The sequence below is a fragment of the Nelusetta ayraudi genome, unplaced genomic scaffold, assembly GCF_046127955.1.
Source record: "Nelusetta ayraudi isolate G7.1 ecotype Tasmania unplaced genomic scaffold, CSIRO-AGI_Nayr_v1 ptg000011l, whole genome shotgun sequence".
Classification (NCBI taxonomy): domain Eukaryota; kingdom Metazoa; phylum Chordata; class Actinopteri; order Tetraodontiformes; family Monacanthidae; genus Nelusetta; species Nelusetta ayraudi.
The window spans coordinates 11,266,820-11,338,908 of NW_027466061.1; the positions used below are offsets into that span (position 1 = coordinate 11,266,820).

General features: G+C 45.6%; 1 protein-coding gene, 1 long non-coding RNA gene and 1 pseudogene across 2 annotated transcripts; 2 read left to right on the top strand and 1 right to left on the bottom strand.

Moving 5' to 3' along the window:
- Positions 1–22,668: 22,668 nt before the first annotated feature.
- On the bottom strand, positions 22,669–25,176 carry LOC142884286 (uncharacterized; annotated as a pseudogene).
- Positions 25,177–35,647: 10,471 nt separating this feature from the next.
- LOC142884912 (BMP/retinoic acid-inducible neural-specific protein 3-like) lies at positions 35,648–57,653 on the top strand. The gene is made up of 8 exons (XM_076020895.1): positions 35,648–36,180; positions 36,358–36,667; positions 41,597–41,799; positions 43,947–44,173; positions 47,448–47,553; positions 47,660–47,896; positions 54,378–54,600; positions 56,148–57,653. The coding sequence occupies exons 2-8, from the start codon at positions 36,390–36,392 to the stop codon at positions 57,286–57,288; spliced, it is 2,415 nt and encodes an 804-aa protein (XP_075877010.1). The 5' UTR covers positions 35,648–36,180; positions 36,358–36,389; the 3' UTR covers positions 57,289–57,653.
- Positions 48,940–49,932, top strand: LOC142884913 (uncharacterized). The gene is made up of 2 exons (XR_012926222.1): positions 48,940–49,037; positions 49,902–49,932. It is a non-coding gene; the product is annotated as an uncharacterized LOC142884913 (long non-coding RNA).
- Positions 57,654–72,089: the final 14,436 nt, after the last annotated feature.

Sequence of the window (72,089 nt, forward strand, 5' to 3'; positions counted from 1 at the left end):
GAAGGCCACCTGAAATATTTCAGGGACTTTTGGAATATTTTCCCTGTCTGATTTCATACTTGGTACTGCAGGAAAGGTGAGTGCATATTAGAGTGAAATTGGCAGGCGGAGGCAAGGTCACTGTGCTCCACGTGAACCTCCACACACCCAGATGAACATTATGGCCGACCCATGTGGCACAATCAAAGGGAAAAAATTAGAATATGGCTTGTTGGCCACAGATCTGGCTCTAATCAGTGAAGTCAGTCTGCATTTGGCAGCGTCTCCCAGATGGCAGCAGACAGAGGGGGAGGGACAAACACATGACTGCGTCTTCTTCTGCAGTCCCTGCTGCGAGGAAGTCAGCAGTGCAGACGCTGTCTGCTGTGACAGATTGCTTGGGAGGAAGTTTGTCTAAATAAAGACGCCTGCAAGTCAATCCGACTTTTGTATTTAGGCTGGATAAAATATTCTGTGTCTTTCTGGGAAAAAAGACATGAAAGTGAAAGATAGAATTAATTTAAACTTAAAGTTAAAACAAAGGGGGGTGGGGGACTCAATCAAACTCCTAGTGGTGGGTTGCAGGACTGCAAATAAATCTGTTATTTCACTCTATGCTAGAGTGCATGAAACCACCAGCAACCATCCTTCCATCTTCGATACCTGCTTTCTCCTGTACTCTGGTAAAGCTGCTCCCTGCCGTCATAGAGCGAAGGCAGAGCGCAGCCTGGACGAGTCACAGTTACCAGCAGCAGCTGAAAGAAGAAAATTAGACAACACTAAGCTGGTACGCAGAGGGAACTTACATTTATCTCTCATTAAGTAGTCCTGCCTTGCAAATATGCGAAAATGAAAATTTAAATGCACATAGATTTATTTATTTTTTCAAATCAATATCAATGTGCTGCTGCAGACTCGATTGGGTGCCAAAAAAAAAGAAACCTTCATACTTGCTTTGTAATTATTAATCTTCAAAGGACAAAACTCTTTCTCCTCTTAAATTGCTCCGATACACCTGATTCAGTCTCTCTTCTTTGATATTTTGCAGGATTTTCTCCATCAATGGGACAAACCGCTGACTGACCAGACAGCTGTGTGTGTGTGAAAAGAGAAGTTTTTTTTTTTTCGTTTTTTTTCTTCTGGAAATTGCAGGGGAAAGTGCAATGGAAGTGTAAGAAGGTATAATAGGCTGCAAGTACTCCAGTGAATTGTTTATTCCGGAGGTTTCTTTGCTCCTTTGTTCGATAGGAATATTGTCTTAATTCACTGAATTCATTTGGCAAATATCATTTTACCCCGGAGTCTGTTTTTGTTCACAAACTGTTAAAACAAGCCTCCACGCTGCAGCTCAGAGCTGAGAGCAAACAAGAGTTTCTTCACCGCTTCTCCGGTCGTGAGCTAAAGGACAGTCTGGACTGCTGGCTGCTTCCGCGGCTCAGCAGCACAGCGAGGTGAACTCACACACCCAGAGAACATTTTGTTTCTTTATAACACATCGCTGAAGGTTGGGTGATGCATGAATGCAGTGAAAGAGAAACTGAAGTTTGTTGGTGTGAGAGCAGAGATTGGAGGCAGATGATTGGCAGTGGCCAAACCTGATGGGAACGGACGAAAGGAACAGGAGAAGGCGAGCGGTTCGCCACACAACGGAGAACTGCCTGAAGACGGCCGTCTGACTTGCCTGTCAAACCAGGAGACAAAAAAAAAATGATTGAGATTATTTAAACTGTTTTGTGAGTCTCTTCCTCCCCCAGCTCCACCCAGCTCCACACACTGCCACCGGACGACTCAAATCTTAGTGCCCACTGAGGGCACATGGAAGGGCGGGGCCACAGAAGAAGGGCAGAGCCACAATGGAATGCCATTAGATTTGAACGTTTTCTTTTTCGCAGAGCAGCACTGAGTGAAACTCCTCGATTTTGAAATTCCTCGATCTGATTTGTAGATCTGAACGCTGGTTCGCCGCATTTTTTTTTTGTGCAATTTTCATTGATTTCATCATATTTGATTGTTGTTTGGCTCTGAATCCTGCAGCAGGTCTCAGCTGTTTTTCGAGCATTTCCATCACCTTTGTCAGCACCATTCTCTTTGGCTTTTTTTTTACTCCATGAACCATTTTGCAGCATCTTTTCCCGCCGTGCATGGACGAGCTGCTGACTTAAGTGTGCAATTGAGGAACTGAAATTACGTCGTCAGAAAGGCTCTGCTCCGCACGATCGATTTCAGTGTCTTGACTGAAACCCATCCCTCGCAAATGATGGAACCCCCGCCAGAACCATGAAATAAATTTCACGCAAGAGTGGGCAAAATAAAGCAACAGGTAATAAAAAACTTTTCCGTCTGATATTACAGGTGGCAGACAAATGAGAGAGCCGTGTTTGACCGTCTGTTGAGACGTGGCGTGGAGAGGGCACAAACAATCAGTGCCGAGTTCTCAGCGGCTGCGGCAGGGCAGAAGTAAAGGTTTTACACGAGCTGGATCGGTCCGGCGGCCCCGAGGTGAGGATTACGTTGGGCACAAAATTGACAAGACAGGCGGCGACAAAGCCGTCAGGACGCTCAGCGGGCGAACATCAATTGCATCTTTGTGGCTTTCATCAAAGTTTGTTGAGGGTTGGGGAGAGGGGGGTTGCTCGGCCCTCAGAGACATATTTGTAAATGTCATGCTTGTCAAATTGCAGGCGGCTGTGTCTTCCTAAGATGCCGCATTTTCCTTGCAACAGAGAGAAGCAGCGGGCGCAAATGACAACTCTCCCCTTCCCTCTTATTGTGTTTTTTTTCCGTCTCACACTATTTGTTGATCATATGTGGCCAGAAGAAAACGCTACAGTTTACAGGGAGGACGGCGCTCGTGGTTGTTCAACTGTAAACGACGACTCGTGCCTCACTCTCGCTCAGACAAAGGCAGATGTTTACGGGAACCTTTTGGAAATGCTTGAGTTGCCAGCCGAGCGTATTCAGTCACCTCTCCAGCGACGCCTCAGTGTGTCACTCATTAAAAATATTTGCCTGGATGACACCGTCGTGTCTCCAGCCAAGTGTGGCCGCGTCATCTGTACCCGGAAATCTGGCGAGGAGCGGAAGATCCGTGATGGACTGTTTAATTTCAGCTTTGCTGAAGACTTGTTTTTTAAATGCATCTTCCTGACTCGCAACAGTTTAATCTTGTTAAAGACAAATTGAAATAGAGCGACAGACAACTTTATCCCATTTTCAACCACAGCAACAACAAAACAACAGGGCGACTTCAGCGTCCTTGGAAAATATCAGATGAGTTGAAGCAATGGCACAAAACAAAATAATAAAAAAAAAATGAATACACACCTATGTATATATGTATATATATATATATATACATATATATATATATACATATATATATATGTATATATATATATATATATACATATATATATATATATATATATATACATATATATATATATACATATATATATATATATATATATATATATATATATATATATATATATATATATATATACATATACATATATATACATATATATATATACAGCTCCAAACAGATTGATCATCACCGTTTTATGTTTGTCTCTTTTTTCATGACCGTGTGATCTGCGTCTAACTTTTGTACCTTTATGTTTGTCATTCAGGTACACGGAGGAAGAGATCCGACAGAAAGTGAGCACATTCAGACAAATGCTGATGGACAAAGAAGGCGTCATCACCAGAGAAGGCTCCCACACGCAGCCAGTGTAAGAAGTATACTCATCAGGTTCAAATGCAATTCAGTGTCTGCAGTGTCTGTTTTTTTGCCGATTCCTCTTCTTTTACAGTTATTTACTTGACACTGCCCTCTCCCTCACCTTTTATAAGGTACAAATATTAAATATCATTCTCCCCATTTGTTGAAAATAACTGGATTTTTCCCTCTACATTTAAACCTCAATTTAAAAGAGACAGGAAAATAGTGTCAACATTTACTCTAAATACCTCATGGAACTACTGCAAGTCAACAGAAAAAGAATGCCAAGGTTTTTTATTTTCAAACAGGTAACCTGAAGCAGGGTGGAGTGATAAAGTCTCAAGAGTCTCATTTTTGCTCATAACAGAAAAATCATAAAATAATCCCAACAAAAGCATTTTCATCAAATGTATCATAAAACCTTAACGGTTCATTATTTTCTGCATATTTTCTTGAACAAAAACCCTTCCATGGTGGAGGACGCTCCGATATATATGTACATATATATATATATATATGGAAGGGTTTTATATATATATGTATGTATATATATATATATATATATAAATATATGTGTGTGTGTATATATTATTATGTACATACATATATGCTATATGTGTATATATAGTATTATGACATCAGGTAAAAGAAAATAAAAAGTCTTACTTCACATTCGCCACTTCATTATAGGATGGAAACCATAAGGCGGACTGAATCCCTCTCGCCTATATCTTGGTGAAGTAGACGTGTGAGATGTCAGATGAAAAATGAGCGAGTGAGCGAAGCAGCCAAGGCTGCTTTAAAGCGACGGGAGCAGCGGTTGGTAACAAGACGTTCACTCTCGTGTCCGCAGCTAAACTCTGGGGACGTCTCGGCCTGATTTGTGTGATCAAAAAAAGAAGGGAAAAAAACATCTAGGTGCCAAGTGTGAGCAGGATGTGAGAGCTGCAGGGTGCATTGGTTTAGCCTTGATCCCCCTTCTGACAGACGACACTTTTAACAAGCACACAGTGCGGCTCGGCTAAACTGTGAATCAAACCGCCACGCCGGGAGAACCGGCTTCTGATAGACGGTGACCGGGTCGGAAGGCGGTGCCGGTGATTTTTTAGTGCGGCCATCCATCGTGGGGTGTTTGCTTTAATTTACTGGTAGGTGTGGTCACTGTGAACCAGACACGTTTGCTTGTAAATCCCGAACCTCCCTAACGGCCATCTGCCAAGCTGCCAAATTCCAAAACTTAATGAGAACATGCTGCCTCACTTCAGAAACACACAAACACAAACAAGTTTTTCACGTATATCCAGATCCATCCAACATTCAGCAGTTGGTCTGTGTTTCTCCTCTAGTTCATTCCACTCATTCCGCTAGAGTTTGTTTTTTCTGAAAAAGAGATGGACTGACCCACCTAGAATACCATTCCTGCCTACGCCACCAGTTCAAAGCATCATTTTATGATAAAATGCAACCTTGACAAAGAACTGCGGCAAAGATTTTTCTTTCCATTTAAGTGCATGTGGATGGTAAAAGTAACCAGTTAATTTCAGCTAGAGTTCAAACGTTCTGTCCTTGGTACACAGAGCAAGAATCAGTTTCAAAACTCAGACTGCTTTAATTTGTAGGCGACAAACTGCCTGGTGAGAATGGCTGCAAACGAAAGAGAACAAAAAAATGTGAAAATAAGTCATCAAGTTCAAATCCAAAGGTTAACAACGTCTTTCAGCCAAGTATCATGTGTTTCCCAAGCATGTTTAAGGAGCGTGTGCCTGCTTTTCTATCTGCAACTTATCTATCTCAAATGCTCTGGAACTGCAAATTCTATCAGAGCGCTAATAATGAAGCCGGAATTGAGTGGCTGCGAGAAAATTTGTGGCCCAACACTCCAGCATTTTATCAGATTAGATATATGGAGTGCATAATTACGTGCACCACCAGGGTGAGCCGCTCATTTACTCAATCTGCACTTCTATCGCTAACGCAAACTGATTAAAGGGCAAAACTCTAATCAAAGCTGCAGTTTTCCAGCCCGACAAGACGATGATGGATGCCGGTGTCAGCCAGTCGGATTAACGCTGTGACGGATGGCGGCTTTGCCCTCCGGCAGCAGCACGTCGTTTGTCACCAGCGACCAGCCTCTTTACCTCTCGGCGAGGCGACGCGTGTCACCGCACGCTGCAACGGTGCCGGGTGTCACGGAGAAACACTGCGCGGGACCTTGTTTCCTGTCCGCGCTTATCCATCACGGCTGCTTCAGCGCCGATCAACAGTCTGTCTGGCGAGTCAGCTCGGGGCTTTAGGAGTGAAGGGCGACCTTCACCTCTGCCGAACCACCATGCGAAAGGTTTGCAGGCATCTGATCAGCCGCAGCATTTGGAAACAGGAAAACTCAGAGGAACCTGGAGCCTGGCGGGTGGAGGCGCTGCACACTGATGCGGAACATTTGGAGAACCAATTGGCACGCGGCTGCGGTCCGTTCCAGAAATAAAAGAGTTTTTTCTGTGTGCGACAGGTAAATTAAGATACGAGCTGGAGCTGAGAGTTGTAAATTATGGGTTTTTACGAGCAATGAGAGGAGACAAGAGCTGGAATAGAGAGCAAATGTCATGTTGACAGAGTGTGATTCCTGATAATCACACTGGATTTCCTCTATTGCACAAAACCCTCCGAGCAAAATGTCAGCAGCAGTGACTTCATTTCCTCCTGGTTGCCGATGCACAAACAATTGGTTCCTGTACCGCAGTTCCTAAAGCAGAAAAGAAGCTTTAATTTATATATCTATTATGCCACAGATCCCGCTCCCTCCAAGGCTGCAGTTTGCAGGAAATTGATGCAACCAGGATTTTTTTATTTATTTCCGTGGGCAGTGGCCCACGTCAGTGTGTGACTGATGGCAGCGACCATCAGCTCAGTGTCAGTATTCTAAAGGCATCAGCCATTGTGGAAAAGTGGGTCGGGAAAACACAGGAAGAATCTCAGCGACGCCGGCGACTCAGTCTGGTGCCCTGTGACCAAATCAGGGCAGCTCAGGCCGCCGCACTACCTGAATCCACGGGTGAAGGCGGAGTTTACCTGGGGTTCTGGAGAGGTGGCGCGTGATCCCGCATCAGAGGAATACCTGATGAGCGCATGTTTTTATGGATGAGTGTTGCCACTTTTTATACCTCCCCCCGAAATGGCACAACAGATGGTCATAAAATTTACACACCTAACATATTAATGTTTTACTCTCCGGTGTGGGAGACTTTTATGTGAGGAATGAGGTAACGCAGGGGCAAATTTACAGCAAAGTGGAGGGGAAAAAAGGAACAACAGGAAAAAATAACCTGAAAAATGGTTTCAACTTTGGCAGCTGAATTGCATTTTTTTTTTCTTTTTTTGCACAACACAACAATGTGCACCTTGGACATGAAAGCTAGCAGAAGATAATGATCATATTTGCATGCAGGGTTTTTTTTCTCTTAAAAAAAAAGGGTGGGGGAGTTATTGGAGGAACCGGGCTCGGGTTCAGAGAAAAAATAAATCTGAAAACGCGTTTACGTGCACTGCAATTACACGGTTAGAGGCGAGTGTAAAAACTTCTCACTTCCATATTTCAGGCCGGTGCTGTAGAGAGGCATGTTCTAAGTGGATTTTGGCTGAAAACCTGGCTGGAGAATTTAAATCAGGCAGGGAGATGGCTGTGACCTTATGCGTGTGTTTGATTCCTTCATGCTGAGGTCAGAACTTCAGATTATCAGTTTAGTCCTAAAACAATTATATGTTATTATCTATCAGAAGTGCTTTTTTTTTTGTTGAACTGCGCTATTGCATCTAAAATGTTTTCTTTTTTCCCCTCGCATCTAAAGTCGAAATGCTGCACATGCCAGAATCTGAAAAAGAAAATGCATTCTTGCAGCGCCTTTTTCTTGTTTGTTTCTTTGTTTTCTTTTAAGATCCACACACATCTTAATCCATCAGCCGTAACGTTAAAGTGAGTCACAAAAAAAAACACAAAGCAAAAATAAAAAAGAGGAGCCGATGCTCTTCGCAGGGAGGCTGAGCTTCAGTTTAATGTCTGCCACATTATTCAGCCCATGCACAAGATCAAATGTTAGCCTAACTTGAAAGCAAACGAGTGGATATGTGAGGAGGGGGAAGGGCCGTGGGGGGGGGGGGGGGAGCGAGGGGATGACATTAAAGCACATTGCTGTCTTCTGGAGGTGTTCAGTGTGGAAGTGTATTTCCACATGGCACACAGGCACCCTGACAGACACTATAGACAGCAGCCAGGGATCACGCAACGCCGAGTAATAAACAGTTTCACACACGTTGGGTGTAATCGGCGACTGCAATTCAGAGACAAAAGAGCTTCTCAATATTAAAGCATCACATGACCTCCATAGGACAAAGTTCCTTTAAATGAAGTGGCATCCTACTGTGTGACTGTGTGAGAGGCAGGAAACCCTCTGTAGCTGCTGTTTGTTCAGGAGATGAATTCAAGAATGGCGTGAAACCACTTAAAGCCAGAGATTCAGCCAGGCGTGTGTGTTGCACGTGTGTGTGTGTGAGACAGTGTGTGCGCGGGCATGCACGCCACTGCTAAAGTGTGAAGTGCTTATTTTTGATTGACAGACTTTGTCGGTTGATTAAATTTTGCCTTTGAAGCAATTTCACTTCCAAGAATAATTTGGGGCAGGGGGAACATTCACCAAACCTGGCAACCCAAGACAAAACCTGAGCCTAAAAACTGTGTGTGTGTGTGTGTGTGTGTGTGTGTGTGTGTGTGTGTGTGTGTAACATAACCACGGTAAAATGTATTTTCTGACATCTGAAGTAGACATTACTGGAAGTCAACAGAAATTCTAAAATATTAGGTCAATATTCGTGCCATAGTGCCCTCGACCAGGTGCGCTGATGAAGGAACTGAATCTGGATCCTCGGGCGCCTCAGGCTCCAAACAAGAGCCTGGGTCAAACGTTTTGCAAACTTTCTGCAACGTTCACTTCTGCAAAGTTGTGGAATTGAAATTCAGTTGTCAGAGGCAACGGGGAGAGACATGTTCAGCTTCTCGAAATGTTGAAACGTACAGACCAGGAAGCGAAACGTCGCTGTGCAGGCGTAAAGAGGAACAAGGTGGAAGAAAAGAAAGGCTGAGTCTGGCACAGAACAGTAGGGTGTCACCGAAGGCCTCAAAAAGCTGGCAGCCAAAGATAATGACACACACCCCAAGCAAACGTTTCTGTGTGGAGCTCTAATAATGTGAAGTGTGAGACTGAGACCTCTTTAAAGACAACTTCAGGAGAAGCGAGTCCTGAAGAACCGCTTGGCTCTGCAATCTGAGGTTTTTTTGGATTCCACCGATTCTGAAACACAGACACAATCACTGAGTCAGTCACAAACCAACTTGACCGAGGACGGAAGTGCTGGTGGTAACTGAGGAGCAGAAAATGCAGGACGAGCTGGGATCCAATCAGGAGGCGCATCATAAAACACGACAATGCAGAAGCTAACGAATGATGGGATGAACGTAAAAACTCAATATCGAATCAATTAAGTGGAAAACAAAAATGTGCAGACAAATGAGGAGCCGCAGAAGCAGCAGCAGATCTCTGATGGATTTGCTGTTGACTTCTGACCGGTTTGAACCAGAGACAACTAGTAGAGTGCGTCACACTGACAAACACTGGATGCATCCTTTGAAATGCTTTTAAGTTGGACTTTTCATGATGGATGTGCAAGAATTCAAACAAATTTCAGGAGTCTATGCCGGCTCTACTTTTTAGAAGGTTTGTGCTAAGAGAAAAATCAGCACCCCCGACCGGGTGCTTGATCCCAGCCCTCGAGATTACCTTGTTCCAGGGGTTCAGAAAAAAAAACAGAACTCACGGCAGGAAAATTCACGATGAGTAGGAAGAACAGCGCTTTGACAAACTCTGGGTGTGAACCAGCAGCACGTAAGTGCTTCACTGCTGCTTTGTCTATATCGTAGCCATGGTAGCCAGTCCAGCTTATCGCTGGCTCTGAGCTATAAAACGCATCCAGAGACTTGTGCTGAAAAGGCAGTGCCTATCCGAGGTGTGTTGCCAAGGATATAAAAATCACAATGCGCTAATTAATTGTCCAACTTTGACATCAATCACATTAAAGTTGCCCTTTTTTTTTGTCTTTTGACGACTCCTGAAACCATTATAATTGTACGCTGAGGTGCCTCAATGATCCGCCTGCACACTGCAAATGCAAATTGTGAGGCTTAACAAAAAAAAAAAAAAGATTATTTATCCCAGTCACGCTTGGGCCGACGGCACTTTGCAGCCTCAGGAGCTGATGGGACCACAAAGTGCTTCGGCAGGACGGAGGCTAAATTATACAGGATGAGCGCTTGGAATTAGTTTAGTTTATAAAAATGACGTGCAGGAGTGTTTGACATTGATCCGAGAGGTAGGATTATGCGCCTTTATTTGTTCCGTCTCACCGCCGCCGTCTCCCCTTTCATGGCTTATAATCGCCGCCATCGGGCCGCTATCTCCGTCTCTCTGTCGGCAACGGTGAGATGGGACGGAGGAGGATTTTTTTTTTCTCAATGAATTATTTACAGGTGTTTATTCATCGTCCCCCAGAGGGTGTTGTTCATATGGGATTGGAAAGGGGTGGCGCGGTCGCAAAGGGGAAGGGTGAGAAGAGTCTGGCAGGGGTCATCAGGCACATTGTCCGTCACCTCTGCCTCTTCACTGCTCGCCATGGCTGCCGAGTGCACCGCTTAATTAGCAGGAAAGACACGTTGATGAGTTAGAGATACAAGTCGCTGAAAGGCGAAAACTGAGGCTCTTTCTTTTTTCCCCTAATAATATAGCACAATGGCAAATCAATTGTCATCAAGGCATAATCGTCTGTGTGAGGCCTGCATGAAGCATCGGACCAGGCTGAGCAGAGTCAATTTGACTGGGACGATTACCTGGAGCAACTCTTTGTGCTCTGATTAGTACCTGCTGTGGCACAGATGGACCGAGACGCTGTTTCTCTTTTCTTTTTCTTTTTTTAAATAAAAAGAAACAGCAAAAGTTTGTTGAAACAAGTCAGCAGAAGTTTTCTATCAGGAAGATCTGATGTCCGAATCAACTGCATCTCGTTTCTGTCAGCTTCTTGTTTATTCAGCACATTGTGTTTTTTATGCATTAACATACAAGCTTGAGTGCTGTGAAGGATTGAGGAGAATATCACATTGTGTACTTTGAATGAGGGAACATAAAGAGAGAAGCCGGCCCTCAGAGGAGCATTGTGTGGGCGGGTCCAACTGTCAGAGCCAATGGACGATAGCTGCAGATTTTAATTTCTCATCCATAACCTTAGCTGCGTTCAGACTGCCTGCCAAAATCCATTTTTCAGCCCATCCAGATTTGAACCGGATGGCTCTAGTCTAAACAGTCACAAATCACATGAAATCTGATTCTTGCAAGACGGGTTGAAACCACCTTCAGGAGGTACATGTAGTTTCATGTTTCGTCTCAGGGTGAACAGCTCCAAACACACCGATGGGTTTTGACTGTTGGTGACGTCACTCTACGCGACACAAGAGCCAATGCGCCAGACCAGAGGGCGCCACTCCAGGTGCGGAGCTGTAACGTAATGGAGCAAACAGAAGAGGTAGAAAACAGCAGCCTGGACAGAGGAGGAAACTCATTGGCTCATCAGTCTGTGGGGAGATAATGTAGCTCCATTCAAGCCAAGCTCCAGAGCATGTATCGCAACAAGTACTGCTGTCGCAATTATATGACATCACACACTAAACGCGCTTGACGACGCCTCCGATCCAACAAAACCTGTCAGATGGGTCAATAATGTGGCCCAGTCTGAACAGAGCCAGATCATTATTTGGACACTTGCTGAAAACAGTGTGGACAGTCAGCCCTAACAATCAGATTTGAGCAGTAATCTGATTTGAATCAGATTTGCCTGCAGTCTGAACGCAGTCTTTATGTTGTGCAGCGTTTTACCCTTAGTTGATCTGAGTTACATTGTGATCTTTATTTATATGTATTTATATCAACATTTGAAGCATGCTGGGGCGACACAGTGCTGCACTGTCTCCTCACAGCAAGAAGGTTGCAGGTTTGATTCAGCAGGGCCTTTCTGAGTGTTCTGTGCATGTTCTCCTCGTGTCCATGAGGATTCTCGCCTGCCACTCCGGCTTCCTCCCACAGTCCAAAGACATCTGCACCCGGCAAACTGAGAACTCTGAAATTGGCCGTAGAAGTGAGTGCCAACTGTTGTTTGTCTGTCACTGTGTTGATTAATCGAACAACCCCGTCAGTCATTGTGTCTGTAACTGACTGAATTGCTGCCAACAACTTAAAAAAAACAACAAAAAAAAAAGAAAAGCGATCCAGACTCCGCACCACTGAGTCGCCAGTTCGATCAGCTTCCTGACTCAAAGGCATCAGATATGATGAGCTGAAATCTACACATAAAAAGCTGAGAATAAGGAAATAAGACGGGGCCCAGGCTGCAAAAGCAACCTCCGCACCTCCGCAGCACCTTTGGGCAAACTAGAGGTGGCAGTTGGAAATGTTCCAATTTTTAGCGTGTGTCATAAGTCACACCAAGACTATTGCTGCGCTGAACTAAAATCAGGGTTTCGTTGTTTTTTTTTTTCCAAAGCCACTTGTATCTCTGTATCTGTGCACAGGTTCTTAATTAAGTTTACCAAACGGTGCACAGGGATGAAAGACACTCCGCTTCATTAGTGCCTCACGTTGGGAATGCCGATGAGCTCAGCGGTGGAAATTTTCACATAAGCAGTTTAGCTCCGTCCTAATGAGGTGTGACTAAGAGCAGGCCCCACAGATGCACCAGTCAGGGGAGTGAAGACTCACAGACACGTCGACGGGGACCTCTCTTCAGAGTCCAGAGGACCAGTCGAGTCCCGGGAACTTCCGGGCGACTGTTGACTCTGGTTAAACGGCCTCCTCGCACCACCTCAGACACACGTCAGCGCTGAGCCGCTTGGCTAATATTTGTCCCGAGGTTTGATTCTGGAGGAGTGCAACCTCCTTCCACTTGTTGTCACGCACGCACACACACACACACACACACACACACACACACACACACACACACACACACACACACACATTACAGGTGTGTGCCCCACCCACCTCCCCTCTTCCCACCCTGAACCCCCCAGCTCTCAGGAACCCTGTCGGCAGAGATCGATGATGGTTTTTGCACCTGGCGAGTCCACACAGCAGGCCTCTGTCACCTCTGCTCCAGAGCTGCACCGCTGGCCGGCGGGGTGGGGGGTCAGGAGGGGGTGGTGTGGTGGGGACGATAAAAGAGAAACACGAACTCGCCGTGAAATGAGATTCTCTCTCGTCTTTGGCTTCGTTCGCTCGATAAAAGTTGCTTGAAATGTGTTTCCACACAGAAAGGTGCGGGTCTGTAAACAATAAGCCGAGAGTGAGGCGGCAGCTTCACCTTAAAGCGCCGAATGAATGTCTGTTTGATGTTCCGCCACTACCTTGTGCTACTCGGGAGAGTCGCACAAGGTGATGAGTTTTTACTTGATGCGACCAGAAAAAAATAATAATGAAATGGTAAAAAGCAGGGGGAAGAAGAAAGGAGGAACTTCTGCAGGTGAAAAAGAAAGGAAACTAACATGTCCATGAAAAACCACTTTGAATTTGCTGTCTTTGCATCCTCAACTTAAATTTTGACTTGTCTTCTTCAGCTTCTGTATTAATTTCTACATGTCCATCAAAGAAGACCCAACCTGTTTGCTGGCTGTTTCAGGCAGTAAAGTTATTGTCCATGAATAAGGCTGCCATAATTAGAATCCTCTTCACCAAGGAGGTGCCATTTCTTCCAATTCAAAAAGGCCCTTTTTACAAAACTAGAGGCACTTTGTTTTTTTCACACATTTACAGCTCACATGACGCACTGGTCTTCAACGATGAAGGGTTTGAAATCCAGCACAGCCACCATTGAAACACCTATGTTGCCTATGACTAGTGTTGATAACCACAAGCACACCTGCCATGATGGAGAAAAGACACAAGACAGAGTTTAGAACTTTCCCAACCGTGTCTCCTGCATTGAATTGATACAAGGATATCAGCAACTGCTTCACACGTATTGTCACGGTCTCTAAAATACTGCGTATCTGTGACTGGAACTGGCTCTCATGACTTGGTGCCAACAAACCAAAACGATATTTAAGAAAGAAAGAAAGACAGAAAAAAGCGCCTCTTGTTGGAAAATGTGCTGAAACTCTTTGGAAGGCTGAGTGCTTTTTAATCAGTCAAGACTGCAGCAGGAGGGAATTCCAATGTTTTCAAAATGAGACTTTTAATCCCCGATGATACATAATCTATCTTCTCTACCAGGGCCGGAGGCTACGGCAGTGAAAAGGACTTAATCTTCAGCAACTTCTGGGGAAGCCTTTCATGGCGCAAGCACGCACTTCCTGTTGGGGGGGCGGCTCCATTCCGTCTCTATCCCGTCTGGCTGTTCTGTATGTGAGGCGCACAATGACTCTGCCAGCATTCCATCTTCAGAGGCAGCGATAAAGCCGGGATGGGGTCAAAGCGGCGCCAGTGTGTCAGGAATTGCCGAGGTTGTGACGTTGCTATGCATGAGACCTGCTGCAGCCGGAGTGTCAAACCCATTTCAAGCCAGGATCACATCAGCATCACGGGTTCACCTCAAAGTGCCGACCGAAAGACTGAATAAATACAATCAATCCTGAACATATTTTAAAATGTCTGTCTCGGTATTTGAATTTTATTTATCCAAGTTATCATTATTGGGTATTTGCACGGACATGAATTATAGCAGTTTTTCCATTACATGGTTTTAGCACTAGCAGACTCAGTCTGGATCATTTTCCATAAGAATCTAGATGGTTGTTTGTTCCTCTGTGTGACCATGTGATGAACTGGCGACTTCTCCAGTGTAACCTCGCCGTCACCCCAATACAGCTGGAATAGGCTCCAGCACGTGCTGACTGCACGTAATGAACAGCAACATACATTTGGCAGACATAACCACCGACGTATGCTTATGATTGATAATAATAATAATAATAATAACAATAATAATAATAATAAGCTTTTTCTGCCTGGAGCAGAAACAGCATCTTGTGTTCATGGCTGGCAAAGTTAAACAAGTTGTTTAGATATGATTCTGAGGAACATCAGCGGTAGGCCTCTTATTACAACACAGTATGATTTTTTTACACCACACTGATGATGTTTCCAGTTAAACACTGTAATTAGCCAGCGATCAAACACACCAACACTGACAACTCTGTATTTGATAGTAAGTGGCTGTGTTAACTGGGTTCAACATCCAGCTGAAGCTGATTTTTTTGGCACTAAATAGAATAGGTGCGCTAACAACAGGATCGTTACTGCGAGCAGTCCTCTGTTCTCTGTCCTCTGTTTGTTTTATCTTGCAGGGATTGTGAACCTTGGTGGTGGTGCTGAGACTAAAGCGCCTTGAATGTACTTCAGATCAGAAGAAAGACTAAAGACATCCTGGGTTAGATTTTCAAATCTGCTGCTTTAAATCTTTTTAAAATTGAAGTGCATTCAGCACTGTGGTAATCTGACATGCTGAGGGTATTGACACCATTTGAGGGCATTGTCAACAGTGCGCGGAATCCTAGCGAGGTGTACAGGGTCACAACCACACGGTGCTGTGGAGTTTAAACCCCTGCAGAGGTCAATCAGGAGTAGAGAAGAGCAGTGAATGCCGCTAAACGTTCTTCTTTTAATGGTAAAACTGAATAAAATACAGCGGACGCAGTCGATGCAAGACAGCAAAAAAGAAATAAAAATGCTGTTTTAACCCGGGATAAGATTTTGAGTGAAGCTGTCAGCAGAAACCCGTCTGAGAGGGTTTGGGGATTTTGTGGGAAATGCAATTTTGTTTTCAGATTTACAGTCAGAACCGTCTTCCTCGGCAAAACGCGATTTTGTTCTAAACACTGCAGAGACTGACTGCGCTGCTTGCCTGCTGTCTCTTCAGGGACTTCCGTACATATTGGTTGGGGGACCACACTGAACACTAGCTTGTCTGCTGCAGTATAATATACAACTACAGCATTAAAAATTGAACAGGACAAAAACATTTCCCCAAAAATACAAAATAATCAGATTATCAGGGAGATGTGAGATACGATGGAGATTGACACACGCAACCAGGGCAACTGCATTGACTCCCAGAGGTGTTTGCAGCACTGTCCCAGCCAGCAGGTGTGTTTGGCTCCAGCTTTTATTGTGGCTCCGTCTCTGTACAGAAACCTAATTTCAAAATGAATCCTTAATCCAAACACCCAATCCTCAACCAGAAAATGAAGCGGGTGAAGCGAGGACTGTCCGTAATGACCTCGCATCCTCCCCTAAAAAGAAAAGCGTGTACCTCAAGATGACACTTGCAAGTCACACACACACACACACACACACACACACACACACACACACACACACACACACACACACACCATGGGAGTCTCCCTCCTTCTTGAGCTCTTCCAGGCAGGGGATTGGACACACTTCATCCACTGGACAGCATAATCTCGCTCCCGCTGCCTCAGGCCTCAGCGCATGAAAGTGCTCGATGCACCGCTGCTGCAGGCGGCAGAGGGGCCGAACCGGAAGGGTTAAAGACAGACAGCAGCGGGTAGCAGCTGACACTGATTTCTGCATAATGAGCGCAGACGAGAGTTCTGGCAAACAGCAAAAGGGAACAATTGCGTCGGCAGACTTTTAAGTAACCCCTGGGAGAGGCGGGTGTTTACTTCAATTTTTTTTTTTTTTTTTTGCCTCCACAAGTTTGAGACAAGTTTGCTGCGTGACGGCTGTGTGTGGCGGAGATGAGCAGATGAGAAGATAAGCAGACAAGAGGCGGCGGAAGAGCACATGAAAGGAGCAAAGACTTAAAAATTCAAATAAGAGGCTTAGTTTTAGTCAAAAGGACTCCCTTTTAGTGTCGCCAGCCTCTTTATGAAAGCTGACAGGGCAGATTATCCCGACAGAGAGCAGGTCAGGAGGAAAACGTTGCCACGTGTGTCGTCGAGCACAAAAGCCCAAAAATTCCTCCTGTCAATAAGAGCGGCCCCGCTGTGGCACGATCCATCGACACTGATACGACATCGCAGGATGCCTGGGTGAAATGTGCCCCAGTTTCCCCCCCCCCTCTCTCTGTTCTGTGATCTCTGCACTACAGGTGCTTTATAAGAGTTTAATTCAAATGCTGGTAGCTGGCAGCGGAGTCGCACAAAGGCGAACGGCGGAGATTAATGCCACACTGAGGTATTTCTTCTTAGTGCGACACGCTAACAATAATAACAATAATAATGCTAATTTCCCCTCAGCTCGGCTCGGCTTGACTCCTGCATTGATTAACCCATAAAGTAAGCCCATAAATACACCAAAATGCAAATGCATGACCAAACATATGCAGCCGTCTTAATTTATGTGTAGTGCTCCTACACCGTCGGTGTATAACTACTTAAAACCAAAATGATTGCATTGTGGAACTACAACTAGAAAACTGAATGTCTGAACTCTATCACCAAGTAGAAACTTCCCTTGTCATTTTGATCAAAGCAAAATCGACCAAAGATTAGACTCAAGTACGGCACATTATTAAGAAGAAAGTGCACTTTGAGTTTTTTGGGGTTTTTTTTAAGGGCAGAATCTTATTTTGAAATTTCCTCCAGAGCACGATCACCCTGTTAAGCATATCATGTTTTACATAATGTTAGATTTCTCAAGGCTAAAAACTGAACACTTGACGAGAGACATCGGAGCATTATTAAGGTCCGGTCCACACAGGAATGTTTTTTGGTGGAAACGGTAAAGTATTTAACCGTTACGGCGTTTCGTCCACACGGCAACGGCGTTTTGGGTCCCCGAAACGGTATTTTTGGAAAACGGGTCCCAGACTGGGAGAATCTGACAACGCCGTTTCGTCGTTGTCACATCGTTGCCGTCTGGACAGTGAAAACGGCTTTTCCTTGTAAAACGATGACGTCATCGCACCGTCACTGTCATGTGAAAACACGGCATGCAATGCGGCACAAACAACAACGATGGCGGCGAGCGGATTTGTCTTTGTATTGCAGGCGCTTCGAGATTTGTTGGCAATATTAATACAAAACTTCATAAAACCTCAGACTCACTTTTCTTCCGCTACTCGCCATTTTTGTTTTCTGTGTGTTTAGTGTGTAGCGGAAATGCCCTCTTTCTTAATCTTGGGTCCGGTGGCTGTGTCAGCGTCTGATAACAGCGCCACGTTTCGGTGTGGCATACGCATTACATCGTTTTCACCCACCGTTCCGTTTCCATCTGTCAGCGTGTGGAAGCGACTTTTTTCGAACTTGCGAAAGAAAAAAAAAAGGTAACGTTCCTGTGTGGACAGGGCCAAAGTCTTCTTGGGATGTCTTCTGAGACCCTGAATTTCAAAACCTGGCATGTGTCCAAGAATCTTATAGATTAATCTTATGTATCCATTTCGGAGAAAGCCGACAGAGAAAGGAAGCAAGATTTGAAAAGGTAACTTGGTGAAACACATAATTCAAACCAACAAATCAGATTTTATACTTGAGCTGTGTGCTGTTAGCCTCTACGCACCGGGTGCGAAATGTAATTTTTGTCTTCACAGTTCAACGTAGAAACACTGCCTGTCTGCATTGAAACCTCCAACTGGTCTCTGTAGCTGTAGATGTTTCTATGTGGGCTGTACACCACTAGGGTACTGGGATTGTCATATGGGCCATTTTTGACCTGTGAATTATAAAAGGATTTAAACACCAGAAAAAAAGTTCAAAGGCCACACACAAACTCTCTCTAATACACACACACACACACACACACACACACACACACACACACACACACACACACACACACACACACACACACACCAAAGAAACTGGATTGATGTACGAATTGAACTTGCATTTGACCTGCATGTGCACTCTTGATCTGCAGCTGATCCCTCACATCACACAAGCTCCCAAACAAAACTAGAAAAAATCTCAGACAAAAACAAATTCAGTATAGAGGATATGAAGCAGACCTGGCCAAAGTACGGCCCATGGGCCACATCCGGCCCGCATGACACCTGTCATGAATTAAATGATATACCGGTCGATCGCAAAGATGGTTTAGCTATAGTTTAGCACATGGAGAGCGAGACAGAGAGTCACGAAGATCCTTCCGCGGGACTTTAGCACGATCCTCCACCAACCAGTCAAGCAACATTTTGTTGTTTTGTTGTGTTATGAGTGAAGTATTTTTATAATTCACTTCTTAAAAAATATAGAATAGAAGATAAACTGTTGACAAAAAAGTTCCAGGTTGTTGACTGTTTTTTTCCCTTTGAATATAATTAATTCAGAAGTAATTACATCACATTTATATAATAGCAATAATAAACATTTACTGTGTAAAAGAAAACTGTTATGACATTTGGTTTGTGGTTAAAAAGAAGTGTAATGTTCACTGGTGGATCGTCTTCTTGTATTGTGAAAAATACTAAAAATACATGATAAAAAATGAATTAAATTGAGTTGAATTGATGAATAAGGTTGTTTCATCGTGCAAAATAGATTTTGGATTTAAAATTCAATTAAATTGCTTTATTTCGGGGATTTGGTAGGGTGGGTCATTTTTGACCTGTAGGACAAGGGGAGGAAACAGAATGTTAAGATCACACAAGGGTTAAGAAATTTGCTGACATTTTAAGCTGATTTTGAAACGCGTCCTGTAGGAGATCGGCAAGATCGATGAGCACGATTCCAGGTTTCCAAAGTCTAAAGTTATAGTCAGTGAAGGAGCATCATCAAGCTGTCTAAAAGTCAAGGGTGATCACCAGAGTCAACGGGGTGCGCCCTCTAGGAACAACGATGCTTCGGTATTGATTCAACACTGTAACATCTTCTTCGACTCCAACAATCACACAAACCACAAGAGGGCGGCAATAGAAAAAATAAAGTTACATAATCATGACATCATTAAATTCTCGCTAAGAAGCTGTTAGAAGGAAAGTATTTATCCGACCCTCCTGACCGAGGGACACATGATAAGCCTGACCTTTGGGCTAGAATAAATCATTATAAGTTCCTTTGGTGTAATGAGCCTCCTGCGGAGGAATGCTTCGGGCCCGCCTGAATTTTTTGCCCCATGTGAAGCAAAGTTAGCAACAAAAAAAAGGAAAACTGTTTTAATGAGATCTGAAGGTCAAGCCATGTTTTCAGAAAAGCTACCACCTACAGTTTAGAAAGGGTCAGAGGTGCTCGGCATGCTGGGAAATGGCAGAACAGGTCGCAGGAAGCCGTGATGGATGCCCATCAGTGATTGTTTGGATGACTTGCTGCAGCATCGTCATGCGTTTATGCGCCGCTGACCAGGTAAACATCACAGCTGGAGCCGGTGCAGAGTTCTCTCTCCCAGCCAACGGCAGAGCCACACGGCTATCAGATGTGGGTGGCACTCTTCGTATGAAAGCAGCCAACGACGACTGACTGACTCAAAAGCCTTTTAAGCTCCCGTGTGCTGCTGCCGGGGTTCCACAGTCAGACCAGTCAATACGTGGAGCAGTGCATCATGGGAAGTTCATGCGTGTTTCAAGTCAGAACTATTTACACGACAGATAATGTTGGTGTTGTATTGTAGGCAGCTTGTTAGCGATTGCCAGCTTCACTTGTGTTGCATTGACATTCAGCAAATCCAGAGTAGAAATTTTCAAATGGAACCTCTGGCATTTTGGTGCAGGGCATTTAAACATACATATTAATCATCCTCCTACAGCTTTGTTCTGAATGATGATGCACTACTTTTTTAATCCTAAAAGCAAAGTCCTTCATACAGAATTTAAGAGAAGATTAACCTTAAAAAGTAAGTAGTGCCAGACATGCAGCGTGCACTAGAGTTTTGGTTTTGCACTTCATGTCCTTATGTACTCCACCCAGAATGCTGAAAGCTAGGATGCTGCAAATAGACCCTGGGTTCTACCTTGTGCACTAACTGAATGCGGGAATGAGATGGATGAGAAATAATCTGTATACTGTAGATAATCCATTGAATTAAAAAAAATGAAAAAAAATATATATACACACACATATCCCAAAATCAATTTTGATAATCCTGATTCTTAAATGATGTCCTCCCACAGCACGACAGCTAGAACATGTTTTTGACTTTCCCAGCACTGAAATGCTTAGACTAAAAATAGTGATAAACAATGAAAAGCATTCATGAAGGTACCAGATTATAAATGAGCACAGCAGACCTCGTGCAGGATTGGAAACGATTGTAACTGATGTATGAGTGAAAGAAAAGCTGAGGGAATATGGTCTGGCTTCCCTGGTGCTCCGTTTTAACAATGTTTACAGGAGTTAGTTCACTCAAAGTTAATGTTTCATCCATTTGCACATCACCCCTAAGTCACTGGAGGCTCTGATAAATGTTTTTGTTTTTTTTCCTTAATCCAAATGAGCATTCTGAATTTCTGGATTAAAACAGCATTGGAGCTACTTCCAGTGTGCAGATCCTGTTCTGTGGATTTAATACACACCATGTTTTGAAGCCAAATTTCCACTGTAGCCTCTCAGACAGGCGCAACAATATGAGGTAGAGCAGCTGCCTGTGTTTATTTGTTCCCAAAAGCTGGTGGGTTTGGGTCACCTCAGAGGGAGGGAGCAAGGTGATGGTGAAAAGTAATTTTAAAAACCTGAAAAATAGGCCCACATGAGCGTTGAAGTGAGAGACACATGACAACTAGCTGAGTCTCCAGGACAATCAGATGAGATTAAACAAGATGTTTTTTCTTCTTAGTTGACTTTTTTGTTTTCAAGTGTGTTTCTACTATAGGTGTCCACTGGTTGCTCTGGCCAATTGGGATTGGACATGTCACTTGAAGCTCAATCAACATGGTGGTGGGCAGTAAACGGATGAAATATCAATGCGAGGTGAACTATCCCTTTAAGTTTGCAAACTATTGTTATCAAGCCCTGTCGAGTTGAATCGTTGGGTTACTTAATGTAATCCCAGCTTGCCGCCTCACAAATATCCTGGACTGAGACTCCCCTGAACAGAGCCCATGAAGTGGCCATACTCCGAGTTGAATGAGCCCTTAAACCTTGTGGGGCCTGAAGGCCTCTACCACCATAGGCAATGGAAATGGCCTCCACAATCCAATGAGAGAGTCTCGGACGAGACACTGGCTTTCCTTTATGAGGGTCGCCCACGACACAAACAGCTGGTCGACTTTCCTGAAAGCTGCTGTCCTATTTAAATACACCTGTAGTGCCCGTACTGGGCACAAAGTGTTGAGTCTTCTCTCTTCTTCTGACGAGAAAGGCGGCGGATGAAATGCCCTTAATTCAATACGGCTACACTTGTATGCGGCCTCCACCACCTTCGGAACAAAGGCTGGATTCGGCTTTAAACACACCTTAGTGAGCCCGGGTGCGAACTGCAAGCAAGAGGGTCGAATAGATAACACATGCATATCACCAACCCGTTTTGCTGTAGTTACAGCCAACAGTAAAACAGTTTTCAGCAAAGCAAACTTTAGCCCCACTCCATCTAAAGGCTCAAATGGGTGTTGAGACAAAGCCTCCAACATGATTGACAGATCCCAAAGGGGAACCAAGGGTCTAGATACCGCAAGTTTCCTTCAAGCTCCTCTCATGAAACGGCTAACCAGGGGATGCTGTCCCGCAGACTTATCCCCAAAGCCAACATGACATGCTGAAATAGCTGCCAAGTACACCTTTATAGTTGAAAAGGCCTTTCCTTTATCAACCAAATCTTGCAAGAAACACAACAGTTCAACCACTGAACAATGAAAAGGAAACGTGTTCCTCACACGGCACCACTTCTCAAAAACCTGCCACTTACAAGTGTAAAGTGAACGAGTAGAAGCAGCTCTAGCGTTCTAAATAGTATCTACAACCCGTTGTGGCAAACCAGCCGCATTCAGGTTCCACCTCTCACCGGCCAGGCCCACAACATCAGTCGGTCTGGGTTGGGGTGGTAAATCTCCCCTCTGGCTTGAGACAGGAGGTCCCTGTGTATGGGCAGAGGCCAAGGCTCTCCCACCAGAAGCTGAACTATCTCCGCCACCCAGTGTTTGGCTGGCCACCGAGGGGCCACCAGAATCAGTGAGAACCCCTGGTCCCTCACCCTGGCCAGGGTGGGAGAGATTAGACTCAGGGGTGGGAATGCATAGAGCAACATCCTGGGCCAAGGATGCGCTAGTGCGTCCACGCCCAGAGGAGCGCTTATGTCCGACAGGGAGAAGTATAGAGGGCACTGAGCGCTTTCCTGCGAGGCGAAGAGATCTACGGCAGCCTGACCGTACCTCTGCCATATTTGACGCACCACCTGAGGATGAAGAGTCCAATCCCCGTAAAGAGGATTCCCTCGTGACATCAGGTCCGCGCCCCTGTTCAGAACACCTGGAATATGTGTTGCACGAAGTGATAGGAATCTGTTGCTGCTCCACAAAATCATCCGGCGAGCCAGATTGTGTAGCTGTGGCGAGCGAGTGCCCCCCTGACGGTTGATATATGCCACTGTGGTGGAATTGTCCGTCTTTATTAACACATGTTGATCCTGCAGGAACGTCTGAAAGTGTTTCAGAGCCAAAAACACCGCCCGTAACTCCAACACGTTTATGTGAGCCGGAGCACTGTCCATGTCCCATGTACCGTTCACAGCCCTGCCCATCAGGGTTGCTCCCCACCCTGATAAGGTAGCGTCGGTTGTCATGGTGATCCTGGATGACACCGCCCCTAGCGGTGCGCCCGCTTCTAAAGTCGTCTTGTCTCTCCACGGGCGAAGAGCCGCGATCGCCGACGGCGTCATCTTTATTCTGCGATTGAGGTGACGACGTGGTCACAGACGCAACGCCGCCACCCAACGCTGAAAATCCCTCATCATTAAAAGACCCAATTACACCACCGAAATCGCTGAGGCCATCATGCCAAGCAGACGTAAACACATTCTGAACATCACCACTCTCCCCAATTGAAACCGGGAGAGACACTGAGTGAAAGACGTTATTCGCCCCTCTGACAGAGTGACACAGTACGAGAGGGAATTTAGCTTCAGGCCGAGGTATTCCGTGTCCTGCACGGGAATCACTCGGCTTTTCGCCCAGTTTATTCTGAAATCCAGATCCCGTAAGTGGTTTATAACCGTGGTGGAATCTTTGATCGCGGGAATGGGAACATAGGAAATCAGGAAATCGTCTATGTAAGCGAATATCCTGATGCCGCTGCTCCGCAACGGTGACAGCGCTGCCTCCACACACTTGCTGAACACTCTCGGTGCCAACGATAACCCGAACGGGACGGCTCTGTACTCGTACGCCCTGCCTTGATAGGCAAATCTGAGAAACCTCCTGTGCAACGGGTGAATGCCGATGTGAAAATAGGCATCGGCCAGATTGATTGTAATAAACCAATCGCGGGGGCGAATAACGCGACAGAGCACTTTGTGTGTCAACATTCTGAATGTGCATTTCCGATGCTTGTTCAACACTCGGAGATCCAATATGGGACGAAGAGATGAGCCCCCTTTCTTTCGAATGAGGAAATATCGGGAGTAAAACCCCATGTGAATTTCCTCTGGTGGGACCACTCTTATTTTGTCCTGGAAGATGCGCGCACCATCGCCATTTGCTATGGAAACTACCACTCCGTTGAACCTCTGTGGTTTCGTAGCGAATTGAAGTCTGTAACCCTTCAGAACAGTGAACATCCATGACGTCCGCCTTCTGTGCGTCACTCAGCCCTGAGGTTCAGCCATAGCGCTCTCTCACCAGCCATTGCAAGCCCCATGATGCATCCACTACCCTGCACCGCACCCCTGGAGAAACGCAGGATGAGGTCATTGACCGCGCAGATCTCATCCCAAAGGGCAGGGTTAGGCGACCCGGTGGCCAGCTGGCGGCCCATCCCCTCCAGGATCTCAGCTTGGTAGGCAGACAGCAAGGTCATTGCATTCAGAGAACACACTGTCTGAGCTCCATACCTATACATCCTCTGGAAAGTGGAGGCAGTAACACGCTCCGCTTTCGTTGGTAAGGCAATGCTGCTGGACACTGAAAGAGAACGGCACTTAGGGTGAAGATGGTAGGCCACTGACGGCTCCACCGCTGGGGGTCCGGCCAACCCCAGTTCTCCCATCCCGAGTATCTCCAGTTGAGAGTAGCCCTTGGTGGGAAGCTTACTCTTAAATGGACTGGACCAGAAATGCTTCATCTCCTTCATGCAGGCAGGCATTGCCGGGAGGAGCTGCATCTGAAGCGCTAGGAGGTCTTGATTGTTGGACAGGGAATGTGGAGTCATCCTCCACACCGTCCAAGTCATTTACCTCCAGCAGGTCAGAATTGGCGTCGTCAGCCTCCTCTGTGTCCTGCTCCATCCCCAAGATATCCTCAAAGAGCGGAGGCATATCAGGGGACTCCTCTTCGATCATGTCCGCCCAGCTCCATGTAGCTTGCGGGGGATGAGATGTGGTTGCAGACTGTGTTGAGGCAGCAGGCAGACATGGGTCGTGACTACTGGCTACCGCAACCCTCAGTCTCCTCTCCAAAATCTTCTCCGGCATTGTGGTGCAATGGGGACAAGATTGGGGATCCGCCAGTGACGCTTGTGCTGCTTAACGGCCATACAAGCGATACACAAGGGTTGGGGATCCCTTCCCGAGATTTGCGACCCGCACGACGCAGGGCATTCTTGGGACAGAGAGCCCACAGCCTTCGTCTCCTGCCCTTTGGCGGGGGCTGAAGACACTGTGGCATACAATGGCAAAAAATTCGCTGAGAAACGGATGTGTGCACTCGTCGCAACACATTAGCGGACACACCGCGCTTAGCTCAGCTAACAAGTTAATGCTAACCGAACGAGGCTCATTGTGACAGGTTAGCCTTAGCCGACTTGACTTGCTAACAGCGCAACGCGTAACTATTGTGCTGCCAGAGAGCAGTATGTTTTTACACGAACACTACTCCCGTCGAAGCCAACAAATGTCCTGAAGACACCAACCCAGCGGATCCAAGCCGATACCAGAAACCACGTTCGGCGACGCAATCCTTAACGGGACATCTACAAACAGTTTAGCAGCACCTGGTGGTTAGCCTGGACGCGCTGAGGGAGCTCCCGTTCACTTCACACGGGAAGAAAGCGAGAATGCTTGGAAAGGGGTGGGTCGACTGTGGTAGTGGGTAGGAGCGGGCCCCAGGTACAGTTCGACCTGTCTGTCATGGACAGACGTTGTGTCATTGGAGCCTCCAGAACTGGTCACGCGAGAGCGATTCCCATAGTGAAACACCGAACGAAGTTAGAAAAATAACTCTCTCAGATTTCACGGAGACAATCAAAAAAAGAAGGGTGCTGATCCCTTCTGGGGTCCACTGAGGCTCAGATATGCCTGGAGTCAGTGAATAATTTGAGGGAAAAATTGTAACTCAGAAAATATGGGAGCACTATTTTCATGTTGGAAAAAGAATTAAAGTACACCCTCCCTACCAACCTGACCGATTTCAAAGGGTTTTCATGCTGGTAGTTGTTGTTATGTATGTTTACTGTGTCTTTAATTGAGAATAAAGTGTCACTTGCTGAAAACATGAGGCAATTCACATTTTCAACAGCTGCCCTTCCGGAACCATCTCTGGCTGAGAGGAAACAGACGAATGGGGACATATTTTGTTCATTATTATTATTATTATTATTATTATTATTATTATTATTATTATTATTATTATCACAAAGGATACAGTTAAAGAATCAAGTTAGTTTGACTAGTCTGACAAAGTGAATCTTACAAAATACGCCTCTCACAATGACATGGTCGTTTTGTAACTAATTACCCTAAACCCTAATTATGATCTGTCACCTCTTTATGAGTTATTAACTACTAGTGCGTTTCCATGAAGCTTTGTAATGCTTCTTGTTGGGAACAATACTGTATTATAAGTGGAAACAGACAAATAAGAAACAACTTGCTTGAGGTGTTCTTTCAGGGTTAGTGCCCAAAACGTTTCACTGAAGTGGGTTTGCCAAGTTTAACTCTGACATAGCACTCAGTTGGGTGACCTGTGCTGTTTGCGCCCCACTACACGTCCAACTGCCTGAGACATCAACCTTTAATATCAATATACACGTTAAAACAAGTTGTCCAGTGCCTTTTTATGTTCCTACTCTGCTCGTACTGCACAATTTCCATGCGATTCAAAACTCCTGCATTGATTATTATTCACATTTTTAAATAGAAAAACAAAAATAGGCTGGTTCCACATACAAGGAACTGACGTATGGAATTATCAACAAATTGTGCAAGTTTATATCACATTGAGTCACAAAACCTTTTTTTGTGCTGCCATGGATTGAAAATGAAAGAGTATCCTTGCTTATGAGGATTTGCAACATTCAGAATGTTCTTGCAAAAAAAAAATTTTTACAAAAAGAAAAAATCTTATTCAAGTGAAAGTTTTTATTGGTTTGTGTACTGAGCGTGCTGTCTGGCTATGGTTGCAAAAAAGCAGCAAAAAATGGCCCCAATGCCTTGTTTGAATGTGGGTAATCTAGTTTTCCACCTTCTTCTTGCTCTTGACTTTGCCGAAAACACCCGATCAACTGGAGGGAACCAACAAATATTGTAACAGCGGAAGATGGCAACAACGTGAGGTGTAAGATGACTGTCAGGGAGTTAGCAAAACTTCTAGAATTAGTACACACAACATTTTGCCGGTCTAGAAATGGCAAAACAACACCTTGCTCCTCGTTTGTACCTCGTTCCTCTTTGCTAGTACTCCTAAACAAAAATTCAGCTCGCAACAGAAGCAGCGGCGCTGGGTCATCGACAGGAAGTGTCGTCACAGCGCCCTTTTGTGTGTGTGTGCGTGTGTGTGTGTGTGTGTGTGTGTGTGTGTGTGTGTGTGTGTGTGTGTGTGTGTTACTCCTGGTCCCTGTTTACTGGCTGCACCATCTCGTCCTCCCTGCCTTCGGAACCGTTTGCCACCATGTCAGTACACTACAGATGGCGGCGAACAAACACCACTCCAGGCAAACAATAGCCTAGCGTGCTAAAAATAGTAGCCTCCATTATAACTAAGGGGATGACAGAAGGAATGAGATCGAGAGGGGCGCCCTCTGGCTGCGTTATGCATTTACTTTGTCCTCACAACGGTGTTGGTCCTGATACATCTATGATGATGCACAGTGGAGGTCCAGTGATGCACTAGAGGCCACTGAGCACCTGCAGGCAGCCGCTTTGTTTCAGTGTACATGCAGCAAAAAACAACAACAAAACAACAACAAACAACTGACTTGTGGTAAATTGATCCCAGATGTCCCTTGAAAGGACGACTTAATGAACCATATTTTGACACATCAGGAAAGGCTGAGGCGCACAAATGTGATTTTTTTTGTTGTTGACAAATTACAGACTCTGTGAGTGTTAATGATGATATTTACAGGCTTCCGGTTCACCAGAAGATCACATTATGCCTTGTCAGACCTCCTCTATCTGACAATCAGCTCTTGCTGCTGTAAACTGGATAAATATCTTAAAAGTTCGGATGAATCTTTCCAAAAAGAGGGTCAGAACATTGATTTACACTTGGTTTTTATCTTTATGTATTTAATGTAAAAGGACAGGCAGTAGTTTCAAAAAGAAAGTGTGATCCAACAGGACCTGAGACCTAAAGACATGTCAGTACACGTGCTCAGCTGTTTCATGTGTCTATAGGGGAGGGGAAAAAACAGACAGTAGCATTTTTAAAGCAAAAATAGTCTCTAACTCACTGACATTACCAACCCATTTGCCACATCTTCATACCTCATAAATCTGAATACGACTATTTTTTCAGTGCTGGATTATTGGAAAGCTCTCTGTTGACCTCAGTCAGTCCTTCATCGTACACTTCAGTTAATTTTCTTTCTTTGGCAAATGCCCTCAGGCATGAACTTGTTACGCCCATCCTTCAATTCCTCCTCTGGCTTCAGGTTTCTCTTAGAATCAGCTGTCAGGTTTTAATGTTCGTTTGCTTTTTTTTTTTCTTTTACAGACCACTAATGACAGCAGACAAAGACGTTAAACCCCTGGGAGTCAAAGTCGGTCAATCGTCCAATCAGATTTCCATTATTTAGAAGTCACAAAGTTTAGGTACAAATTATGGGGTGATGACGGTTTTGCATTGGAAACAGGTTTCGCCGTTGCAGCCGCTTCAACTGCAGCCGCAATCCTTAATACTGCAATTTCATTGTACATACATATTACAATGACAATAAAGCTATTCTATTCTCTGAACATTCACATTGTTTTGTTTTGTTTGTTTAATAAATAATAAAGCTGTGACAGTTTACCTCTGCTTTCATGGAGTATTTTCAGATTTTTTTACAGCGTTTTATTTATTAGGCTCCTTGGATTTCAGCTGAATGCTGTTGAGGTTTATACAAATAAATGTTAATTGGACGTAAATTGGAGGCTTAAAACATTGTAACAAAACATCAGTACCTAATGATCTGGTTTGAAGAACTCTTAACCTGTCGACACTATTAAAAGAAATGCTTTTTTCATCGGAGCGCCACTGTTTACAAACTGTTACCGTTTTGTTTTATTTTTTTTCCTTTTAGTCTGAGCAAGTTCACAGCTTTGACCACTGCTGTTTCAATTAGTATTAAAAATAATGTTTTTTTGAAAATGAAAAATCTATCTCCATCTTTTGTGCAACCCAAGTGCTTTTAAAACGGCAAAGATGATCTGAATTTCAAATGACGACCTGCGACTGACCCAAGTGAAAGTTCCAACTTGACTCTTCGTTCCGACTCTGCGCACTTCACTTGATTCTCCGCCGCTGCGAGCCGGGGACCTGCTCAAGAACCGAAGGTTAAGGTCTGAGACTTGACTCGCGACTCGCTCCCCCTCTGCTGCTCAGTTACCTTTCCCCCCACCACCCACAGAGGTCCGTGTCCTGTTGTGTGACAGGCTCTCAGTATTCTGGGGCATCCTTCCACTGCTCCGATGTGACTTCCAGGATGAAAGGGCACGTAGAGGGAAGAGGCAAAAATAGCTGCTGGGGCCACTGAAGCCAGAGCTTTGACAAAAGCCTCGGACATGTGTTCCCTGACCTGAATAACCAAGAGAGCTCTGGAGCTCTCCAGCAGGTAGAGCCGCCCTTTGTTTTTCACTCTCATCTGCACTGTAAAAAGCCTCACTGTAAGACCACTGCTGCGCTCAGGCAGCCAGCTAATGGAACCGGTTATTTTTAATGCACGTCTCGGAGCCGGGATGGTGTTTAATGTGCTGCGACAGTCGCTAATGTGCCACCTCACGTTTGGATTCCAAAGATATTTGCTTCCAAGCCTCATCCAATCGCAAGGCGCAGGTGCAGAGGATTGTCACATTTTTGTTCCACGGTTAAATGGAATCAGTTGACCGTTATCGTCTGCCCTTTTTTTTCCTCTACTTTCTTCTGTCTCCTCTTGTTTGCACTTTCAGGTTCGGCGTGTCCGTTCTGCCAAAGAAAGAATGGGCACTCAGCGAACGCCGTGGCTGCGAACTGTTCCACGCTGCGTGGCTCATCAGCAATTATTCTTTCACAATAAAAGGGAGAGGGGGGAAAAAGGTGGGGGAGAAGTAATTACTCAGTGAGGCGCATTTGTAGTCATGTGGGAGGACGGCGCAGAGTGTTATCAGCTGAAACAGAGAGAAGTCTGGCGACACTAACGCTCTTGAGCAAAAAAAAAAAAAAAAAAGCTCAATTCTCTTTTTTCAAACATAATTTCAACAAAAGCGTTGGCACCAAATCGCTCGTGCACCTTCACAGATGCGCAGCCTCAACACGTGCCGAAGCCTTCATGTCACCCAGTGTTGGAGAATCACTTGTACAATGTCATTCCTGGCTCCTGATTGCTTTGGCACATCATGTGTTGCCCTGCTGCAGGCAAAAAATTTGCGTTAATGCCTCGGCCATCTTGGAGTCACGTCTGCCGCTCTCTTCCTCCCATCTTCGGATGGTGGTCCGAAGCCCCCAGCGATCGCAATCGCTCGGCCTGCAGCTCAGCGGGAGGCCGAGGCCAAGGCCGGCAGCAGTGGCAGCAAGGGAAGTGAAGGGAAGCGGCGGTGAAATGAGTCAAACGAGGACAGAAGAGAGTTCAAATGGGCAGGGGGACAAAAAGAGGCAGCTGGTTGCTTGGAAAGGGGAAGTCGCAGGTGTCACGCTGGGAAATGGGGATAGAGGGAGTGAGAGGAAAGCAAAAGGAAGCGGGTGAAGGTTTGGAGAAAATGAGGAGGAGGAGGCGGCGACGTGAAGTTTTCAATTACAGCGCAAGCCGACAACAAAGACCCAGATTTCTAACAGTCTCCCCAGCCTGTGGGGAGAAGCTCATTTAGCCCCGCTTCACTCCTACCGTCATCCTCGCGCCGCGCAAATTACAAGTTGGAATATTTAATGCCTTCTTTTGTTGCAAGAGGCAAACACACGTCGGCTGCCTCGTCGTACAGACGCCCCTGAAAGCCAGCAGCTATGTGGGTGTCTCTCGCCTGATGTGCCTCACATGTCAAAGTGTGACAGGTTGAGGTTGATCGAGGCGGTCCAGACACGAGTCGCCACCACTCATTAGGACACTGTGTTTTAAAATCAAAATCCCCCAGAATCCTGTTGGCCAAATATCATTAAAATGTGAGGTCAGTCTGCTGCTGCTGCATGTGATTACCAGCTGTAAGAAGCTTTTCCATCAAAAAGTACCGTGCACTTTGGTACAGCAGGGCGTTCTTTTGTACAAACTAAAGTGTGTTAACACACAGGAGCCATCATTTTTTGCTATGACAAGCTAAAGAGACATACAAGAGACTAGGCCTGTCGCGATAATCGATAATTCAATTAATCGCTCGGTAAATAAAAACCAGGTCGGTAATTTTGCCGGCCTCGATAAATTGACACGTGCGTTTGTTTTTCTCCATTCTCACTACCAAACACGCTGGATGAGAGAAAATGTCTCACTCTGTGCATTTGTCTCGACACCTGTTCGCGTTGGCTCTATAGCGGAATGAACGGAGTGAGTGAACTCTCCTGTCAGTCATTAAGTGTCTCCATCATGGGATGGGCGAGGCGGGCGCTGGCGCAGACACAGACACAGACACACACACACAGACACACACACACACACACACACACACACACACACACACACACACACACACACACACACACACACACACCACACACACACACACACACACGGACACAGTGCTGCAAGTGAGCGAAGTGAAGGAAAAGCGAGCAAACGCTATGAGTGATGAACAGTGCCAGTATGGGAACATTTCGGCTTCAAACGAAACGAACGAGGTGATCCCATGAACACGGACGAGCCGATATGTCGCATTTGTTCGAAAGTAGTGGTGGTGAAGAAGGGGAATACAACGAACATACACGCACACCTCAAGCACAATCATCCCCTCCAGTCTTCCCAACTGTGAAAAAAAAAAAGTACTGCCCGAGGTTCCGCGGAGCCATCGTCCCGACAGGCAACGCTGACTGAAGCGTTTGGTAAGCAAAGCAAATATATATATTTAAAAAAAACTGCGCAAAATGGTGCGCACTTACAGACAGCGTCAAAGTCCTTCTTTCTTTTTTTTCTTTTTTTAAAATTGTTTTTAAGTGCTATTTATTGATCAAACAGAATGTGAGTCCATTTTATTTTTATTGTTTTTTTGTTGTCTTTTATGTTTACTAGGTTTGTTCATCTTATTTGCAACCTCTTAATCTTGAGAAATGAAAGTTTATTGCTTTTGACATGGTGTACTTACATTATTATGTCATATATTATCATTATATATGATTTTTTTTAAAAATGGTCAATAACATCGTTTATCTGCAATAATTTGTAGCACAATCATCGTCCAGCAAAATTTGTTATCATGACAGGCCTCCAAGAGACTTCTCACCATGTTGCCTCAGTAACAGCCACAAGGCACTTTTCTGTCAGCAAGGTTACTCTTACAAAAACTGAAAGTTAGCGACTGGTTTTTACCAAAGATTTACAAAGCATCTGCACACTTAACATTAGCATGTTGCTAATTACTGAAGTAAATAAACTGATGCTAGACAAGACTTTGTCTCTGCGCTACCTGGAAATGCAGAAGGCATGTTAATGACTTTTATGTTAAGCATCTGCCAACAGAACGCTGGCTGGTGTACGTAAACCTCTCTAAGTTTTATCCCTGTCTTGATCAGCTGGCTCGCGTCATAACTAAAATAGTCACTTTCACACTTGGCACTCTGGTACACACCTGAACTCCACAAAATGAAATCCCGCTAACATCAACTGGAAAGGCTCTGCAAGAAACTGGTTTAACTGTCCATCACCAAGCCTACACTGATCACCCCCACCAATACAAAGATGCCCTCAACTCAGCTCAGTCCACTTACTACTTCAACATCATACACTCTGGCTCTTCCAAGCCCAAGGTTCTCTTCTCCACCATAAATAAACTCAAACCCAGCAACAACATCTCCAACTCCTTCACAGTCAATAAGTGCAACACCTTTCTATCATTTTTTTCAAAACAAGATTGACATCATCTACACTAACCTGACTACCTCCTCCACTCCCTTCACCTCCACACCAGTTTGCCCACCCTGCACCACTCAGTCCCTGTCTCAGTTCTCTCCTGTGCCTCCAATGCAGCTGTCCAGACTCATGGTAGGCATGAAATACTCCACCTGTGCTCTGAACACCATCCCATCCACACTTGGTAAGGACTGCCTACCGGCCATTTCCCCACTCATCGCTGACATCATCAAGTCCTCCTTCCGCTCCGGCTCTGTCCACGACACCCTCAAACTAGCTGCTGTAACCTGGACTCAACCCTGACACCATGAGCAACTCCTGGCCCATCTCCAACCTCCCCTTCATGTCTAAAATACTGGAACGTGCTGTCACCACTCAGCTCAACATCCATCTCACTTCCAATGATCTGTTTGAACCATTTCAATGCAGATTCCGCCCATGTCACAGCACAGAAACAGCACTCCTCAAATTCACCAACGACCTTCTCCTCTCCTCAGACTGCCGCCACCTCAGCATTCTCCTCCTCCTCGACCTCACAGCATCCGTTCTCCTCTCCTGCCTGGAATCAAACCTCAACATCACTGGTACTGCTCTCTCCTGGTTAAGGTCATATCTCACAGACAGACAGCAATTCATCAGCATCAGCAACTGCCCCTCCTCCACTGCTCCTCTGGTACAAGGCGTCCCCCAGGGTTCGGTGCTTGATCCACTACTCTTCATCCTCTACATGCCCCCCCCCTCAGTAACATCATCCGCCGCTGTGGTCTCTATTTCTGCTACTACGCTTACGACGTCCAGCTGTACATCTCCACCAAATCCATCACCACCGTAACTCACTCCACCCTGACCAATGGCCTCACTGAAATAAAATCAAGGGTGCACTCAATTTCCTCCAACTCAACTCTGACAAATCAGACATGCTCATCATCAGTCCCAAATCCCTCACCAAAACTGCTCACAACTTAATGTAACCCTAACCCCCTCCACTCACATCTGTCACCTCAGAGTCATCTTTGAAAATAACCTCTCCTTCGAACACCATGTCAACCACATTACGAGAACTGTTTTCTTCCACCTCAAAAACATTGCCTGTCTCCACCCATCACTTTTCTTCTCTACTGCTGAAACTCTCATCCATGCCTTCATTACCCCCAGACTGGACTACTGTAACGGCATCCTCTATGGTTCATCTTCCGAAGTCCTCAATAAACTTCAATACATACAGAACACATACAGAACTCTGCCGCTCGCCTTCTCACCCACATCCGCTCCTGTGAACACATCACCCCAGTCCTCCAGAAGCTCCACTGGCTCCCCGTCCCTCAGAGCATCCTTTTCAAAATCCTCCTCCTCACCCACAAAGCCCTCCACAACCAGGCCCCCTGCTACCTCACCAACATGCTCCACCACCACACTCATTTTCGCAGCCTCCACTTCTCCGATGCCAACTTCCTGTCCCCACCACTCAGAAACAAGCACTGGATCTGGGGAGACAGAGCCTTCTTCATCGCCGCCCCCACCCTCTGGAACTCAAATCATCAAAACGGACCTTTTCAGAACTGCTTTTAATGTGTGATTAATGTCCTGTGTCACGTAATTGTCCTTGTTCGTATCTCAATGTAATGTTTTTATGATTTTTATATCTATGTAAAGTGTCTTTGAGTTTCTTGAAGCTCTATACAAATAAAATGTATCATTATTATTATCATCAGAATGAGCAGACGGATGGTTCTAAAGATACATTTGTCTACTTTGTTCCCGTACAGAAAAAAAAAACTACAAAACAAAACTTTTCACTTCCATCTGAAGCCTTCGTGACTTCCAATCCACAGCTCTGTCCAATGTCCACGGCATTTGAAGCATCATTAAAAGTGAAGTGAGTGTTCCAGCTCTATCATTTTCACGTCAACTCTCTCCCTTTGCATGATTGAGCTGTTTAAGCACCCTTTGTTTCTTTCTTTCTTTTTTGTGAGCTCAGTGGCCTCTTGAACTGCAAATCACATTCGAGGAAGCCGGTTTCATGCCAGCCCGTAATTATCATCCTCACCAGTGAAAAGGAGAAAAAAAAATCCTGCAAGGTGCACAACACATTCTGGAGGCTGAAAGCTGCACATTAAAAAAATTAAAAAAAAAGGAAAAAAGGAGCTGACGCTGAGAAATAATTAGTCTCTTATCGCCGCTCCTTTTAACACTTTTAACGTGCCTCAGAGGGGAACACAGCGTGATGGCAAATAATGAAGATGAATAATGTGAAGGTAATGGTCAGTCTGATTGAAACAACCTCCTTGCGCCGCCATCATCATCATCATCATCATCATCATCATCATCATGCCGCTCTTGCCGGAACTTGGAAACACTGTTAATACCCCCATCATGATGCACTTGCTCGCCCTCTTGCCATCTCACTCTTTGGTAGAGGGTGGGTGAGGGGCGGCGGTAGCGAGGAGGAGTGAGTGAAGAAAAGCTCTCTGTGTTCGGAGGCAGGCGCCCATTCATCCAGGAGCTCTCGAAGCGGAGCGGAGCAGCCGTGCACTGGCAACCCTTTGTCAAGAATTCTTACAGAACAGCCGCGCGTTTTAGGCGTTTTTGTGCGTAATGTGGATGGATAAATGCGCATCTTTGCTGAGTATCAACGCTGGAAATATCTCTCGTGTCGTTGCTGCTGCGACGTTGCAGCGTCTAACCTGAGGAAATAAAATGCGCACGGCTCCCGAAAAATAAAGTTAAGGGAGCGCGGAAATCAAAGTTGGAGCGGGGCTTGGACGTGAAGAGGCTCGACGCGCAAAATCTGTGGATTTCGGGTGTTCTTTTTTTTTTTTTTTTCCTCTATTCGCTGCCATTCTGCGGAACTCTGGAGTTGACTGGCAATTTGAGCGCGCACGGTTTGATTTGATTGTAGGATCAGGTAAGTGAGTGAGGCGAGCTTTCGTATTTTTTCTGTTTTGTTTGAGTTTTTTTTCCCCCATATTGCTGCTGTTCATATATTTATTTATTTTTTTATGTTCTTGACGCAACTTGCGCCCACCGCTTAAAAAAATGTGCCAGAAACTTACGTCTCTCTGCGATGCTCCTTTCCTTCCAGTCCCGAGAGAATGAGGTGTCGCTGGGTGAAGCATGAGCTGCCAGAGGATCAGTCATAAGCGGCTGTCTCTGCTATGGGAGGGGGCGGCTCTGGGCCTCTGGATCTGCTGCTGCTGGAGCTCCGGAGGGGGGGCCGGTGGAGCAGGTGCTGCCGCTACTGCCGCCAGCAGCGCCGGCCAGGGTGACGGCGATGGCCCCGGCGCCCTGGGATGGCTGCTGTCCGATAAAGGACCCTTCCATCAGTCCCTGGAGTTCACCGAGGCGGCGGAGCGATACCAGCAGGGCTTCAGCACCAGATACAAGATCTACAGGTGAGACTAACGAGCACCTCTGCCTGCGTGGCTGTTTGCATGCACGCGGTGAATGAGGGGTTTTGTCGGTTGAGCTGCTAGGGTTCTTTTTTTTCTTTTTCTTTTTTTTTTGGTGGATATTAATTTAATCCAACACACGCTGCCGTGTAATTTTCTCTGATGAGCCCTTTGAGCCATGTGAGAAACTAATCAGCTGAAGCAGCTGCTCTTCTGTTCTGGACTGGAAACCTGCACATTCTCTGGGTGGCTGCAGGTAACGCACCTGCAAAGTATCAAAGAGCTGATGAGAAATTGTGAGGAAGAAGCAGCAGATTGTGTGAAGCTGTTGAAGTGAAAGTTGCTCAGTCACCCCGAAGGCACTGAATCCTCTCTGGAGTACTTTTTTGTTTTCGTGGTTTGACATTTAATAACTCTGTTATTGCTGATGTTTCAAAAACGACCCTGCAGCAGGAAGTTAATCCCCTGACAGTGTGGACATGGGCTTCCTGTCAGTTTCCCTGACTCCACTTTGCTGATCCGACTGCTCCTGAAATAGCTCATGTGTTTTAGAAATATACCTCTTTTTTGTAGTTTTCATTCTGATTTAGCTCCGGAATTCTGAGGACAACAAATGATTACAGTTGTATATTCTACAAACGATATTAGTTAATGTGTTTGCGAACAACCTTTGAACAACCATATTTTGTGTAAACAAAAAGGAATTCAATATAGTGAAGGAAAAACTGCGGCAAAGCACATCATTCCCCTAATAGCCTTTGCATTAAGGAGAGTCATTAAAGACTAAAGAACCACCGTGTGGATGCAAGTAATACACACATTAGCCTCATTAGCATTGTGACTCCTGCATGCATAATGGCACAAACAAAGCAAATGTCGAGTAGGAAATGCCACCATAATAACATTCGAACAATTGGCCCGTGCAGTGATTGTCAGTCAGGGATTGACAAGTGTTTCATCAAGTGTGTTCTTCATCCAGGTGTGTGGCTCTTACGTAACTCTTTTGTCTAGGGAACTGACATATGCATGCAGATCAGCACCAGATCAATAGTCCTTTATTCAGTCTAAATGACTTCTCAACCAGCGCTGGTGGTTACTCATGCAGGCCGGCCTCAGGCATTTGGTTGCTAATCGGCTTTGGTATGCTTTCGAGGTTGCATTTAACTAATATAGAGTGTGAAATAAACACTCGTTAATCATTTAGGAATTTTTTTTAGTTAAATGTATGAAAATATACTTACTAGGAGGTTTACTGAAGGATTCCAGTGGAGGTTGCACCCCAAAACGATCAGTGTCCATAAAGTTGTGAGAGGCGCTGGAAAGATAAATATTTATAACACAAATAAATACCCCACTGCCCATGTCCATATTGCATTCTTTATATATCTTTTTTTTCTATTGATGCACAGCTGCGCTTAAAATAACTCCAGTATAGCAGTTAAACAGCATTTTCGATTTATCCGGGTTGTCTTTATTCTGGAAAGACTGATGATTTCCAAGAATATACTCCATCGACATTCACTGTGAATAAATGGAATTCTCAGCATTTTCAAATCAGGATTTCATTAACCTGGATGAGCCTTTCTCCTGGTTTTGAAAAATGCCATTTTTTTGCTGCCTGGACAAGTCCGATCAAACCAGGACACTGTAGCATGTGTGTGTTGGACCCTGTGTACCGAGAGCCACTGACTTCCTGCACAGCCGTGTCCACAGCCGAGCAACAGCTCAGCAGCACGACAGCAGCGGTGAGACGAAGAAACTGAATTTTGGTCCTAGAAATGAAAGAATGCCAAAAAGAAATGTTATTGGACGTTTGGACACAATGTTGGCGTTTCGTCTCATTTGTCTCTCCTTTAAGAATGTCTGCAACTGGTGCTCCAAACATTAAACATCACAGAAGCCTGCACAAATACGATGTGTTCGACTGCAGGATTCCAGTATTGATCGTGCATACGGGGGTTGTGCATGCCCAGGGTTCTCTGTGTGCATGTAAACAAGCAAGCACAGATAAAAGCAGAGGAAGGCTCACAGCTCGGACACTGAAGTCCATGTCAACAGAGTCGTCGTCGAGTTATTTGAAATTGCCGGCTTTCATTTGTTGACAACACTGATCACTGGATGTTTAGCCGAAAACATTTGTCAATTCCAAAATATTGGTTTCTGATCCACTGCCATCTGCTTGACTTTGAAGAATAAATGGGGGGAAAATTTTCACACTGCTCTTCTGCTGTGTCTTCAGCCGCATATCGGCTGAGCGCCACCGCCGCCGCCACCATCTCACTTTTAACTATGTTTTTGCAGTTTGGTGACACTCTGCAGCCTCTGGCCAGAAACTGTCCCTGCAGGAAGTTACTGAGTGGGAAAAAGATATTTATGCTTTCAGGATTTGCTGTTTATCTTTTGCTGACACCTGCTTTTTTTTTTTCAATACAACTCTATCACAAGTCCCTATATACCCCCCTCCGACTTGAGCTGTCCTCTTTTATAAGCCTCCCCCGTAATCTGTGAAAATCACTGCAAGGGACAAAGGAGTGGACGGAAACTGGAGCTGTGTTGGCCTGCAGACAGCTCACCACTCCGGGGGGCTTTGTTGCCCTTTTCACCCCAAAAACAGTCTAAACTGTGGGCCGTTTCCGTACCTGAAGCAGTTTTGACTATATAGGTGATGAAAACCAACAAGCGAGCATTTGAAGCCACTTTAACTAGCCACTCATCTAACTGTTTTCTTCCATTATCTGATGCATTAAAGCCTCAAAACATTGTGACAAGGGTTCAAGTGGTTTTGACACTGATATTATTGACTCCCGCCTCCCTCCACGCCAGGACCTGTGCCACTCTAACACTCTCCACTGATCCCCAGTGATGATTTCTCCATGCGCTCATTAGCAGCCAGAGGCTCTGAGATGCTATTCTCATCCTCTGACCTCCGTCAGCGCTGCTGCAGCGCCACCGCAAGACATCATGCGGCTGTCAGTCAGGCAGCAGCTTGTGATCGCGCCACTCCTCGCGTCTCTCACCCCTAGGAATTGCTTGCATCACTGCCGAGACTCCCACTATACACACACAAGCACTCGTGCACGCACGCACACTCCGTGCAGCGGCTCTTCATGTTTGGAGGTCCATGTGGCGGCAGCAGAGCGGCCCCCTCTGTTTGCAATATGCGCACGTCGATGGAGTCGCTGCAGGCCAAACCCTAGGCTGGATCCACGGCGCCCATCTGTCCACGGCGGGCCGGACACTCAGCTGTCCCCTCGTTATCGTGATTGGCTGTAATGACACGCCGCGCAGTGTCCCGGCTGCCCAATTATTTTGCAGCCGATCATTTTTCTAGTGGCGCTGTTTTGATTGCCTCGGAGGAAAAAAGGAAGGGCGCCACGCGGAGCAGCAGGCGAGCGCTGTGGGAGAGGGAGACATTAAGGCTTCTGCTGCGGAGGAGCGAGAGGCAGGGTGGCGGCGCAGCGGTGCCTCCCTGTTGGTCTGCACGTAGCTAAAGTTCAGCGAGACTTTCAGCCAAAGGGCACCGGATAACAGATGATGTCAGCAGATGATGCCACGCGGTTTTGAACACGCTCGACATCTTTGCCGTTGCTGTGGGAACTCCAAAGTGTCACTTGGGAAAAATAAAGAAAACTTGAGGTGTGACATGTCGGAGACCTTTTCAAAGCTTCCGCATGGCGTGAGCCTGTTGACAGTCAAAATTTTAAAATAAGGGCCCAGCTTGCTGAATGTTGTTCAAATAGAAACTTATCCAACTCATAGGTATCCTGAAATGTATCTTCACAAGGAAATGTTATGTCACTCAAAAAATTTTTATCAGTCCTGAAATAATTGATGATTAGCTACAGTTTCTGAGGAAATCCCGCTGATCGACTTCCTCCAAAAAGAATGTCACCCCATGGTGGTGGGCTTCTATATGGGCCATTGACCTTACCTAACCCTCCCCCAACAATAATAATGAGTAGTGTTTTCAAAAATAGCGATATTGAAAACTAAAAAAGGTTCAATAAGACTTTTCCATAGTATTGCTGTATCGATACTCGACGTGCACCGCCACCAACACACACACAAACACTCACAACGCTCCGTCCTCTCCCTCCCTGCGAGACAGGAGTGGAGGCAGGTCAGCGCGATCTCCACCCACCCGCCCTCGACGGAACTTCAGCGGTTGCTAGTATCAAAAATCTTATCGAAAATCAATATTTTGATAGTTAGTTCGAAGTTCAAATACAGTATCGTGACAACACCAATAATGAGGAAAGAGGATCCCTGTTCAGTCCCATTGGACAAAATTCAGTTGCAGCTCCTGGAAATCAGCACAATATTGATCACAGCGTCTGTGAAGCCAAACAGCTAAAGCAAAGAGAATTTTATTCACTGCATTAAGCTGCATTAAGTAAAAATTCCGTCCAATGATGTGTAGGAGTTTGTGGCCGAAGGCTGAGGTGTACAGGTAAACGAGGTAAAGCACAACCACACATCTCCGATAATATCGAACCAAAAAAAAACTGTCGAGAGTCTGCTGTTTCAGTGCTGTTTCCACCTCTCTGAACAACATCGTTCTGAGCATCTAATACAACTGAAGTCTGCCTCATTAGGGAGGGAAAAGAAATCCAGGCAGACTCTGTCTTCCTGTGTTTGCCCAATGATCTGAACTTTGAGTTTGCTAAATATTTTTGACATATTTGAAGCAAATCTACAAACCCACCGCATTAAGAGATTTAAAAAAAAAAAAAAAAAAAAAAGGCATGTTTGGTGTTATGATAAGAAGTTTATCTTTGTGGACGGATCTATTGAACGAGGTGACTCGATTGGACTCACCTCGCACTCACACACTCACCTGGTCCTTCACGTTGAATCCATCTTTTTTTTTTCTTTTTAAACGCCACCCAAACCATGTGAGCAGACCTCCTGTGTGTTTGTGTGCCATTCCAGGGAGTTTGGGCGATGGAAGGTCAACAGCCTGGCGGTGGAGAAGCGGGAGAGCCTGGGAGGCTGCGGTGGCCTGGCTCTGCCCCTCGATCCTGACTTCCAGCACGCCGTCCGCCAGCTGGGGAGGCGGCCAAGCCTTCAGACGATTACAGAGAGTCTAATCAAGAAATATGGCACCCACCTCCTCATCTCTGCCACTCTAGGAGGTATAGTAGAGAGCACGCGCAGCTTCAGAGATCGCCACATTCACGTTCACTTCAAATAGGTTTAGGTTTTGTTTTGTTTTTTTCCTGCACAGGGTCCCAATTTTACCGTCTGCTGCATTCGGAACAACAAAGAATACAGTCATTTTCTTCCCTGGATTAGTGCGTTTTGGCTCTCAAACACTAAAGCCGCTCTGGTTTTGTGTGCAAAAAACACATAAACAAAAGTGAGAGAAAATTTCACGGTTTCCTGGTGGTATAATGTGCATGCAGCTGGCACACATTACGCTATCTTTCCCTTTCTTGAAAACACATATAAATAACCAAGAACACCTTTTTATTACTCAACAAGCGGCTTGGAGACAGACCCGTGATGGAAACTGCTCAAATGGAAATTTTGTTAAAGCCACTTTCGGGGATGTAACTGGCTGTTGAGGACTAATTTCATAGATGGAATGCTTTAATCTTACTCCCACATGTGAGGCAAAGTGGCCAAATACTGTATGTAGAGTAAAAATGTGAGTGCTTTCCTGTCGGGAGGAATTTCAGGCTAGGCTACCGTTCTCAGTGGTCTCTGGGGAGAAAGAAAAGGAAAAGATTCCTCAGCAAATTGCGAAACATTGCAAAAAGAGGTGGAAAAGTTGACTTGAGATAAACACAAATGAAGGCAGTGGAACGTTTCAGCCGATTTAGTTTTGAGATTTTGAATAGTTTGGTTGAACCAACGATAGTTTTCTGCTCTTCCTCAGCGATCCCACCAGGGGGCTCTCTCAAGGCAGTTTGATCATTTAGTTGTGAGGGAACTCATCTCATTAAGCCACCATCTGAATTAGCATGATTTCAAAATATAAAAATGTTGAAATTAAAAGGCACTGAGGGCAGATTTTCTTTCCATTCTTGTGGTTAAATTGGAAAACTTATTATTATTATTATTATTATTATTATTATTATTATTATTATTATTAGAGCTTCTCAGAAAGATTGAATCGTGATTAAACTTGGAGCCTTCATGGAAAACATCTTTGAGTATAAGTCAGATTAGTACATGAGAGCAGTCGATGGGCTTAGTCTAGTCAAGCCTCAGCTTGCATCTAGCACTGACCTGTAATTCTCAGATCAGTCCTCCATGTGTTCAGAGGCAAGCAAAGAGACGCAAGCAAAGTCCATGTAGCAGCGTTAGCGTCAGGTTCAGCAAGCTCTCACTCACAAGTTCTCCTTGTTTTCCACCTGTTGTCTTCGCTCATTTTTCCTATTTTGCAGTTTCCTGGTTGGTGCTCACGCAACTATTTCATTGGTTGTCTCATTTGTTTGCACCATGAACAGTAGCACCATGTGTGCATACAGACTAAAGGCTTGCATGTTAAACTTTGATTTGCTCATGAGATGTAGAGAAATAGAGTCAGTCAAACTCGTCCTGGTCCAGATTTATGATCGGAGTCGCAAAAGCAGCAACGACTCCATCAAAACGCTGATCATTATTTTTCCCACCAACTTTTTAACATTAATCAGTGACTTTGAAAAGTTGTCAAGTTTATGTGCATCGCCCTGGATATTTCTTTTTTACAGAAATTTTAGAGCCCACCTGCACTTTTCAGAAAAATATATCTTTCTATCTTTTAAAGAAGGTCGCTGGAGGTGACTGTGTGGATTCTTTCCTGCTTTTACCTTCACAAAGTTCACAAAGATTTTTCAACATTCACTTACTGAGACGTCTGCAGTAGATGCAAATGCAAAGATTTGAGAGGAAAAAACAAGGTGGGCACGAAGAAGTTTCTTTTCATCAATTTTAAAGTCTTTGCTTTATAAATATTTGGAATAGTTTGACACATTTTCATACGTGTCAGATCTTATTCTACCCGAGAGGCTGTCAGGATTCTAATGTGATTTTAGGTTAATGTAATCTGGACCATCATTTAATAATTCTGCGTAACCAATCGATGTTCCTGAATGCGCGCTGAGTCTTTTAAAGAGACGCAGCGATCTTGTCTGTTGCTTTTCCCTCCAATCATCCCAGCCATCAGTTCCCCCCGGCGGCGCTTAATCACCACCACACACTCCTGCGCGACGTGAAAAGATCCTAATGGAAGGTGATTAGTGCTGCTGTGCCAGAGCTAATGAGCCTCTCTTTCCCTCTGCCTGACCGTCACCAGGGGAGGAGTCGCTGACCATATTTGTGGACAAGAGGAAGCTCAGCCAGGAGTCGTCGCCGCAGCCGCCGCCGCCCTCGGGGTTGGAGGCCGGCCGCAACAGGAACTCTAACACTTCGGGGACGGTGACTTTGGAGGCTCTCTATCAGCTGGCCGCCTCCTACTTCACCGACAGGGAGAGCACGCTGCGCAGGCTGCATCACCTCCAGATTGCGTCCACCGCCATACGGGTAGGTGCGAGAGAGGGAGGGAGGCCGAGCCTCACCTGTCATCATGGGAAAAATGTCATCTATAATAAACAAATAAATAGTTGTATTTATGAAATGGTTTGAATTTGAAGTGAGTGAGGCCGCAGCGAGATGAGCCTCACTGCTCGGCCATGCAATGAGAGCAGGTCACTGTCTCTCTGTATGTCACCGATCAAATGTTTCAAACACATTTAATATATCCCCCACCCATCAGAACAACGTTCCATAATTTAGCTGATGTTTCTAATGTATGTGTAGCTTGTTTCGTGTGCTCAGCGATGTGTAGCAGTGAAGGCAGGAGGAGCCTGCATGCAGGAGTCCTCGCTCCGCTGCTGCCTGTCTGCAAGTTTCATCAGACGGCTGAGTTTGAAGATCAGCAGGATGCAGCTCCGAGGCCCGGGCCAGTTTAGTTTAAGGGTGATCCAGGAGTCTGAAGTACAGGCTGACTTGTTTAGTATCTGCCAAATACAGGATGAGATTACAGTTGGACACAAGGTTAAAATTGAACCAGCATGGGTCAATAAAGCGGCGAGACAAGACTCAATAAACTTTTGCGGTGCAGACGGCGCACTGGGGCTCAAGGTTGCTCTCGTTTTTTGTTTTTTGTTTTTCAAAACAGTGAGGTCAGATCAGATCAAAGGAGTCTGGTTCAAACAGACTTGGACTCAGAGGGGAGTCCCATCCACAACACAGACTTGCTGTGTATTTGTATCTATCTATTTAACGAAGCATCCAAAAAATGTTATGTAGAATATGTGGGAATTGTGCTTTCAAGGAAAATGTCTAACTCTCCCTTTATTTAACCTTTATTTAATCTGGCAAGTTATTAAGAGCAAATCCTTATTTCGGGGTGAGGGCTGCAAAGTAAACATGTTAAAACATAGTGAGCTAAAAAGGGGTCAAACATTCATATACACAGATTAAAACAACATCATATGTCAGTCAGGGAGGGTCAGTGGGGTGAGAAACAGTGGTAAGAGTCCATGAGACAGGCCATCATAGACTTTTTGATGGCAGATTTGGGGATGAAGGAGTCCAATTTTAGTGATTTTTGCAGTTATTCCAGTTGGTGGCTGCTGCAGACTTGATGAAGACTGACCTGTGGTGGTGTAAGTGCTTTGAGTTTTAAAGAGAAAGAGGTGAGCAGAACCCGCGAGAAGAGAAAGAACACAGAGGTATTAAGTAGCACACAGTGTGATTTAATTTTTAGGTGGTGGTGTTGAGGTTACAGCAGCCATCTTTCCACCTGTGAGGGAGATTTCATGACACAGTGCAAAAGAAAAAACAACAACTTGGAAGCTCAACTCGTTCAACTCGCAGAGGAAAGGCACTAACAAATCCCCTAAATCCAGCTCTAAGAATTTATTTCCATAGCTTCAGTCCATAATCAGGTGGGATTAAGAACAAACGCTTGTTTGGGAATTGGCCTGACGTGAGTGGAAACGCACCTGCTGGATCTTAAGGCGCAAAGTCGTTCCAACATTCCACAGCATTTTTCCTTCTTCTTGTTCTGGAGTGAAGTGTCCTTGAAAAGTGTGCTACATGTGTTAAACACAATGTGAAATGATCAGATAACTAATTAAAACAGACATCAGACTGAGAACATTTGGGGGGGTTGTACCCAGAATTGGGGTTTGCTTGTTTGTTCATTTCTTTGTTTGTTTTGGCCCTTGTACTACCAGGTGCCATTGATTGATGGGTCTGCATGGTTTTCACTGTGGCCCAACAAACCTCACACTATCGTTCAGCACCTGATATTACAAGACGTTAGCACCTTAAATAGCTTTTAGATAAATAGCCCTGATGTGTGTTTTGTTTTTAGTTTTTTCAGCAGCTTTCTTTTCTGCATTTGTCCCTGGTTTCCAACTGTTGCACTATGTAGCATCTCAAAACCTAGAATGCTAACCGTCACTGGTACTTCTCAGTTGCAGTTGTGAAGACGCTCACTGCTACATCAGCGCAGTTGGCAACTGTCGCATGTTTTTTTTTCCCCGTCCTAGTTACACGCCCCACAGAAAAACATTAACAGCCAATCAATATCCATCTGATGTCACTCCCAGCATATACAAAGCAGAAGAGACTCGTCAATGGCGTAGTAAATACAATGAAAAAAACACCTTTCATTCCATCTTTGACAGGCATTTCATTTGCCAGCCGTCAACGTCCGTCGCCTTGCCAGCACAGCTACGTCCCGGGCGCCTCACAGAGCTGCACCACCCACCTTCCCACCCTCCCACCACGGTTTACGTTTAATTGACTGACGCAGCTGCAAACGACAGTGCGAGACACAAGGACTTGAAGATTCCGCCATCCTGCTGGCGGTAGAGCATCGTCCGCTATAAAACGCCACTCATCCATTTTATCATGTGAAGTGGCAGTTAGGCCGTCTACATTAATCAGCCAGAAGGGCCAAACTTAAGATGCAGGAGTGAATGGCCAGTCATGAAGACAAGTGCTCCCCCATTAAAAAAAAAAAAAAAAAAGAAGAAGAAAAAAACCTTCCCCTGGAAACTGGCAGCGTGCCTTTGTGCTCATGCATCAGTTTGACGGATTACAGGTATCATTACATTAATTTTCATCCGTTCGCTACTTTGCAAGTTTGGCCAGATTAAGGACGCGAGCGAGGGAACCAGTGAGGGAGATGGATTTCAAAATTTGCAAAGCACCCAGAGCAGCACCTGCCACACGCGGCCATTCGTTCAAATCACACTGAGGGCAGGGAGGTCGACCCGCCGAAATGAAAAAGGAAACGGATTCCTCGGAGCAAACAGTTGTGCCAACACGTGGCACTTTGTGTGAGTTCAAAGGCCAGAAATATGCGGAGGACTCAGCAGGTTGGGAGGCCAAAGCTTCTGTTCCGTTGTTAAGGGTCAATACCGTTAATAAGTGCTTCTTATATACTGCTTTTTTTCAAGGTCCCACGTTTAACTCGGATCCTGATCTTTATTTGTAATTCTGGTGGAACAGCCATGTATGAATCATTTGGGGAGCATAAACACTCAACCTCCAGAAACAGAAAATGTAGCCCCGTGTTTACAGCTCCCTGCAAAAACGCTGGATTTTTTTTTTTAGCCTCCAGCTAAAGATGATGCTGATGCCAACACCTGACTGAAGGTGTGGTCACATGGTCACTGAGGCAGGCAGGGTGGCCTTTGCGACATCACAAAGGGCCTATTGTGTGTCGTAGCAAACATGTTTTGTGAAAGAAAAGTTCACAGCGTTTTCACAGCGTCTTGTTGTTTTCATCTTTTGGCAGGTGACAGAAACCCGCACCGGACCCCTCGGGTGCAGCAACTATGACAATCTGGACACTGTCAGCTCCGTGCTGGTCCACAGTCCTGAAAACAAGGTCCAGCTACAAGGTAAAACCCTCGCAGTGATTTGGATTTTATTATTTTACATGTACACCTCGTGTCTCATCCAACACACCCACCCTCCACCCCGTCCCCTCCCCCACCCCTCTCCCAGGGCTGCAGGTCGTCCTCCCGAGCTACTTGCAGAGCCTCTTCATACAGGCGGCTCTAAACTACATCGGCTGCAAGTCCGAAGGCCAGTTTGTCTGCCAGAACGGGGACTGCTGGTGCGAGTGCAGTGTGGACTTTCCGCAGTGTAACTGTCCACACTCCGACTTGAACACTCTGGAGAAAAACCTGCTTCGCATCCGAGAGGCCTGGAGGCTGATCAACCAGGAGTTTGAGGAATCCGGTGAGTCCGTGGACTTGGATCCAGCATGGCCTTCAAAACCAGCATTTTAGAATGTCAGCGTGAGTAGTGTTAAGAAAGTTAGAAAGAAAAACACCCTGAGGTTCTAATGAATACATTTAAAGTCTTGCTCAGGGATCTTGGCTTCACAAAACATAAAAAAATGTCTGTTTGCACAGAACAAACAAGACTTCAATAGCAAAACATGAAGAATATGCGGTTTATTTGTTGTGAATGTTGCTGCGGTCATAAGACTGATTTAGGAGAGCTGTCAGTCACCTTCAAATAACAGTGCAAAGTCCTTTTTTTGAAAAAAAAAAAAAAAAACATTAAAAAACATTAGAGGGAGGACATTTCTTTTCCTATGTGTAGGAGGTTCACATTTTTAAACCACACAGGGAAACTCTTCAGAGGAATTTCACCTGGAGAATTAACAAAAGTTAAGGAAAGCACACAAGTTCGGTTACTAATGAAAGCTTGAGACTGGGTCCAGTATACAGAAACAATGAATTTTATTTAGAGCAAAAAAAATATATATTTGATCTTTTCTTTTATAACACAAAGATAAAATGGAAGCTACGTAGCACGCATCATATATTAAAATAACCCTCCCAAAGAAAAGGTACCCAAAAGAGAAGAAAGCAAAGACTAAATTACAGTGGCTTGCAAAAGTATTCATACCCCTTGAACTTGTCCACATTTTGTCACGTTACGACCACAAACATAAATATATTTTATTGTAATTTTATGTGAAAGACCAACACAAACTGGCATACAATTGTGAAGTGGAATGAAAATTATACATGATTTTAATTTTTTTTTTACAAATAAAAAACTGAAAAGTGTGGTGTGCAAAAGTATTCAGCCCCCCTGAGTCAACACTTTGTGGAACCACCTTTTGCTGCAAGTCTTTCGGGGTACGTCTCTACCAGCTTTATGGATCTAGAGACTGAAATTTTTGTCCATTCTTTTTTTGCAAAACAGCTCAAGCTCACTCAGATGAGATGGAGAGCGTTTGGAAAGGCAGTTTTCAGATCTTGCCACAGATTTAATTTAGGTCTGGACTTTGACTGGGCCATTCTAACTCATGAATATGTTTTGTTTTAAACCATTTTATTGTAGCCCTGGCTTTATGTTTAGTGTCGTTGTCCTGTTGGAAGGTGAATCTCCGCCCCAGTCTCAAGTCTTTTCCGGACTCCAACAGGTTTTCTTCCAAGATTGCCCTGTATTTGGCTCCATCCATCTTCCCATCAACTCTGACCATCTTCCCTGTCCCTGCTGAAGAGAAGCACCCCCAGAGCATGATGCTGCCACCACCATGTTTGACAGGGGGGATGGTGTGTTCAGAGTGATGTGCAGTGTTAGTTTCCCACCACACAAAAAGTTCAATTTTGGTGTCAGCTGACCAGAGCACCTTCTTCCACATGTTTGCTGTGTCCCTCACATGGCTTCTGGCAAACCGCAAACAGGACTTTTATGGCTTTCTTCTTGCCACTCTTCCATAAAGGCCAGATTTGTGCAGTGCTCGACTAATAGTTGTCCTATGGACAGATTCCCCAGCTTGAGCTGTGGATCTCTGCAGTTCATCCAGAGTCACCATGGGCCTCTTGGCTGCATCTCTGATCAGTGCTCTCCTTGTTCGGCCTGTAAGTTTAGGTGGACGGCCGTCTCTTGGTAGGTTTTCAGTTGTGCCATACTCCATTTCCGGATGATGAACTGAACAGTGCTACGTGAGATGTTCAAAGCTTGAGAAATCTTTTTTTTAGCCTAAGCCTGCTTTAAATTCCTCCACAACTTTATCCCTGACCTGTCTGGTGTGTTCCTTGGACTTCATGATGCTGTTTGCTCCCCAATATTCTCTTAACGAACCAGTGAGGCCATCACAGAACAGCTGTATTTGTCCTGAGATTAAATTACACACAGGTAGACTCTATTTAGTCATTAGGTCAACATTTGATCATTCAGCATTCATCAGGCAACTTCTGAAGGTAATTGGATGCACTCAGAGAAAAGAGGGCTGAATACTTTTGCACACCACACTTTTCAGTTTTTTATTTGTTAAAAAAAAAAATAAAATCATGTATAATTTTCTTTCCACTTCACAATTGTATGCCACACCGTGTTGGTCTTTCACAAAAAAATCCAATGAAATAAATTCCATGTTTGTGGTCGTAACGTGATAAAATGTGGAAAAATTCAAAGGGTATGAATACTTTTGCAAGCCACTGTAGTTAAAAACCCAGGGTTGGACTGCCTTGAACCTTGAACAACAAAACTAAAGACCACAAACCAAACGCAAGAGGAATAAACCACCCACTCAATAACCCAACTGAAGAATAATCTTAACTAAACAAATAACCCCAAATTAAACATGGAAAGCAAGCCAAGCAAAAGAAAACTAATCAAAACCCCAAATAACATGCAACACAAAGCAGACGTTAAACAAGCAAACTAATGGGACTCAACGAACATGCAAGCAACTAAACATAAAGCAGACAAAATAATTAAAGGCAAAAAAAACATGCAAAGCAAAGTAAATGTGAAACAAGCAAGCCAACAATAACTAATGGACCTGCAAAACAAAAACAACATTAAACAAAGACAAATATAGGATCTTTATTGTCAGCGAAAATTCAGCCTATCCCGACCAGAACTTCTAAAATAATTTTTACCGCACCACCTGGGGTACGGTGACCACTTTAGGTGCCTGCGACAGCACCGGAAGGGTGGCGTGGGTGCAGAAGCAGCAGCACCAATTAAAACAGCAGAGGCAAAACAGCAGCGGACTAAGCAGCCGTATGCAGGGGGCGTGTCGGGGTGAGTGATTTTATCCCACTGCCGGAAAAGAAACGTCAATTACAAGAAATATAAAACAAACTACTTTAAAAACTTGCCATGACGTACCTCTACTGGATTCCCGAGTATCACCACAGATGAGCCAGACGTATTCAGCGCCCTGCGGCACGTTTACGTTGCGTGATTTAAAGTTGTCTCTGCTCAGCTGATCGCCCCGACTGCAATGTCCGGAACTGCTCCCGATGACGGAGAGGGACGCTCTAAATAAACAACAAAATGCATAATAGAAAAGAACAGCATCCAACAATAGCCGGACGGCACTATGGTGCAAGAAGGTGCCACAACGTACCCAGCAGAGCGAGCCAGCGGAGAACCGAGCGGGTGAGGCGACCAGATCTGGCAACCAGGTGGAAATGGGGGCGCCCGGAAGTGGCGAGGCAAGAGGGCTCCCGGTGCACAACCTGCGCTTTTATAAACTGCGCCCTCATCAGGAATAGGCGGAGCAGGCGGAACCAATCGAGCCACCAGGTGGCTGTAATTCACACTGCCACAGATGGATGGAGGGATGGATGGATGGATGGATGGACTCAGTTTTCTTCCAGGTTTTAAATCTTGCTGTCATCTTAAATTCCAATCCCACATCAGTAACATCTCCCGTTCAGCAATCAACACCTCCTGGCATTGATTTTAAGGCCAGCATTCTAAAAAAAAAAAACATAAACTTGCTCCTCTTTCCATACGTCTCTGAACCTCCCACACACACGCACACGCTTGCGCCATCCTGGCCACCTCCGCGTTCCCTTTCCTTGCCTGTCGGCCGCTGGATCTGGAGCCTTCGGCCACTTTCCGTCCCACCAGACATCCAATATATCGGCTGCCTTTCCGCACTTAAACTCACATTGTTCTGTTTAATCGACTTGTCTATTGTGACCATTTTTTATGTTGTTAGTTCTGTCAATGTTGTTCACCCGTTGTTGTTAAGTATCTTAGGGCATCTTAAAACTAAGGAAGCATTTTTTTTTTGCTGGAGGCTTTTAACAGAGAGCTAAATATACAGTTTTCTGAGCATTTACGGAGTTTTATAATTATACACAAAGTTATTCATAAAAGTGCGCGCCACTGGACTCTGGTACGGTGGCCGACAAGGGCCAAACACAATGCAACTGCCCTATGCGCCGTAGTTAGCGAAAACAGCTGCGAGCATTGACACGATGCAAAGTCACAAACACAAATACAAGTTTAAAAAAAGGTACAAAAAGAGGATTGTGGTGCAAACGCAAAAAACACACTGCAGGACATAAAAACATTTCCTTAATCAATAAATGCGCTCTAAACAGAGAAGCAATGCACAACACAACCGATGCAAACCAAGAAAACACATGCAAACGAAAAAACGCTGCATAAGCCAGTCCCTACAACGGAAGTAGAGTTGCCACGCGTCCCATTTTTCCCAGAACTGTTCTCTTTTTTCACCACCTGTCCCGGGACAAATAAAATCTCTCCCGGGACACAATTCGTCCCGTTTTTTAGAGAAAATTACAAAAACTCATTTGATTTCCATCTGTGGTCTAGATAGGGTTGCCAACCCTCCCGTAAAATACGCGATTGTACCATATTTGGTAACCAAAAAACCTGTCCCGTAACGAACTGATACGGGACGCACTTTGTCCCGTATATTTCGGGGACGTCCCAGTCAACCATAAAATAATGGGGAACCCCCATTAATAGGGAACCCCCCACACACACACACACCTCCACCCTCCACGAGATGTCCCGGTGTTGAAACTGTAGGAGGCGGCAACTCTACACGGAAGTGTAGGGACTGTTCTTCGCTGTCGGTCGCTCTTCGTGGAGCGTTCCGTTGTAGTGACTGGTTTACGCAGCGTTTTTTCGATTGCATGTGTTTTCTTGGTTTGCATCGGTTGTGTTGTGCATCGCTTCTCTGTTTACAGCGTATTTATTGATTAAGCACATGTGTTATTTCCTGCAGCGTGTTTTTTGCGTTTACATCACAATCCTCTTGTATTTGTGTTTGTGACTTTGTGGCACATTATGCAGTTGCATTGTGTTTGGCCCTTGTCGGCCACCGTATTCTGGAGTCAAAAACTTGAGAATATTATGAGAACTTTAAAGTCAGGAACGTAGCCCACTCAGTTCATCTGTGTGAAACAAGTTAGAGGAGGCAGAAAAATTGCAAAACTATAAGCCACGAAACTCGAGGTCCGCACATGATTTGTTTTTGGTTGCCATGAAAACAAACCGTAAGAAGGAACCCAAGCAAAACGCCCAAAGTGCTTAGTCTGAGAAAGAAATCATATCTGGAAAGGTGAATCAGGCCATGGGTTGTCACCTCACATGCACGGTAGAGACAGACGCAGGTCAGTCACAGGGAAAGGCACAAAGTGAAGATGACAATCACCCACAGTTGGGACTTTGCTGAGTTTTTAATTGAAGCTTACATTCCGCTTCACCCCTGACTGCAGCCAAAAGTCCCTCCAGAGCAGCAGCTCAGCTTTATCGGCTTTAGAGCCGTTGCCTCCAGGGGTTAGCGGCTCTTTTTCAGACTCTTTCAGCCTTAACATTATCCTATAGATGTGATACCATCTATAGTTCACCATCAAGAAAAAAAATATAGCCTCACAGAATAAATGTGGCTGATACTCACATAGCAACAATTCTGAGTGTGATGCAACAGTAAACCACTGTTGAAAACAGACTCGCTCACTCCTGGCTGTCACAGTTATTTCCAGCTGCTCCGCCTACCTTAAAAGGCACATGTAACAAACAATAACAAAGCCTGGATGTTTGCCAAGTTTGGTATTTAAAAAAAAGTCATAGTTACCATAAAGCATATCTTTATAGAGAGCAGTGGCTCGACTGGTATTTGTTCTGCCTTTTATGGGGATATTTGCAGGAAAAACTGTTGTTCTCGTTGCACAAATTGGGTATTTATAGCAGTGGCATGAACGTGTTGCAGACCTTGGGGACGAGCAGTTCGGCTCAGTGTGGGGTTTTAAACGCTCCTGGAAAGAAGCAGCATGTGTGCATATGCGTACTTTCCCATTGCGTGTCGCTATGTCCAGCCCCTTTGGCCACAGATGACAAAAACCTCTGCAAGGCACCGTTTTTTGAGTCTTTACATTTTCAATACCTGAAAATGTAAAATTCTACAAGCATGGCATTTAAAATAGTGTGTGTTCTTTTGTTCTTTCTGCATCTTTGGTCAAAAAACTTACCCAATCAATGGCCTGCTCCCAGGTGATGTCACCAGGTACCTAGTGGATACGCTCACAAGCGGGGTGGTGGTGCAAACGCGTCCTAATTTGTCAGTGACTGTGGACAGTTGTTTGTCTCTCGGTGTGGCCCAGGATGTAACCCGTCTTTACCCTGATCCACAGCAGATCTATGTGCAGGAGAGGTGCTAATAGAAAATGGATGGCAGAAAGAAAAAAAAAGTCAAACGTTCTCCGACTTGCTGATTAGATCTGATCATTTCCCTTTTGAAGACATTCCAAAGGGGTAGAGGGGGACTCGATGTGTCGCCAGCTGTTTCTCCTCTTGAGCTGTTTGTTTTTCTGGGACAAACAGTCAGGAGCCGACACTTTTCCCTCATCTTGTCATCCCTGCAGCTCCTAGTCGCACACATTTATTCTCTCTCTTCCCCCCTTCACTCCCTTCCCTCGACCAGATGAGTTCCAAAACTTTGTTGGGAAGCTGCCAACCCATTACGCCGTGAACACATCTGTTGTGGAACACTTGTGGAGGAGCGACGGCAGCCTGGCCCAGCGCTACAGGCAGCTGGAGAGCAGCAGCAGCCAGCTTTTAGCCAAGGCCCGCCACACTGCTAACAAGCTCTTCAGCCTCAGCAAGCGCTGCCGCCAGCAGCCCAGGGTGGCGCTGCAGAGGCCCAGGTAAGAAACAAGAGCAGGTAGTGAGGGGGTGGGGGGATGGTGGGAGTGGAAGGGAGGATATTTGCGCTGTAGCCCCGTTAAGTCAAGGTGCTCCGCCAAACTCCGCAATTATGAGGATGATTTATGTGGCAGGTGCCTAAAGGGGAGGCGAGGCAGCCGAGTGAGACGGCACTTATTGCGAGGCGGCGGAAGGTTAGCAGGAGGAGCGAGGTGAGGAAGTGCTGACAGCGAGTGAGCCGCTCAAGTCCTCAAACTGGATCATGTTCAGCCAGATAGACACATTCCGGCGTCTGCACTTTTTAAAGCCGCGCTGCAGCCAATCCGGCGCGCTGATATTCCCCCATGTAATAATCCATTTATTTTACAGCATCGCCACCCGGGAGTTGGTTCGGGCGGCTGCGCTCAGTGATACATGACGCCTTCGATTCACTCCATCCCACTTATTATTTTTATTTTATTCGTTTTTTCTTTTTTACAGCTTTGCAGCTGCTGTTTCAGCATCACTCCCACCTGGACGCTTCATTTCCGCGGCCAATCTGAGACGGCGGCCTCTCACTTTTACTTGTCTCGCGTGCACAGTCAGCGTTGATAGCTATTTCTGGGTGGGAAATTAACTAAATGGCCCAATCAATCAGACCGGCAGTGGAACGCAGACGCTGCCTCTTCACTCCCGAGCCCAAATTAAGCGTCTTGATCGCACTCCCTCTGCCTGTAAGTAAACCGTCCAATAATGGCTTAAGCACCCTGGAGATCTCTGTTGCCCTGGCGACATTGATTGCTTTATTAACTGGACTCTTAGTCGCAGTTGAAGGCAGTAGAAAATTTAAATTCCCACCCCGGAGGCTCTGGTGACATGTTCTGATCCAACAACAGTTCTGCAACAGTTCTTATGTTCAAGTGGAAGCTTGTGATGACCATGTGTAAAAACTGTTCAGTATGAGATGCTGCTCCTATAAAGTAGAATTGAGCTGTAAATATTTTAATTTGCAAACAGTGTTGAAGCTGCTGAGTCCTCCGAGACGGCGTCTTCTTCACAACATTCTCTTGTTTTTATTTGCGATTTAGTCCACAGCTACCTCAGGCCTCTGTTGTATTAGTATTTTTTCCCCGCTGTCAAACTCCAGAGGCCTGCATCCACATGGCGGGGAACGGTTAACAGGATAATATTTGATTGTTAGGCAAACTGCCCCTTTAATTTGCGCTGAATGCCATCGGTACGGTTTTGCTGCCGTCTTATTCCTTCTTGTAACAGACGTGTGTCTGCCCTCGCTCTGTCGTCTACCCATGCTGGGAGCACCGCAGCAGAGGGAATCCAATAAATCAGTTTATTTACTTCTGTGTTTCTGTCTGGGCCCAAATTTCCCTTAAATTAAATTTGCCGCTGATGAAATTCCGATGTTTCTTGTCAGGGGCAAGATTTATTTTTCCGTTGCAAACATTCTGAGGAACTCTCTTAGCGGCAGACGTGAGCTCAGGTCACGATGCTAATGATGCAGACGGTAAAATGAGGCGAAGGTTTAACCCCAGGTGTCCTCTCCTATCGGCAGGACTCCGGCCTTCTGGCTCGGCTACGCTCTCTCCATCCTGTACTGCAGCGAAAACAACCAGCTGGGCGTGTACAGCGAGGAGAGCCGCGGCTGCTCCTGCCCCTACAGCCACCCGCCCTGCCAGGTCCTGGTGCCCTGCTCGCTGGGCGACGGCCCGCGCTGCGCCTCCTGCTCCGCCGACAACCGCACGCGCTGCTCCAGCTGCAATCCGGGCTTTTCCCTGACGCAGGGTGCGTGCCGCCCGGCCGTGCCCGACCCCACGGACCCCTACCTGGGCCAGGAGAGCGACCGCGACCTGCAGGATCTGGAGCTGCGCTACCTGCTGCAGCGGCGGGACCCGCGCATCTCCCTGCACGCCGTCTTCATCAGCAACGACGTGCGCCTCAACACCTGGTTCGACCCGTCCTGGCGGAAGAGGATGCTGCTCACCCTCAAGAGCAACCGGGTCAAGTCCAACCGCGTCCACATGCTCCTCGGCATCACCGTGCAATTTTGCCTGACGAGGAACAGCAGCCTGGAGCCGGCCTTCTCCGTGTTTGTCAACCCGTTCGGCGGCAGCCACTCGGAGAGCTGGACCATGCCCATCGGCCAGCACGGCTACCCGAACTGGGAGCGGACCCGTCTGGGAATTCCCCTGGACTGCTACAACTGGACGCTGACCCTCGGGAACAGGTGGAAGAGCTTTTTCGAGACGGTTCACTTCTACCTGAGGAGCCGTGCGAAGGACTCGGCGGCGGCGGGCGGCGGCGGCAGCAAGAACACGACCGTTGCGTACGACGAGCCGGCGGAGGGAAGCGAGCCGGCGAGCAGCAGCGCCTACATGAAAGTGAACAGCATGCAGCTGCTGGGCTACAGCGTGCACTTTGACCCCGAGGCCATCCAGGACCTGATTCTGCAGATAGACTACCCATACACTCAGGGATCTCAGGACTCGGCGCTGCTGCAGCTGGTGGAGCTACGCTACAGGGTTAACCGCCTGTCGCCACCGGGGGCGCCGCACGTGGATCTGTTTGCCTGCCTGCTGCGCCACAGACTCAAACTGTCCAGCGCTGACGTGACCAGGATACTCACTGCCCTGCAGGCCTTCAGTGCCCGGCAGCCAAACCACGTGGAGTATGAGGCAAACAAACTGTGCGGCTAATGGTTTTTGCTTTGGTCTCCTCGCGTCCTGGACCTCAGGCCTGCACACCCCATCAGCCGGATCTAATGTTGTGTCAGTTGTGTGGTGCGTCGTCCACAGCTTTTGTTGTAAATGCGGTTTGTGTGCAATTGAATTTTGGTGTTTTTTCGCATTTCAGTAAAGACTTATGGATGAAGACCCATGGACAGCTGTTTATAAAACATGTATGTTTGACTATTAAATGAAACGGTTGGGACTAAATTAAAAGTATTTGCAGAAAAACACCCTCTTTGGTACCCTGTTTAATTAATGCTGGCTTTGGACTGCTTTGACAACTATCACATCTTGTCTCTGTCCTGTATTTGAACCAGGGCCTTGCTAACATGACCAAGAAGAAAAAAAAACATGCAAATTCTTCACCAAAGTCTTTTGACGCCGACGGCATAACCAAGTACATTTATATTAAACCTGATTGTTTCAGATCGAGTGATTTGTTCTTTTGATTAAAGGCCAATTTGGTCTGATTTAGCATCATCCAGTGGTAGGAAATGTAACATTAATTGCAACGTTAATCCCCGTTTTTCTGCACTGGACCACTGATTATTCAACTTGAAATGCTAATGTGCATCCAAAACCTCCTCATAGCCTCCCTGACTATCTCATTAGCGAGTCACAGTGGTGTGTGCAGTGTTTTTGCCCATCTGGAGCTCCGGAACACAAGGTCTCCTTTCTCCATTGGGGCAACAGCCTTGGCACGGATTACTAAGTGTAAAGTGAGAGACGGAGGGTTCTGAGCAGCCTTTCTGTGTTCCCCCGTTGCGCTCAGCCGCCATTCACAGTTACTGTGATAGATGAGCTCGTGCGCCACTGAGACATGCCCGGCATCAAGCAACGGTGAGACCCCGTCCTCTTGACAAAGACAGTACCCTCGCTCTGTGCCGCTTGGGCCCTCATAAAAACGGCACTGGCCGAGAGGGAAACAGGCTTTAATCGACCGAGGGCTGTCCACAGTTTAGCCGTTGGCTACTGCTTTCATTAAACTAGTATGTAAAAAGCTGGTGGCAAAGGCTTCATCAGAATTCACTGGACACCTTACTCCTGAGATTAAAGCCAGACACAATCTGCTCTGATGCTATCGTTCAGAGGGAACGTCGGCCGGGGTGAAATTCTGTTTAATCAGTTTATGTTGCACAAAATAGATTGTGCCTGGGGCACTGATTTCATTGCTGGTTTGGGCATTCTTCATATTCAATTCCTCTTTCACATGGAACATTGATTTTACAATGTTATTTGCCAATTTTAGGTTGGGGCGCGGCGTGTGCTGCCTCTTTCTATAGGCTGCAGCACAAATAGGAGATAGTTTATTGGACATATACGTGATGTCCAGTCAAATTGGTTCTCTGTGTTTTTTCACCATTTGCAACGTTCGGGAAACAGTTCCAGATTCCATTGATGCATTTGGTTGAGAGCAGCGTCTGCATGTTAACCTTGTACAGCTATATAATGAGGGAAATTTGGAGCAACAGTCGGAAACCAGACACCAGTTCTGTGTCTCAATTCAGGGTCTGCCCCCTTCAGGCAGAGTGTCCTCCGTCTGAAAGAAGCGTTCTTTGAGTACCCAGCCTAGAAGGACGGACCAAACCCCGCCTCCCCGGTAACCACTCGGGACGGTCTAGAATCTGGAGACTGTGCTGGTCCTTTTCAATAAAATAACCACTGAAAATGTAGTTACCTTTTTTCATCATTTTACTGAGCTCATTTTGACTAAACTTTCACAACATTGCAAGCACGTCCAGGCTGCACACCGCTTCGAACTGACTGGAAGATCCAGGAGGTGCATTGGACCCCCTCAAAATCTGGATTTCAACCGAGAGTTAAGGGTTAATGCCTGCGTTTAGAATATGAACATCTGGTGTGTGTGTGTGTGTGTGTGTGTGTGTGCGTGCGTGCGTGCGTGCGTGCGTGTGTGTGTTTAAAGTTAGTTTTTTGGGTTTTTCTTTTTTTTCAAAGCTAGGTTTCTGCATTTGTGCTTGGAACTGCAGTGCCGCATAACAGGAGGGACTCTGGTTTTCTGCCGCTCTGGAATGAGTCACAAAGACGAAAAAGAAGTTTGTTTTTCATGAGTTGGCAGACTCTCACCATCACATTCGAAAGGGTTGGAGAAGCAGGAAAGATGGTGTGGTGCTGGGACTTAGACCGATGACTTTGGTGCACCAGCAGAAAAGCAATTAGGATGAGAAATAAGCAAACAACCTCCCAAACCTCCCAGTGGGGATCTGCTGCAGCAGGCGAAAGCACACAGAGGTAAGTACAATGCACATTTAAAGCACTGCAAGCCCTGTGCAAGTTGATGGACACATTTCATTAGGATTCCAGAGTCTGACCAGCTGGTGGCACAGCAGACCCGACTTCCTCCGGGTTTCATTGAATTAAGGGTCTCCTATTATTTTGCGCATTTTTTGGTTGTTGATCTTCATCGCAGTCTCCAGTGAGCTGTTCTTCAAAGAGTAATTATCCAACAACAAGATATGCATCCCTCCGGAAAAAAAGCATATTTAGCCCCTTGTTTACAGCTTCCTGCTAAAACTGCTGTTTTGTTTGGAAGTGTTTGGGAGGGGGGGGGGCAAGCTGTTATATGTAGGTAGAACTTGGCAATACGTCACTGAAGGCCTAGGCTTGAAATTCAAATCAATCAAGCTTCCAATAATTAATTGAATGCACAATCGCCAACGACAACATGTGCACAGTAAAAAAAAAAAAAAGAGAGAGAAAAAAGTTTGTTCAGTTTTTATGTTACGCCTGTTACCAATTCAGCCATCATGAGTTTTGGAAACTCAATGGTCTCAACCCGTCTCTGAATAATCAGTGGGGACAGAAAGATAGAAAATAGCAAGGAGAGAAAATGAAATCCAAGCAGTGTTGTTAACAGTGTTGCAAGAAAGCTTCACATGATTATAACATGGAAAAGAACATTTGGAAGTTATGAGAGGTGAGCCAGTCATATTGTGTGTTCATAAATACACAATATTTCTTCTGGTATTTAGATTCGGAACTCCAGTTCCAAGACAGCTCTGCTTATTGTAACCCAGCCCACACACTCTAACCCAAAACTGCCAAATTGGACCAATCTGGCGACGCCATCTGGTCCAACAAGACAACTGAGCCGCCCAAGTCTTGCTCTCCCCTCCTGGATTATGTGCTCCATTTCAGTTTCCTTTTCTTTTCCTTTTTCCCTCCGTTCAGACAAGCTGTGTTGAATGTTGTGTCCTCCACTCTGTATAAAAACAAATGTGACAAATGTAAATCATCTAAATCCTTTTTTGTCGAGACGAGGAAGGAAGAGACAAGGAATGCACTCCCCCCCTAACCCCACCCCCGACCCCCCCAACACCCCCAACCCTGCCCCTCCCCACACCGAAAAAGAAAGCACAAGTTAGCAGCCAAGAAACAACTCTGCGGGCTGATTTCTAAATGATGACACAGATGTGATCTGGAAGCTACAACTCCAAATTTTATTAATGAAGGGGGAAAAAAAACAGGATAAATGCAATTAAAGAATTAAGAGTTGATTTCTCTGCTGCTCAACAAGAACTGGAAGCTGCAGCGCCCTGCTTAAACTCACACATTTCACACAGGAATTGTTTTTGTTTTGTTTTGTTTAGTTTTTTTTAATGCTTTTTCAGCTTCCAACTTAAAAAAAACAGAAAAACATTGAAATGCACTCCTGTGTTTCTGTATACATTTCCTCTAAATATGTGCATGTGAATGGTGAATTGCCCTGGTTGAATTGAATCTGTTGCATCCAGAGGTTGAGAGGTTAGAGGACCAAGATGCATGGATTATGTTTATTTATGTTTTCTTGTTCTTTGGGAGGGTACATTTAGCATTTCAAGGAGCTGATGCACGAGACCTCTTCATCTATATTAATTAATAAGTCAATCACATTAACGTGAAGCTCTGTCCGACCTGCAGACGCCAAAGTCTTAAAATGCAAGAAACCCACTTAATGCTTTTCACAAAGACATATCAGCATAACCTTTATATTTCTAAATTATTCTTTCAACGGGGATCTACCCCTGTTTACTCAAGTCCAGAATCTGCTTCTTTTTTTTTTTTACTTCACTCTTCTGCTAATGGATTCTGGGTCAAGAATGCCGACAGCAGGAGGACAAATTTGAAAAATTCATAAGGACAGAGTTTAGTCGGTGTGCTATATCCTTCAGGTCCGCACATGGTGAAATACAGTGTGTGCGTGCGCGTGTGTGTGCGTGCGCGCGCGCATGTGTGTTGCCTCTAGACTATAAACTCCTTTGACAGTGGCTGCCAAACAAGGCAGACTCTCTAAGAAGATAAAGAGGCTGGAAGGATGAAGAGGAAGGTGTGCGTCCTGAGAGAGGCTTCATCTTAGGGGCAGAGCAGATGTACTATGACTGTACGCACCAGCAACACGCGCGCACACACACACACACACACACACTCATGCAGTCATAAGGTGCGGAGCTGAGTGATAAGCAGAGGCTTTGTGTTGGCAGGCTCCTGGGCCTCGGCAGTGGGAACATGAGTTGCACTAATGTGTGTGCGTCGCTTTAACAACAAGTGTGCCGGTGGCGGGAGGCGACGCTGCCCCCCCCCGCCCCTCTCTCTCTTTCGCAAGGCATCAGGGACGAAAGCTGACAATTCTTCAGAGCAGGCCGGACAGCTGGCTTTAAGAGAGCATCCCCAGAGGACGACGCCACTTCCACAAAGAGTCTTGATGATTAACGGTGACGCCGGGAGAAACATCTTCAGCAAGTGCCGCCGAGCGTCACTTTGGGGACTCTCACTCTTTTCCTTTTCAGTTTGGAAATCAATAAAGCGTCTGACAATTTTGTCTCCTTTTTAGTAAATGTCTCGCCTGCTTTGTTTGCTTTGTGTCCTAATTGGACGTCTTCCACAGACAGCGAAATAAAATCCTTCTTGCCTCAGAGTGGGTGGGTGGCCAGCAGGGGCCTTCAAATTGCCTTTTTTCCTTCTTTTTATTTGCCTCCCACTCCACTCTTATTGCTTTCTTGGGAGTGCCATTAAAATGCCATTCAATTAGCATAAGGGCATGTTAATTTGGAAAAGTATGAGCGGCGCTATGATCTGCCTGTCGCTACGAAGGGGCCTGCAGTCGGCTGCAATAATGATAAGACGGCAAATAATTTGTCAGCGACACAGGAACTTATTACTGCGCTCGCAAAGCAAATGAGCTCTGACACACCATTGTTGGGAATATTGAGGCTCCACACTGAAACGGATTGGCTGCGTTGTTTGATTGATGAAGTCAGGCCGTCTGTAATGCATCTTTAAAATCTGTGTGTGTGCGTCATAAATCAAGTGGCGGATTTTGTCCCTGACAAGGAGCAAAATAGTCTCTGTCAGCATATTTTGGAACTTGCAATATGAGGATCTTCCTGGGAATTATTCCTGGTTTTATTTCAAACAGTTGCTCCATAATGGTGTTTTCTTGTTTTTGCTTTGTTTGTTATTTTGTGTGAGTGACCTGACGGGGATACTGAAATCCCAGCACTGTTTTTGAACAGCAAAAACCAAAAGTAATGGCTGGATTTTGGAAATTCTCTGACATGGAGGCTTGTCAAAAACTTTGGCAAAGAGTCAAACAGTTAACAGTTGATTAGAACATACTTCTGATTTTTTGATATGTTTAATGCTACTCATTGACAAACCAGCTGCTCAGGCCACCTGTTACTCCCCTGCTTAAGACAATGTGGTGCTCGGCACTCTTTAAGAATACATGAGCTCTTAAGGATAAGGCACAAGCATTCAATTGTCAGGTGAAAAGACTCAACACGACCTTGGGATGCAGAAACGTTTCATGGGCAACGTTTTGTTTCAAATAATTAACATGTTTTATTCCAACCTGCTCCTATTTTATGCTAATGTATCAGGGCGGCCATGACACGTCACCTGACCCCCAACTGGAGGACAATCACATGAAAAGGAAATTATTGTCACATTTATGTCCGCTAACACGGCTCGTTGTTTTTTTGTTTTTTTCCTTACTGCGAGGTAATAAAAGAATGAAATTACTGATCAGATGCCGGGGAATGAATCGCACCTTGGTAGTTGCCCCTTGCAGTCGTCTTTAATCAACATCGTTGTCTCATTACTTTACCGTAAAAACACAGAAGATCGTTTCCCTCGACGGGCACTGACGACAGGGGGGCAGGGAACCTTGATCTACCGTCAGGTCCTCCGTTAATGAGACGTGTCAGAGCGTCCTTCAGTGCACACACACACACGCGCGGGCGCGCACACTGCACACATTCACTGTGCACGTATGACACAAAAAGCAATTCGACCGGGAGGCATTATTGCATTATTGCAGTGCCGCTGATGACGCGGTGGGGATCAAGGTGCTGTATGGAGATGAAAGAGAAGATGCAAAGGATTTACAATGCCGCTCAGATCACAGATAAGGCGCGGTGTAAACAAAACTTTGCCGGGGGTTGGCACCGTCGGCTCGGGGGTGGGATTTAGTCTCAGGATTCATCCTCTTTTAAACTCGTAGCTTTGGAGGAGCAGAGATGGAGGGTATTATGAGAAAAAAAAATCCTGAAGAGGCCCAACAGCTCTAGACTAAAGCTTTTTAACCAGAAGGTGCAGATTTCCAGGGACTGCACACAAGCACCATGATGGTTTTTGTGCTTTCCATGTTTCGCTCTGCAGCACAACATCATGTAGCTGCTGTACGTCAGTCTGTTTATGAGCTGGCCACCGCAGGACCCGAGGAGCCTTGAAGCCTGCGTGCGGCACCAACTGCTGTCTGTTAAAGGGAGAGTTCACTCCACTAAAAATCACAAAGGTTTTGATGGTCATGGTGGGTTGTGTGTTTTGTTTTTTCCCCTTTGTTTGTTTCCTGGCGCCGAACCTCCGTCCGGTCAGCCTTCCACTGCGACCCACACCTGCCTCTGCAATCAGGTCCACCTGCTCATCATCAGCTCATCGCCACACGGTATATCAGCTCCACTCCGGCCTGCAGGCCCTGCCGTTTTGTCTCCCTCTGTGTGTTGGCGGTTCAGAAATAGTTTCACATTTATTTCAATTCTGCCTGTCGACTTGCATCACAACCTGTTCTTGGTCTGCATAGAGAGCTGCCGAAGACCCTGAAACCCTCCTCCTCTGCAGTTTTGTTGCCTGTAGAATTAGAAATAAAATAGGTCAGAGTGGAATTGGACTTGTGGTCCTTGTAAGACCATGATTGCATAGATTGAAACATCTCTCCACAGCCTCTATCCGTGAGAGGAGGAAATGGGTGGAATTCCCTATTTGGAGGAACTATCCCTTCAGCAGATACAATTAAGTCCAATCGAGCTTCAAGGCTACTCACGTCCCAGTGGAGCAACCACTTTCATGGAGCTCATAGAAACACTAATAAGCAGTGTGCTCTGCTGTAGAAGCACCTAGAAAAAAACAACTGCTTCACATTTCCGACAGGAAATGATCGTTTTGTGTGAACTAGTCCTTTAAGGTCTGTATCGCTATAGCCTCCAAGGCCCCGACACCATTCATCTCTCTCTGTTTTCCTTGGCGTGACACAATAACAGGAGGCTGATGCGCAACAACATGCAGCAAGCCGTTGGAGGGAGTTTCATCACCTCATTAAGGAAGAAGCCACTATCGCCTCTGCCATCTCCAGCAGCTTCCTCCTCAAATGTTTACCCCCCAAAACTTCCCAAAACCATTGTGTAAGCTGCTTTAATTATAAACAGACACACTTTCTTCCTTCTTGGGGGAGCAATATAATTACATCAAAGTCCACCTCAAGTAGCCCGACCTGCGGCTAACGAGTGGCGCCCTGTCGGAGCAGCTGGCTAACGCAGAGGATTTCTGTGCAGAAACTACATTGGACACCGCTCGAGAGTAAACCGAGCAGCGATATCAGTCAGTAGCATTTATCAATTTTTCAAATCTTAAACAAACAATTAGTTTTGTTCATTTTTTCAGCAAGATCGGCTGACACCTCTGAGCTGCAGCGCTCCCGAATCGCATTAATCAAGCTGCGGCTAACTTTCAGGGGAGAAAAAAAAACCCTGTCATCTGGAGACCCTTGTGTGATTAAGAGGGAGTAAGTTTTCAGATAGAGGCAATCTGAATCAGCACTTTGAGCCCGTGGGGACGGCCGCAAAAGGAGGAGATGCCAGAACAGGACAAAAAGCAATCTCACAGCTGAGGGTTCCGCACTTATTGAGAACAAAGTGACGCGTCCATAGGAAACCATAGAAAAAACATCATGTTGCCAAATTGTCGATGTCTCCGAAGGTCATCCAGCAGTAAAACAAGCAAACTAAACAGTGTCTGGATCGCAAAGATTTCAGTTTCTGAAATCACTCTAATGAACTCCAATGAACTCTCACTCTTAACTCCTGTAGCCCTGGGTAAAATCAGGCATGTTAAAAAGACAGTTAAAATGAGTAAATAAATAGCAGTTAGGGCTAAAAAGAAGCAGTTCATAATAAATAAGTTCATAATTAAAAGGTCACTTCAGAGTAAAAGTATGACGGAGTGATTCAGCGGGGTTGAGTTCGGTGTAGTGAATGTGTCTCCCAAGATGAATATGACGTGTTTGATGTGTTGTTTGTGAATATTTGTGATTGTATATATAATAATGTCCCGAAGAAATGGACCAGTTTAACAAAATGTATTTTATTTTGAGAAGCTGGTGTGAAGGCGTGGTTGAGGTGAGCGGAACGAGAGAGGAGAAGGAGAGCGAGTCGGAGGAAGAAAAGGGTGAGAGAGCAGGTGCGCAGTGGAGCCGAGCCGAGTTGGATGGTCGTCCGCGGTGGAACCGAACCGAGGTGGAGCCGAACCGAGGTGGATCATCGTCCACGGTGCAGCTGAGCCGAAGAGGATCGTCAGCCACCCGGCGAGCTGTAGCGAGACGGCCGGTGTCCGGAGTTTTCTTGCCTTCCTTTGGATCCTCCCTTCCCCTGCTTCAGCGGTTATTCTTCTCACCTGAGGTAACACCTGAGGTACAGCTACCTTTTTGTTTTGGCCTGTAAGGTGAAGCAGCCAGTCGTTTTAGGCTACCACGTACCCGAGCTGCAAACAGGCCTGCTACGGTAACTCAAGTATTGTCGGCTATTTTATTTTATTGGGGGCCCCACAGTAACGGTATGTTGTGTGTATGTGCAATATGTGAACGAAGTCTGTTTACAAATGTTAATAATTGTGCTTTTATTTGTTGAGTAAACATTTATTTATTTATTTATTTATTCCACTTAAACAGTTTTGGTCTTTGATTTCATTGTTTTACATTCATTAAGGTAAATAGGAAATGTTAAAAACTGGTTGAGCAGACACATAAGATACAAGGTGTTTCAATTCATTATTAAAGTGTGTATGTTTGCTCGGTAAAAATTTAAAGGGTCACACAGTAGTGGAAACAATTGATTTCTGTACATTTAAGTTCCTTATAGAAACCTGGTTTGTTATTTTATATTTTAGAAAGAGCTCAGGTTAGCCACCTCTCCAAATGTTAAAATACACTAGAGAGGCGCTACACTCCAATAAAAGAGTTTCCACCTGGTGATTCAAATTATTATTATCGTTGACGTGTCAACAACGTTTGGACTGAATATGATTCAAAGTTTTCAGTACACCCATGCTCTAGTGGTCACAATTAAAAAAAAAAAAATGCTCTGTGACCAAGACTAAAAAGACAAAGATAAAATGTCATAACACAGATTAAAGCATTAATTTTTAAGTTGAATCCTCCAGGTTTAAAGTCTCTTAGAATCAGTGGTGTACTGTAGGTTATACGCAAGTGTACAGAGTATGCTCTTCAGTCAGCATTGCGTATACCCACTTCTCAATGTTGCTTTAATGGAGCAATTACGGAGCTCTTATATCGCCCATCCATCTTGATATCCTCTCATACGGGACATTTTCAGTTTTAGGACTCCAAAACTCTTCAGCTTCTTTTTAAATTTGAAGAAAGCAGAGGGCAGCAGTTGGAGGCTTCTTTCAAAAGCACCAGAAGAAGAAACACAGGAAGAAAGGACAAGCCTATAGTAGCTAGACTCGCATAGTTACTCCATCTGTTTTTGGAACATGTCTGCTCTAAAAGAGGAAGAAAGACCAAAACAAAAGGCTTTAAAACCAATCAATAGAAACAAGCAATATAAATCACTCACAATCACAATCGTACATAAACATGATTGGATTGCTTAAATGTAATAAACAGATGTACCGAACCACCATCCAAGCTTTTCCCCACTTTCTTTGGGATCGCAACCTGATTGATGCCTGTGATAAATCCAAGGGATTCAGGTATTATGCTACTGTGGGTTCTCAATAAGTAGAGTCATATGTGTCCCCTCAGCCACACAGATCGGATTTGGCATTGCTGCTGCTCAGTTTTCCTCAAACAGAGGGGGACAGGCTGCGGTCACATTCCCGCTGACTAAACCAGTGACTAAGCTCACCTTAAGTGAAAATAAAATACCTACTGAAACACCCTGGGGGCATTTCTGTGTGTTCTCTCTCTAAGCTGTCTCTTTAATTAGGAATGATTTCTCTAAAACCAAAGCCAGGTTGTCTGTGCCGCAGCAGGAGTCAAGGATTCATCCTAACTGGGTCACCGTAAAAACCCAGTCAGATGGTCGAGGCACATCACGTCTCGTGGACCGAGTAAGGCCACTGAGCTTTAGGTCACCACCACACACTGACTCACACTCACACCACACACACACACACACACACACACACACGTGCACAGTGACACACCAGGTTCAGATCACCTGGGGAGAAATGGGGAGATGAGAGGACAGGCTCTTTTAATAGTTTGTCTTTTTTTTATTGCTACGTGTTAAAAGAAACAAGAGCGTGAGTCTGCGGCTCCCTGCAGCCATGCTGCAGGCTGGCCATGGCTGCGCCACGCCGGCTTGCTTTCAGCAAAATCTGTCAGTTATTTTTATTTGCCGCAAACACTAACTGAAAGAGCACAAGGAGAATTTTAGATGCGCCGCTGCGCCGCCTGAATCCGAGGGAAGATGCGAGTCGGAGCCTGACGCAAACACGCTCGCTCGTTCAAAAAGCAGAGGAAAGGCCTCCACGAGGCAGGCTGCAGACATCTGAGAGGGGAGAGTACGTTTCGGTCTGACAGCTTTGGTCCAAAAATCTTACATTTCCGCAAGTCGAAAGTTTCATTTGACAGTGTCAGTCTAAGACACAGCAGCACGGAGAAGACAGGATCCAGGATAGCCGTCCCCCTTCACTTAGCAGCTCTGGCCACTGCTGAGATGGCCGGCGTTAATGGCAGTTATTAGATAAGGTGGCTCAGCCTTTGAAGTGCGGCGGCACTCTGAAATTCCATCTGATGTCGTATTTGATGGCTCTCTGTGCATTTCCTCTCGGCCTTCTTCCACTTGTAGCGGCGGAAAGGCAGGTTGACGGCGTCCTGCTCTGATGTCATCAGGCCCCAAGTGACTTCCAGCTGAAGCTGAAGCTGAAGATGGTGATGAGGATGGAAAAGTGAGGACAAAAAGAAAACACAGGAGAGCCCGCTTGATAACTCAGTTGAGATGCCTTTTTAACCACACGTGCATTCGGTTACGAAAACATTTACCAGTTAAAAAGAATCTTCATCATCACATATCTGACCATGGATGTTATAAGGGACCTTTAATTCAAAGGCTGTCCAACTTGTCGCTGAGGTTTTCCAGTCAGGAAAAAGTTGTGATTCTTCCGTTACCACAACTTTTCTGTCGCGTCAACAACGCCGACAACAACAGCAGAAACAGGAAAACAAACTCAGTTGTGTGACCTCAAATCAACCAACAGAGAGGAAAAAAGATAAAAACACACTCACACACACACACACAAATACACACAGAGACAGATCTGCCTTCCTCTCAAATTATTTCAGCCTCTCAGCCTGCGCCGAGGAGCCGCCGCTCCTCCCGTTGTTTCCTGTCAGATTGATGAGCATCTCCCCTCAAACACTCCCTCGGCCTGATTATGCTCCGCCGCTGCGCCGCCGCTTTTCGGGAAGCACTGATTCATCAGGCGCCGCAACGCGGCTAATTTCCGGGTAAATAAGAGTCACCTGGTCGCCGCTGTTTGTCGGTGAGTGAGCGCCACGCTCGCAATAAGTCTTCGCTCGCGCCTCCTTTGGCAAAACACGACGGGACCTGAAAAGCAATAACGAGGGGGAGGAGATGGGGGTCGTCGGGGGTGGGGCGATGGTGGGGGTGGGGTTGGTTGGTGGGACGTCTTTGAAAGTGAAAGTGTGTCTCTCCTCCCTGTAGGTAAACGTGTCTGCGTGATGAGCGTGCACATTTTTTTTTTTCTGCTTCTTCCTCCTCCTCCTCCTCCATCTTGGATGATGATGAAAGGGCGCTTCAAGTCTGCCTGAAGATGAAAGAGATGTCTGTGTTTCTCCCCGAATTCATTTCTCTCAATTCAGGTGCGTCTTTTCACACACCCCGCTCCTCCGCCCGTCGCGACTGGCCGAGCGAGCGTCCTCAGCCGAGTGGAGCAGACAGCCCCACTCTCCAGTCATCTCCACCCTGAGACGTCCACTAATAGGATCACAATGATGCTCAAAGGGCTTTGATGGGCTGAGGTGGTGGAAGAGAATTGAGACAAATTGGATGGATTTCACAGAGGTTGTTATATTTTTCCGCCCTGCACTAACTGATTACCTGGTGGGGAAAATCTCATTCTTTGCGTGCAGGGGATTTAACAGATAAATGGAAGCGATGCACGCGCACAAAATAATGCAGTTTCACGCTTAATCAGGTTAAATAACAGAGCGTTGTATTTTAAATGTTTACATTAGATGTCACATCACCAGTTTATAGGATAATAGTCTTGTCAAAAAGGGAGAATAAACCTGGGAAGTCCCTCAATTTACAGCTACAACCAACCACCAGGTATTCAAGGATTTAGTTCCTGACGTCTTCAGTTCTTCTTCTTCACAAGTTGCAGCCCAAACTGAGAAATATGGTAAATATTGAACTGAGATCTGATGGCTGTGAAGTTTCTCAAGAAACCCATCTCTTGAAAAATGTTTCGGATTCCAGACACAGTGTGTCTTCAGAATTAGATCCACTGCAGTCAGAAATAAAGAATAAAGACGGCTGCAGCTTCCTGTTTAAGAAAATTAGGCGAACACGGAATAGCCGAAAACCTAAATTTGACCGTTTGGCCAGCAGGGTGCGACAAAAATGCATTCTGACAGCAGTAGCACTAAAGTCATACGATTACAAAGTGGTGAAACAGTTTTGTTGGTCTAAATTACTGGCAAAAATTTCAAAAAATGAAACAGGCCATGACGTCTATTTTGTCTGAATTGTTTAAATTTTAAGAAAAAAATGGCCATGAAGTTTAGCAGCCAAGTGTTGTCAGCTTACCACTAGGTGGCCAGGCGTTTGGGGCCCTCAGTGCACTCACGCTCCCACCACTGCAAACCTCCAGGAGCTCCCACATATCCCAATATGAAATCTCCCGGTTTCAAACTGAAGCAGAAATTGAAGGTTGTGATGACCATCAAAGCAGTTTTTAGGCTTCAACAGTTTTCACAAAGCAGAGTCAGAACTTAATGTGTCTCCTTTCAACACTGCCACCACTTTGAAAGCAGTAAATTTGATGTTGGGGTGGGGTGGGCTGACATTTCTTTCCTCATCTCTGCTCTTTGTTTTGTTTTTCTCCTTCTGCTTTATCTTGTTTATTCACCATCATCACAATGTGCCACTCGCTCTCGCAAGATCAAGGTCGACTTCTCTCTGCAGAATTCTTCGCAGGCCCTTTTGTGAAGAAGAGCTCTGTTGAATCGAGACATCTGACTCCTAACAGCCCATCAGAGTGACTCGAAATTGTGTCAACCCATAATAGTCAACTTCAAAAATGTGTTGAGGAGTGCGTATATCGACTGCTGCACACAGGGAGAAAAACTCTGCCAAGAATGCGGGCGGTGACGATGAAGGGTGGCGGGGGGGGGGGACTCTGGAAGTAATGGGCTGGAGGAAAAAAATGAATTATTTACGTCATTTGCCGCCTAAAACGTATGTTGTTGCCTGCGTGGCAACATGACAGATAGAAGAGGGGAAAATAACAGGGAGTGACGGTCCACCTAATGATGTAACTTGTTCCGCTGTAAGTCACTCTGAGTGAGTGACTGAGTGACAGAGTTGATAACCTGTCGGCGGCCGTCATCCTCTCGGGGCTCGTCGCTCCTCTTCCAGGCAGGAAAGGGGAGGGGGAAAGAGATGAAACGGCGGGAAGCGGCAGCAGCGGGCTCAAAACACCAACATCTGCAGGGTCTATTTCACGCATCGCGGAGCATCAAAGACAAGCAGGGTGTCAACGACAGGTCTGACAGTGTCACCAAATAAATCCCTCACGAGGTGGCTGAGTGATTTAGGGACACAGCATGATGGGACCCATCTGAAGAGGAAGTCGGGCGGTGAGATGAATGGAAGTGAAGGTGCGCAGGAATGTCTCACACAAATAGCAGTGCAGCCAAGTTCAAAATCTGAAAAACAAAAATCCTTTGGAATTGCCCTTTAATTCCTGCATAACAAGTCACTCTGCACGTTTTTGGGCGTGTTTGCACCTGAAAGTCACAACTTGAAAACTGGGTGACAGCTGGCTTGGGGTGTGGTCACGAACCTGAGAGAGATATCAGTTCCCTTTCTGATGTCACAAAGGTTGATCTCCAGAATTGTATTCACTCTGCAAAATGGAGCAAGAAAAAGCAGCCAGGGATCGACTGTTACCATCTATACCTGGATTCCAAGATAGCATGGTTTAAAAAAGTCAAAAATAAAACTGGC

Coding starts and splice junctions, on each gene's coding strand:
- LOC142884912 (XM_076020895.1), top strand. CDS start 36,390: ATGAGCTGCCAGAGGATCAGTCATAAGCGGCTGTCTCTGCTATGGGAG. Junction 47,554..47,659: donor AAACAAGGTCCAGCTACAAG/GTAAAACCCTCG, acceptor CCCCTCTCCCAG/GGCTGCAGGTCGTCCTCCCG. Junction 47,897..54,377: donor CCAGGAGTTTGAGGAATCCG/GTGAGTCCGTGG, acceptor TCCCTCGACCAG/ATGAGTTCCAAAACTTTGTT.